Genomic DNA, 72,089 nt, shown 5'->3' with positions numbered 1-72,089 from the left:
AAATATGTATATGTCATATACTATTTTTTGAAATTTTCAAAAATCATGAATATGATTAAAGATTTCTTTAAAAAATTTCGAACTCTCCATGTAAACCAAAATCTAAAATAAAAAAATAATTTATCCATTTAAAGTAATATGAAATTAAATTACATACTTCTAATACTCCACTTTTAATTTTATTTATTTTTTATTGATAAAAAATATTCATACTTTTGTATTTTTTTCATTCAATTGAATATTACCTCATAACTATTAATATGCTCTTTATCTTTCTTATGAGTATGATCTTAGTCCATTTACTGGAACAGGATGCATGACTGAGTCCACCATGTTCCTTTCTCTATGTGCAATCATATTTGTGTTGAAAATGGATGAAGCTTCTTCTCAGCAAGTCTTAGTGTGTGTTTGATGTAGAAAATTGTATTATTTGATATGAAGTTAGTGGTGATGTTATTAGTGTTGATAATTTTCCAGAAAATAAATCTGTTGAATCAAAATTAAATTTGTTCTTTCTGGGCTTGTTCATATTGTTCTTCAAAGATCCTGAATAAGTTCTTTGTTGTTTGCAAATATCTAAATTTGTGTGTTGGCTGTTTAAAGAGAGTATTAAATCTTTAAAATAAATCTTTTCAAGATTCATATTCTCTTCAAGAGCACTTGTTAATGATTCATAGTTGAAATTCTGGGTGTAAATCTTGTTGTAGTAAAAGAGCCTACATTGTTCTGGAAAAACTATATTTTAATCTCAAGCTAATCTTATTAAGGTTCTGGATTTGAATAAGTAATCAGAAAATAAATTTGCTCTTTTTAGAATTAATCTGTTCTTTTTCTCAGATTACTGGAAAACAATTTTTGTTTGTGAAAAATTGTATGTGCAATCATGTTCCTTTCTCTATGTGCAATCATATTTGTGTTGAAAATGGATGAAGCTTCTTCTCAGCAAGTCTTAGTGTGTGATTGATGTAGAAAATTGTATTATTTGACATGAAGTTAGTGGTGATGTTATTAGTGGTCATAATAGGTTAGAGTGAGTTTAAGGTGACCTTTTGCTTCGTGACCTACTTCATATCCTTAACCAAGGTGATAAGATCAAGCACAAAAAGTTTTTCAAAACTCTTTTATCAACTACCTTAAGTTTTCTCAAAATCAGGTTACTGCAAAAAATTAAATTTGTTGATTTGTAAAACAATAGATTTATTTATGAACTGGTTAATGGTTTTCAAAATTCTGTTAAGGCACCAAAGAGTTTGTTGCAGCCCGTTATTTCTTTTAAGATGAGTTGGAAGTGGTTTTAAAATCATCTTGTGTATTTCATAATAACAATCCATTTATTTTAATTTCAACTTGTTCTTTTTATAACAACTTTCAACTATTTTTTGAAAATTTTTTATGAATTGGTTTCTATATAAAGAGAGACACATCTCACATGAAAAATTGAGTGATCACGTTTTTGAACACAGATAAAAGAGTTTTCATTGAGAGATAAAAGCTTTGAATGTTTTCTTGAAAGGTTCTCTCAAAGAATTCAAGTGTGCTTGTTCATTGTGTGCGTTGGTCAAAGGTTGAGGTTCTGTCATTGCTAAACTGCAGAAAAGTGTTGTTGTTTTAGGTTTCTTGCATCTTCTTTTCAAGTGCTTGCTTTCCTTATTCTTTCTTGTGTAAAGGTGGTTGTTGTTCCTGTCGATTGACTAGATCACCTTCATACGTGTCTACGAGTTGCGTTTCAAGGACTCATTTGCCTTCGTTCCAATCATCACCCTTCGCCGCCTTGAATACCAAAAACAGAGAGACAAATGGGAGCCCTCGCGACCGTTTGCACTTTGACGCTCAAGTCAGTAATGGCAGAAAACACCGTTGCACCTCTGTAACAGAACACCACAAACACTGTGCTCAAGGAAGCGCGTAACTGAATTTTCTCTCGTTCTCAGATTACTTGTGTGTAAAGTGTGAAAAAGTACCTTAGTCTGTTAGCAGCGAGAGCTTATATACCTTTGACTTAAGCGCTTTTGCCACGTGGTTGTCTCTAACTCAAGCATCGCTGCAGGCAGGCCCTCATGTCATCGTAACCTGAGCTAAGGTTGACTCCAGTGAGTGAGGCTGCCCTTTCGAAGTGCAACTGGCGCGGGATGACCACTCAGGCGTCAACTCATACGCCCAACATTAGAGGGATCATCCATACTGAGCGTTCACTGCCCCCTCACGTCCCATGCATGGCGATCGCTGCTGGAACGAGACTCTAACGAGTCGTATCTGTACCAGTGGTTCTCTAGCGGTGGGGCGTACTGCCGCTTCCCTACACCTTTATGCATGGTGTTGGTGGGTTGGGCTTCTCTATACTGGTAGCTGGGATGTGCTCTTCAAACCACCTTTATGACTCGTCTTTCTCTTCGGGTGCCGAGGGCCGAGGACTCCTCGCCTCTCCCCTAGCCGACACCTCTTCGGTCCTCTTACACGTGAGCCTGACGAGGCTCCTTCCTAACCAACTGAACCCTCCTCGTGGGCCCCATCTTCGGGGGTCCCATGTTTACTTTCTGGGCTTGTTCATTATGTTCTTCAAATATCCTGAATAAGTTCTTTGTAGTTTGCAAATATCTAAATCTGTATGTTGGCTGTTTAAAGAGAGTAATAAATCTTTAAACTAACTCTTTTCAAGATTCATATTCTCTTCAATATCACTTGTTAAAGATTCAGAGTTGAAATTCTGGCTCTCGATCTCGGGTGAACACCGAATGGAGGGGGGTACTTGATGTGATTCCACTAGCACACTTTGAATGATTCTTGACATTCTTAGGAATCATCTTGAGTTGGTTATGAGATAGGCACTTTATCATAGAATTGGATCAAGGTTCTATGAACAAGAACTCACCAAAACTAGTACCAAAACACAAACTCATATGGAAGTTCCAATTATTGTCAAATTGAACCGATTAAAATGGAAGGAAAAGCAATTGCACCGAACAAAATAGCATAGAACAGAAATGTACCGAACATAAAAGCTAGAAAATGCAAAAGAAGCAAGGATGAATCGGTAGAAACACAAAACTGAAGCAAGAACAGCAAGAACATCAAAAGTACCGAACAGAAAATCAAAGGAAGCAAGCTAAGACATGAACAATTAAAGAGAAGGAAGGAAGGAGAAGAGAAAGCTCATGAAGATGGAGGAATGGTTGGATGATCACGCCACTAGGAGGATGGAGACTCCAAGATAAGTGTGCAAGCCGCCACTTGAGGTAACCATTGAACCATCAAGATAAGACTAGTGAAGAAGGCACAAAGCTCTCCAATGCTCTCTCAAAAATTGAGTATAGTTTCTCTAATTAAAATTCAAATCTGAAATGTACAAGGGCAGCACCTTAATTTATAGCCTAGAGGTGCTGAAATGCAAGGCAAATTAAATTCAAAATTCCCCCCAAAAGCTAATGAAAGTGGTGCCAACTATGGTCATTAAGAAGGTGTGACCTTCTCTCTCACTTTGGCACCTCCCTAGTTACTCCTACACCTATCTACTAACGCACCCCCCCTAATACTCCTAACTAAGGACCTAAAGATGCTTTAACAAAAGAGGTTTCTAATGTTTCCCTCTTAAGCACCTTCACACAAAGAAATTACAAAAAGAGAAAATAAACGTCCATTAGCTCCTAAAGCTTTGAACATGCTTCTTTGTAAGCCTTTGAGGTGGGCTTTGACCTCCATGGGCGTCCTCCACTTGAGCCTCAACCTCTTCTTGCTCTTGATGATTGGCCTCCATGTCCACTTGAGCTTGATCTCCATCAGTACTTGTGGAAGGCACTCCGACGCTCAAGTCAGTAAAGCGGGTGATCAATATTCGGGTAGGTGCACAGTAATAAATTACTTACCTTTCTCCTTGGGATGTGTGCTATTTATATTATTTTAATGGGCTTACCTTATTGGTCCTGATTAGTGGAATGGATCTCACTTATGGGTGTATTACCTAATCCTTAATGACGGATTAGCTTCATTGACCTTGGTTTGAGCGTTAATGGCGATTTCCCTCGTCTCGGCCAAGCTTTTGTGGTCTCGGCCAGGTTTCACCGATCTCGGTTAGCAAGCCCGAGTCTCGGTCAGGGTGATCAGATCTTCGGTGTAGCCCGTAACAGTACAGTGGTAGCTAATGAACGTGCACCATTTTGAAGAAGATCTTTCTTATTTTTCAAGATTCACCTTACAATATGGTGCAAAAAGAGCCAAAATAAACAATTTTAATCCCTACAATATGACACAAATATTTTATAAAAAAAACTATATAAAAAATGCAAAATCCGATTTAATTTATTGTAATTGATTGTTAATTTTTTTTTTATTGAACTCTTAATAAAAAAAGTATACGACTTTTAAATGTATAATTTTTAAGTATATAAATTACGCCCCTAATAGTTTTACTAGAAAAGAAATTACATTTAATAAGTTAAAAAATTATTATAGTTTAATTTTTTTTTAATATATTTAAACCTATTATTGTTGTAATTTTCATAAATATAATATAGTTTACAAAATTTAAACATTTTAAACTTACAACAACAACATTTTGTTTTCATTTATCTACTTCTAGTTCTAATGTAATAACAATTACTATAATGGTATATACTAAAGATTTTGTTTTTCATAAATTAAGTGACACTATTAGAAATAATTAAATGAAAATTATTTTTATAAAAAATAGTTAGTTGTTATATTGACTAAATTATATATTATATTTTAAACTAAAAAAAATTTGATATCTAAATTTGTGTCTAATTAGCTACCATTTATTTAGATTCTAAAGTTGGTAGCTAAAATTTTGTTAGTTAATTAAATACCAATTTAAAAATTATTTATCAGTAATAGAAACTAATTAAGTTTCTAAAATAGTATCTAATATGGTATATATAACAACTAATTATTTTTTGTCTCTAAAATTTATTTTTATTTAATAACTTTCATATAATGTGTGTCAAATTTATTATATTTTAATGGTCACAATTAAATAAATAATTTTTTTACTCTTATTTATGCTTTTTATTTTATACATTTTAATTTTAATAATACAAAAGTAATATTATAATCACAAAAAAGTATAAAATAATTATTTAAAATAATACATTAATAAAGTAATGATTCAATACTATATATAATATGTAATATTATGTTAATAAAATAAAATTATAATTATTAATAATAAAATCATAGTAAGAAAGTGTTAAGATATAAAAAAATATAGAATCATAAAAAAAGATTATTAAATAGAAACTAATTTTAGAGACAAAAAATAATTAGTTGTTATATTGACTAAATTAGATACTGCTTTAGATACTACAAAATTATTGGTATCTAAATTTGTTTTTTATTGATTAATAGTTTCTAAATTTGCATCTAATTAGCTACTAAAGTTTTAGCTACAATTATTTAGATTTTAAATTTAGTATCTAAAATCTTGGTAGCTAATTCGAATCATTGAACTGAAATTGTATACGATAAGTACAAGTTCGGTAGAATTTGGTATAGCTGAAATTTTACATAGCAAGTAAGAATTTTCAATTATATAGCATTATACAAATCATTTTTCACATGCACAATTTCAACATAATTATATTTTTTTCTACTAATTAAAATCGTATGCACCAAATACACTTTCTTCACAAATGTCATTTGCACATAATTTACTCAGAATTTCGTTAAAATTTTTGAACTCTCCATGTACACCAAATGATAAAATATAAATTTTTTTTATCCATTTATAGTAATATGAAATTAAATTACATCCTTCTAATAATTCACTTTTAATTTTATTTATATTTTATTGATAAAAAATATTCATAGTTTTGTATTTTTTTCATCCAATTCAATATTACCTCATAACTATTAATATGCTCTTTATCATTCTTATGAGTATGATCTTAGTCCCTTTATGGGAACAGGATGCATGGGAGAGTCCACCATGTTCCTTTCTCTATCTACAATCATATTCAGACACTTCATAACTACTCAAAAACAACAACTGCTCAGGTGTATTTCTTTGGGCTTTAAATATGGAGGAAGATGACTTTTGTGTATGGGATGAAAGTAAAGCTAATTACAATTTTGATGGCTTCCTCAAACAATTGTGGCAAGTTAAAGCATTTACCAAAGCTTTGACTACTGCGTGGAGAGTCCTTTTGTATTTTTTTTTCATCCAATTCAATATTACCTCATAACTATTAATATTCTCTTTATCATTCTTATGAGTATGATCTTAGTCCCTTTATGGGAACAGGATGCATGGTAGAGTCCACCATGTTCCTTTCTTTATCTACAATCATATTCAGACACTTCATAACTACTCAAAAACAACAACTGCTCAGGTGTATTTCTTTGGGCTCTAAATATGGAGGAAGATGACTTTTGTGTATGGGATGAAAGTAAAGCTAATTACAATTTTGATGGCTTCCTCAAACAATTGTGGCAGGTTAAAGCATTTACCAATGCTTTGACTACTGCGTGGAGAGTCCTTTTGTATTTTTTTTCATCCAATTCAATATTACCTCATAACTATTAATATTCTCTTTATCATTCTTATGAGTATGATCTTAGTCCCTTTATGGGAACAGGATGCATGGTAGAGTCCACCATGTTCCGGTCTTGAGTGGAGCAGACAACATAAACTATGATGGTTTCTATTGTGGGGACCTTGGAGGCGTGCCGATGTTTTTGAGGGGCATTGGTTATTTGGGATGCGTGTCCTACGGATCAATTACAAGGAAGCTAGTGTTATAAGTAGTTTTGGAGGAGGTGCTTTCGGTTTTAGCTGCCTTTTTTAAGCATTGTACTTCTTTGTTCACAAAGTTCTCCCCTTGGTGGATGATCAATCATTAATGGTCATCTCCTTCTAAGTTGGATCAAATGTTGTTTGTCTATAGGCTTTGGATATTTGGTTTTCTGCATATTATGACTAGAGGGGAGCTCCTAATCTTTGGAAAAGATGTTATCAGTTATAGTGGTTTTGTTGTTTATACTCTGAAAGGGAGCCAATTTTGGTTGGTGAAGGTGTTGCTCATCCTGTTGCTAAGGCAGACTTTCTTTACGAATTAGAGGTGAATCAAAGTATGTGCAGATTCATCCTCAATTTCCTTATGCTTTGTCTGCTGGAAGATTCTTATTCTTTAGTTTTGGTAGTCTTCGTCCAGATGAAGGATTTGATGACAGATATATCTATCCAAGGGTATTGTAAAATGTATAGATTAGGATCTTAGAAGCCGTGAGCTTTGTCCAAAACGCCAACTCTTACCTGTAAGCATAAGTGTTGGTCTCCCTGTTGGATGTTGCAGATCCAACCTAAGTGTAACCAGGGTAATATTGCTAAGCACACGGTTTTGTGCAGCTTTTTATGCTTGCTATAAAAAATGTTTTTTGTACAACATTTTTGCATAATTTGGCAGCAACATTGGCAACTTTGTTTCTCTTTCTGTCGGTGTTTTGTAGTTTTTCCTGCCTCTGATGTTTTTTGCGAAAGTTGGTTCTTGTATAAGGGTTGAGACACTCCTAAAGTGTCCCTCTTAATTTATTTTATTCTTTGTCAATAAAAAAAATATTTGGACACTTCATTTGATGAGTTTAATTAATTTTAAATTATGCTATAACGATTTTTTTTCCTATCCAAATGTTTAATTATTTTTAATCACTATCCAGATGTTTTCTTGGTCTTATATTTTTAGCATCTGCAATAGTTTAGTTGATTCGATTCATGCAGATTATCGCAAACCATGATAAGAAAGTGAAGTTATTTTTTAAAATAAACATAATTTATTTTCTTTCATGATTGTTATTGTAGTTTGTAGGTTATATAAATTAAATAACTTTAGGAACTCGTTTTTAGGTTTTATATAAATAATTAATGTTTTAAATTGATCGATTTTGTTAGGTTGAATTAATTGGTAGGCGTTCAGGATGATGTATAACGGTTAGAGCACTATGGAAGTGGCCCATATTTATTTATTTTTTCTTGTCGATAAAAAACAACTTTGTTAATAAAGCCAGTTTTCTATGCAAGTAACCCATGTCCCTCTAGCTATACATGTCACAATGCTTCTTATATTCCTAAAAAGAAATTAAATAAAAATAATGAAAGATAACTTTTCTTTATCAGTACGAAGTAATAAAATTAGATAGACTCACTTTAGTGGTGGTTCAACCCTTATATAGAGTAGTGAGTTCAAAGAGTATCTTTCTATATACATATCAAACCACAATATAACTGGAGGGGAGCTCCTAATCTTTGGCAAAGATGTTATCATTTGTAGTGGTTTTGTGGTTTATACTCTAAAAGGGAGCCAATTTTGGTTGGTGTATGTGTTGGTCACCCCATCCCTAAGGCAAACTTTCTTAACGAATTAGAGGTGAATCAAATTATGTGCACATTCATCTTCAAGTTCCTTATGCTTTGTCTGTTGGAAGATGCTTATTCTTTAGTTTTGGTAGTTTTAGTGTAGATGAAGGATTTGATGACAAATATATTTATCCAAGGGTACATTAAAATGTATAGATTGGAACCTTGGAAGCCGTGAGCATTATCCAAAACGCCAACTCTTGCTTGTAAGTAGAAGTGTTGGCCTCCATTTTGGATGTTGCAGACCCAACCTAAGTGCAACCCGGGTTATATTGCTAAGCACACGGGTTTGTGCAGGTTTTTATGCCTGCTGTCAAAAATGTTTTTTGTACATTTTTTTTTTAATAATTTAGCAGCAACATTGGCAACTTTGTTTTTCTTTCTGCCTGTGTTTTGTATTTTTGGCTGCCTCTGGCTTTTTTTGTGAAAGGTGCTTCTTGTATAAGGGTTGAGACACTCTTAAAGTGTCCCTCTTAATTTATTTTATTCTTTGTCGATAAAAAAAATATTTGGACACTTCATTTGATGAGTTTTATTAATTTTAAATTATGTTATAAACATTTTTTTCCTATCGAGATGTTTAATTATTTTTAATCACTATCGAAATGTTTTCTTGGTCTTATATTTTTTAGCATGTGCAATAGTTTAGTTAATTCGATTCATACAGATTATCTTAAACCATGATAGGAAAATGAAGTTTTTTTTTAAAAATAATTACAATTTATTTTCTGTCATGATTGTTATTGTAGTTTGTAAGTTATATAGATTAAATGACTTTAGTAACTCGTTTTTAAGATTCATATAAATAATTACTTTTGAAATTGATCATTTTTGTTAGGTTGAATTAATTGTTAGGTGTTCATGATGGTGTATAAGGGTTGGACCACTCTTGAAGTGACCCATATTTATTTATTCTTGTCGATAAAAAAAAACTTATGTTAATAAAGCTAGTCTTTTTTCCAGGTAACGCATATCCCTTTAGCGATATATATCGCAATGCTTCTTTTATTCCTAAAAAGCAATTAAATAAAAAAATATAGAAATATGACTTTTTTTCTTATCAGTAAGAAGTAATAAAATTAAATAGACCCACTTCAGGGGTGGTTCAACCCTTATACAGAGTAGAGACTTCAAAGACTCTCTTTCTATATACATATCTAACCACAATATAACTTGTTACTGTCTACTCAACACTGTTGAACCATGTGGTGTTCAATGTTTTGAAGAATCCAAATCCTTTGAAGGATGATGAAGCCTCTGCTTTGCTTGTTGTTGCTGTGCTGGCTTTAGGCTTTAGTCTTGTTCTGGGGTAGTTCAATGTTGTAATCAACACTTAGATTAAATCTCAAAGCAATTAGCATCTCAATTTTAACAAAGCAAAATGATTTTCAAACTAAGTTGAAACAACCGATTGTTTTGTCGAAACAACCGATTGTTTACACTTACGTGTTTTGAGAAAGTTTGAAAACTGTTTTTTGAATGGTGTTTTTGTTAAGTAACAAAACAACCGATTGATTCGAGGAAACAATCGATCGTTTGTTTTAAAACCATAACAGAAAAACTGTTTTCTTTGACTGAGCTTTAAATGCTTTAACTGAATACGCTCCAGTCATTAAATGCTTTGACCAATCTATTTTAAATGCAATTAAGAGTTTGTTAAGATTTGATAACAAACTATATTCTTAGATATATTCTGAAAAACAGTTTTGATATATTACGAATCTTGAAACAAAGTTTTCAAAGAAGAGTTTTTCAAAGTATTCTGAGATTGCAAAAGAGTTGAGAGATTGATCAAGGTGCTGAATAGGGATTCTACTTGTATTGATTTCAGATTTCCATCTGTAACAAGTGTAATCTTTGTAAACTGCTGAACAATTCGTTTGTGTGTGTTGCTGAGATTGGCTGTGTGTTCTTGAGGTGTTCAAGATCAGCAATCTTAGTGTTGGCCAAGGAGAGTGTGTTTCTTGAGGTGTTCAAGGTCATTCTCTTGGTTGTGGTGTAAGTGATCAGGTGTTCAAGGTCATTCTGAGAGGACTGGATGTAGCTCTAGTTGGAGTGAACCAGTATAAACATCTGTGTACAATATTTCTATCCCTAACTCTTTAATTTCAATTTGTTTGTTGTTTACTAGTATAAACAACCGATTGTTGCGAAGAAACAACCGATTGTTTTTTCCTGATATCTCTGTTTTGCTTGCTGTTTTGGCTAACTAAATTACTGAATCAATTGGTTTCTGAAATAAGTTCATTCTAGCTTTGAAAAGTTTGCGAAAACCCCTTTAAACAATTCACCCCCCTCTAGTTTAAAGCCATCTTTTCTAACAAATACTACCAACTAAATTAGAAATAGAAATATCAAGGTTCAACCACAACTCTTCTACCCTTGTTGCAATTCTTCTCATCATTTTATTCTCTAGTAAACTCAATTTTCAAGATTCAAGGAATACACTATGATTTAAACAATACATAGATGAATGGAATTAGGGTGAAAACTAAATCTATCAAAATTTTATTCAAATAAAAACTTATTACTCTATTTTATTTTCAAAATATTTTTAAAAAGATAAATCTGAGAAATTAAAACATTTCTTAAATTAATGTGATTTTTTAAATATTAATAGGTGAAATATTTAATTTTGAAAAAAAAATTATTGATGAATCATGGTATAAAATTATATGGGTTGAATGAAAAATAATAATTATGATTATAATAATATTAAACTGATTAAAAATAGATTCTTTCTTATTATGATTTTAAAATATAAAAATGTAATGCAAATATGGTTATGAACAGTTTGTATTACTATTTTTGATTTAATTTGTTTCTAAAATAAAGGGTAATTGATATGAGTACATTGAAGATTGCATTAATATGGTTATCAACAACAATAATTTTCCATTATATATATGAATAGTTTTTAGAAGAATTTTAATACACAGAAAATAATTGCTCTTTTTTTCTTCTCTTATTGTTTGAGTTTGATATTGGGTGAGATATAGTGATAGAATAAAATAAAGATGGCAATAGCAGCAAAAACATGTTTACCACTCCTTGGTTGCATTCTGGTCATCGTTTTATTCTTAGGTAAATTGAGTTTCATTATCGGAGAAACTAAGAAAGTTTGGTTATACTTTTTGTTGTTATAAGTTGCATGCATTAACCATTTGAGACTCAGTTAAAAGTATATGTGTTGTTGCATGCATGTATTAATGATGAATATATGTGATTATGGTAGATATTGTGTTAGAATAGTGTATAATTGGTGTGTGAAGATATAGGTGGAGCAGAATCAACGATGAAGGAGACTAATGTGAAGGATTTAGGTGAATGGATGAGCATAAAAGATATAGAAGAAAAGGATGTGTATTGTTGTTCTGACAACCGTGTACGAAGTTGCAACCCAGGAACACAGGACGACAAACATTGTAATTCTCTTTGTCTAAACCATCCCTGCGGAAAAGGTGGTCGTTGCAAAGTCTTTGGCCATAAAAATCCAAGACACTTTTGCCATTGTTTCTGCTAAATCCATACAACATATCAGATCAGATGATGATGAAGATTTTAAATCTCGATATGTTATATATATATATATATATATATATATATATATATATATCTCACTTTATTTTCATTTATATAAATCAGTCACAAAATGTATAATTTTCATGAATGTATAATTTATATGAAATGAATTTTCTATATCAAATTATAATTTTACACTCTGAAATTTTTTAAAGGGAATTTTGTGAGAGTGGTAGCTAATGAACGTTCACTATTTTGAAGAAGATCTTTCCTATTTTTCAAGATTCACCCTGCAATATGGTGCAAAAAGAACTAAAATAAACTATTTTAGTCCCCCTAATATGAGACAAATATTTTATAAAAAAAACTATATAAAAAATTCAAAATCCGATTTAATTTATTGTAATTGATTGTTAATTTTTTTTTTATTCAACTCTTAATAAAAAAAAGTATACGACTTTTAAATATATAAGTTTTAAGTATACAAATTATGCTCCCAATAATTTTACTAGAAAAAAATCACATTTAATAAGTTAAAAAATTATTATAGTTTATTTTTTTAATATATTTATATCTATTATTGTTTCAATTTTAATAAATATAATATAGTTTACAAAATTTAAACATTTTAAACTTACAACAACAACATTTTGTTTTCATTTATTTACGTCTAGTTCTAATGTAATAACACTTATTATAATGGTATATACTAAAGATCTTCATCTATTGATTTTGTTTTTCATAGAAGAAGTGGCACTAAATAAATTAGTTGTTATATTGACTAAATTATATATTATTTTAGAAACTAAAAAAGTTATTGATATTTAAATTTGTATCTAATTAGCTACTAGTTATTTAGATTATGAGGTTGGTAGTTAAAACTTTTATAGTTAATTAAATATCAATTTAAAATTTATTTATCAGCAATAGAAACTAATTAAGTCTCTAAAATAGTATCTAATATGGTACATATAACAACTAACTACTTTTTATCCCTAAAATTTATTTTTATTTAATAATTTTCATATAGTGTGTGTCAAATTTATTAGACACACAGTTATATTTTTTCTACTTATTAAAATCATATGGACCAAATAAACTTTCTTCACAAATGTCATATGCACAAAATTTAGTTAGAATTTGTATCTGTCATATACTATTTTTTGAAATTTTCAAAAATCATGAATATGATTAAGGATTTCTTTAAAAAAATTTGAACTCTCCATGTACACCAAATTCTAAAATAAAATAAAATAATTTATCCATTTAAAGTAATATGAAATTAAATTACATACATCTAATACTCCACTTTTAATTTTATTTATTTTTTATTGATTAAAAATATTCATACCTTTGTATTTTTTTCATTCATTTCAATATTACTTCAAAACTATTAATATGCTCTTTATCTTTCTTAAGAGTATGATCTTAGTCCATTTATGGGAATAGGATGCATGATTGAGTCCACCATGTTCCTTTCTCTATGGGCAATCATATTTGTGTTGAAAATGGATGAAGCTTCTTCTCAACAAGTCTTAGTGTGTGTTTGATGTAGAAAATTGTATTATTTGATATGAAGTTAGTGGTGATGTTATTATTGGTCATAGTAGGTTAGAGTGAGTTTAAGGTGGCCTTTTGCTTCGTAACCTACTTCATATCCTTAACCAAGGTGGTAAGATCAAGCACAAAAAGTTTTTCAAAACTCTTTTATCAACTACCTTAAGTTTTCTCAAAATCAAGTTACTGCACAAAATTAAATTTGTTGATTTGTAAAACAATAGATTTATTTATGAACTGGTTAATGGTTTTCAAAATTCTGTTAGGGCACCAAAGAGTTTGTTGCAGTCCGTTATTTCTGTTAAGATGGGTGGAAGTGATTTTAAAATCATATTGTGTATTTCATAAAAACAATCCATTTATTTTAACTTCAACTTGTTTTTTTTATAACAACTTTCAACTATTTTTTGAAAAATTGTTATGAATTGGTTTCTATATAAAGAGAGACACATCTCACATGAAAAATTGAGTGATCACGTTTTTGAACACAGATAAAAGTGTTTTCATTGAGAGACAAAAGCTTTGAATGTTTTCATGAAAGGTTCTATCAAAGAATTCAAGTGTGCTTGTTCATTGTGTACCTTGGTCAAGGATTGAGGTTTTGTCATTGCTAAACTGCAGAAAAGTGTTGTTTTAGGTTTCTTGCATCTTCTTTTCAAGTGCTTTCTTTCCTTGTTCTTTCTTGTGTAAAGGTGGTTGTATAGACACTTCTTGATAGGGTTTCATGGAGTGTTCTGGCTACTGAAATAGAGTTTTTCAGCATTGTGTATGCCTTGTTCTTTAAGGGTCCAAGAACCACAAGGTCTTGTAATTGGTTTTGTATTGATTAGTGGATTCGACCTTGGTGTGAGGTGAAACTAGATGTAGCTCTTGATGAGTGAACCAGAATAAACTGTGTCCATCTTTATTCTCAATCCCTGCACTCGTTTTCTTCATAATTTGATAATTTTCCAGAAAATAAATCTGTTGAATCAAAATTAAATTTGTTCTTTCTAGGCTTGTTCATATTGTTCTTCAAAGATCCTGAATAAGTTCTTTGTTGTTTGCAAATATCTAAATTTGTGTGTTGGCTGTTTAAAGAGAGTATTAAATCTTTAAACTAACTCTTTTCAAGATTCATATTCTCTTCAAGAGCACTTGTTAAAGATTCAGAGTTGAAATTCTGGGTGTAAATCTTGTTGTAGTTAAAGAGCCTACATTATTATGGAAAAACTATATTTTAATCTCAAGCTAATCTTATTAAGGTTATGGATTTGAAAAAGTAATCAGAAAATAAATTTTCTCTTTTTAGAATCAATTTGTTCCTTTTCTTAGGAATACTGGAAAACAATTTTTGTTTGTGAAAAATTTTAAAAGCTCAATTCACCCCCCCTTTTGAACTTAGACACTAATAGACCCAACAATTCGAACACTTCATAATAGCTCAAGAACAAAAATTGCTCAGGTGTATTACTTTAGGCTCTCTAAATATGGAGGAAGAAGACTTTTGTGTATAGGGTAAGGACCCTTTAGGTCTGTTCTCGGTTAAATCCACGTATGAGTGCTTAGAAAGTAAAGCTAATTACAATTTTGATGGCTTATTCAAACAGTTGTGGCAGGTTAAAGCATTTACCAATGCTTTGACTACTGCATGAAGAGTCCTTTTGGATAAAATGCCCACTCGTAGTAGCTTAAGTAGAAGAGGAGTGGTAGTTGGCTCCTCTGGATATGGGTTATGCCAAACTTCGGAAGAGACTTCTCAACACCTATTCTTGGAATGCTTCATGGCATAGTAGGTGTGGTATTTATATCTTAGATTGATGGGAATTTTGTATGTCCAACATAAGGATTTGAAGTCTCACTTTGTTAACTTTCACCTGGTGCATTTGAGCACCACGCAAAATGATGTGAGTTGGCATATGAAAAGGCACTTTCAAGAATTGGATCAAGATTCTACAAGCAATTCAAGAACACAAATCAAGAAACCCATTAGAAACCCATTTCAAGAACACAAATCAGGAAACCCCTGGGAAACCCATTTCAAGAACCTGAACCGAATAGAACGTCAACAAGTAATTCCAACCGATTAAAACAAGAACCAATGACAAACTATTGATTAGAAACATTCAATAGCAACATTTGACCGATTGAAAATCAAGAAAAAGAAACAAAACATGTTTAGAGTTTTTGATATAGAATGCGTATGGAAGAAGAAGATGAAAAGTTGAAGAAACTTATGTGGTTGAAGACAATGGGAGTGATCACGCCACTTGGATGGTGGAAGGCTCCAAGATGAGTGAGAGTGTCGCCACTTGAGGATTCCCAAGACCCACAGATAAGACAAAGAGAAGGAGAGCAAGTCTCACAAAGAAACCACTCAAATTCAAGAGAGTAACTTCACTTTCAATTTCAATATTGAACTTGTGTTTACAAAAGCAAGGCTCCTCTTTATATAGGAATAGAGGACCGGACATGAAAAAGTAAAAATACACGAAGAGTCACTTGTAAATGAAAAGGCAAGGCATATGAAAAGACAAGATAAATGCCACCCCTTTTCAAGTCACTTCCTTATTCTAGAAAAGTGATTTTTCCTACTACTTCCCTTTTAATGTTCTATTTTGAAACTATTCTAAAAATATTACAAAAGATATTAATTGGGCTTGGGCCTCATCTTTTGAGAAGACTAATAAGAAGAACTTTAAATGCTTTGGGCCTTGTCCATTTCTTCTATTGATGAAGTCCTTATTTCCTTGTTGAGATTACTCTTCAAGTATAGCATCCTTGGTCATCTTTATGTATATTTGGGTTACATCATGCTCCCCAAGTTGGAGAGAATTCGACCTCGAATTTAGAAACCCTGCAAATAACATAGTGAGTTTGTATACAGAGAAGATATTTCTAAGATTAGGATGTGCAACAAACTTATATGATAGGCACAAAAATTAAAACAGCAAGCAATACTCAAGTAAGCCTAAAACAGAACCTTAAATTGCAAGAAATTAAAGAGCTCTTGAAATTAAAGTGCTACACAACTCAACAATTAAACAAGAACACACCTAAACTCTTGATACCACATGATGTGATTCCAATAGAAAAGAAGAGAATGATTCTTGACATTCTTAGGAATCAACTTGAGTTGGACAATTGTTAGGCACTTTTTCTTAGAATTGGATCAATGTTCTAAGTCAAGAACTCACCAAAACTAGCACCAAATCCAAACTCACATGGAAGTTCCTCATATTGTCAAATTGAACCAACAAAAAGAGGTAAAACTCAAAAGCACCGAACAGAATTGAATAAGAATCAAAATGAACCGAACAAAAGGAATTAAAAGGCAAAGAACTGAAAAGGATTGCTGGAAAATAAGAACAACCGAACCATAAACTCAAGAACACAGGACAGAATTTCAAGGAAATAAGCTTAAACATGAACAATTGAAAGACAAGGAAGGAAGGAGAAAATAATGCTCATGAAGATGGATGTAAGGTTGGATGATCACGCCACTAGAAGGATGGTTGCTCCTAGATGAGTGTGTTGTCGCCACTTGAGGACACCATGGATCCTTCAAGATAAGACTAGAGAAGATGGCTCAAAAGCTCTCCAATGCTCACTCAAAATTTCAGTATAGTTTCTTTACTTTAAATTCCAATCTGAAAAATACAAAGGGAGCACCTCTATTTATAGCCTAAGGTGCTGAAATGCTACACAAATTCAAAAACTCCCTCCTAAAAAGCTTCTAGAATCGGCGCCAAAAACAATGCATGAGGAAGGTGTGACCTCTTCCTTCACTTTGGCACCTCCTGAAATGTACAAGGAGAGCACATATATTTATAGCCTAAAGGTGCTGAAAATCAAACTAAGAGAATTCAAAATTCCCTCCTAAAAGAAGCTATAACCGGCGCCTAAACAAGACATGAGGAAGGTGTGATCCCTTCTCTCACTTTGGCACCTCCTTATTTACTTCTACACCTATCTACTAACACACCCCCCCTCCTAAAGCTCCTAACTAAAGACTAAAAGATGATATAACAATAGAGGTTTCTAATGTTTCCCTCTAAGCACCTTCAACCAAAGAAATTACAAAAAGAGAAAAGAATTGTCCCCTAGCTCCTAAAGCTTTGAACATGCTTCTTGTAAGCCTTTGAGGTGGGCTTTGACCTCCATGGGCGTCCTCCATTTGCGCCTCTACCTCTTCTTGATCTTGTTGATTGGCTTCCATGTCCACTTGAGCTTGATCTCCATCATACTCCCCGAGTTGGAGAGAATTCGACCACGAATTCTGGAGACCTACAGAAAAAGGAGTTAGATCGCTGACATTAAAAGTATGACTACCTAAGAATGTATCAGGCATATCTAACTCATAAGCATTGTCATTAATCCTCTTGAGGATTTGGAAAGGTCCATCCCCTCGAGGTATTAGTTTGGACTTCCTTTGAGTAGGAAACCGATCCTTCCTCAAGTGAAGCCAAACCCAATCGCCCTCATCAAACAACAATGCTTTTTTCCTTTTATTGGCAAGTTCAGCATACTTGCCAATCTTCTTCTCAATTCTCTTCTTGATGTCTTTATGCAAAGTTTTTACAAAAGAAGCCTTTTCATCCCCATCTTTGCAGAAGACATCTCCAAGAAGGGGAATAGGAAGAAGATCAAGAGGTGTTAGGGGGTTAAACCCATAGACAACCTCAAAAGAAGAATGTGAGGTGGTAGAATTTACTACACGATTATATGCAAAATCAACATGGGGTAGTAAATTCTCCCACACTCTAGGATTCCCCGAAATAAAACATCTCAATAGTTGTCCCAAAGTTCTATTCACCACCTCGGTTTGACCATCAGTTTGTGGGTGGCAAGTGGTAGAAAATAAAAGTTTAGTCCCAAGCTTGCCCCACAAGGTCTTCCAAAAGTGACTCAAGAACTTGGGATCTCTATCGGACACTATAGATCTAGGGATCCCATGCAAGCGAACCACTTCTTGGAAGAAGAGGTTTGCAATGTGGCATGCATCATCCACTTTGTGGCAAGGAATAAAGTGAGCCATCTTTGAAAAACGATCCACTACCACAAAAATGGAGTCATTTCCCTTTGATGTCTTGGGTAAGCCTAAGATGAAATCCATAGATATATCTACCCAAGGCATTGAAGGGATAGGAAGAGGAGTATATAGACCATGGGGATGCATCTTAGACTTAGCTTTGCGGCAAGCTATGCACTTATCACACAAACTATGAACATGTTTATGCATATGAGGCCAAAAGAAATGTTCATGCAACACATCCAAAGTTTTAGCAACCCCAAAATGTCCCATTAAACCCCCCTCATGAGCTTCTCTAACAAGAGATAATCTAATAGAGCATTGAGGAACACAAAGACGTTTTCCTTTAAAAAGAAAGCCATCTTGTATAAAAAAGTCTTCGTGTCCTCCCTTAAGACACTCTTGATAGATGAGAGAAAAATCAAAGTCATCATGATAAAGTTCCTTAATGTGATCAAAACCAAGATATTGAGAGCTTAAAAGATTTAGCAAAGTGTATCTTCTAGAAAGAGCATCCGCCACAATGTTTACTTTGCCTTGCTTGTGTTTGATCACATAAGGAAATTGCTCAATGAATTCCACCCACTTAGCATGCCTCTTGTTAAGCTTGTTTTGGCTTTTCAAATATTTAAGAGATTCATGATCACTATGTATCACAAACTCTTTGGGAAAAAGATAGTGTTGCCAAGTGAACAAAGCCCTAACAAGTGCATATAATTCTTTATCATAAGTGGAATAATTGAGATGAGTCCCTTCAATTTCTCACTAAAATAGGCTATGGGGTGGCCCTCTTGAAGGAGAACAGCCCCAATACCTATGCTAGAAGCATCACACTCAATCTCAAATGTCTTAGTGAAATTAGGAAGGGCCAAAATGGGAGCATTAGTCAATTTTTCTTTCAAAGTTTCAAAAGCTTTTTGTTGTGCTTCTCCCCATTGAAAGACCACATCCTTTTTCACTATGTCATTGAGTGGTGCGGCAATGGTACCAAAGTTTGGGACAAATCTTCTATAGAAAGAAGCAAGTCCATGAAAACTTCGGACCTCATTCAAAGATTTCGGTGTAGGCCAATTTGGAATGGCCATCACCTTTGTTTTGTCCACATGGACCCCTTTGCAACTCACAACAAACCCTAGGAATTCTATATGATCAAGAGCAAACATACATTTAGCAATATTAGCATACAAATGTTCCTTCCTAAGGGTTTCTAAAACTTGCCTAACATGCAACCTATGGTCATCCAAAGATAAGCTATAAATGAGAATGTCATCAAAGTAAACAACAACAAACTTACCAATGAATGGTCTAAGAACATGATGCATGAGGCGCATGAAGGTACTTGGTGCATTAGTTAGACCAAAAGGCATAACTAACCACTCATATAAACCAAAGTTGGTCTTAAAAGCCGTCTTCCATTAATCACCCGGTTTGATACGGATTTGATTGTAGCCGCTTTTAAGATCAATCTTTGAAAATATTTTTGAACCATGTAATTCATCCAACAAATCATCTAGTCTAGGGATGGAATGCCTATACTTAATTGTGATGTTATTGATGGCCCTACAATCCGAACACATTCGCCATGTGCCATCCTTTTTTGGCACTAAGATGATAGGCATAGCACAAGGACTCATGCTATCTTGAACCCACCCTTTCTCAATCAAAGCATCAACTTGTTGGCGAATTTCCTTGGTTTCACTTGGATTGGTCCTATATGCTGGACAGTTTGGTAAAGAAGAGCCCGATATCAAATCAATTTGGTGCTCAATCCCTCTCAAAGGTGGAAGTCCATTTGGAGGATCTTGAAACACATATTGAAACTCTTCTACCAAATTTTCCAAGCAATGAGGACTATCAACAAGTGCTTCTACCTTAAGAGTTCTAGGGATGGCTAAAAAAAGAGGATGATGAGCCACTAGTTCCCTTTCAATCTCACACCTAGACACAAGGAGTGTAGGCTTAGAACTCTTATCTTTTGTATCTTTTTTATCTTTTTCACTCTCCCTCTTTTTCTTCATGATAACTTGGTCCTCATGGACTTCTCTTGGAGAGAGAGATTTTAAAGTAACCTTGTGACCATGGAATTCAAAAGATAGTTTGTTGGTAAAGCCATCATGTAAAACTTTTCTATCAAATTGCCAAGGCCCTCCCAAAAGAACATGAGTGGCTTCCATGGGCACAACATCACATAATACCTCATCTTTGTATTTTCCAATTGAGAAATGGATGAGGACTTGTTTATTAACAACTATTTCTCCTACCTCACTAAGCCATTGTAATTTGTAGGGCTTTGTATGAGAGATAGTAGGCAATCCAAGCTTATATACTACTCTTGTACTAGCCACATTTGCACAACTAGCCCCATCCACTATCAAAGAGCAAATGTTGTTTTGAATAAGACATCTTGTATGGAAAATATTTTCCCTTTGACTTTCATCAAAAGGTTGTGAAATTTGTCCAAGAAGTCTTCTCACAACTAACAAATCCCCTTCAAGTGGACATTCGCTCTCTTCCTCACTAGATGCATGAGAATGCAATGAATGCTTAGGAGAATGCGAATCATGCTCACTAACTACAATGCCCTCATGCATGTACATACTTCGTTTAGAAGGACAATTTGCAGCTATATGACCATAACCCATACATTTAAAGCATTTAGTATTAGACGTTCTAGTGGGAGATTTAGGCCTAGAAGTAGATGGCTTAGTTTCCTTGGGTTTGAAAGAAGAATCTTTGGAAGGATGTTTAGAAAAAGAATTTTTGTTTCTCCAAGACTTGGAGTAGTATCCATCATTGGAAGCATTTTTTAAAGAGTTTTTCTTAGCAAGTTGGGCTTCCACCTTCATTGCAAGATGAACTAAAGAGCCCAATGATGAATACTCTTGTAACTCAATAGTGTCTTGAATATCCTTCCTAAGACCACTCACAAACCTAGCAATCATAGCTTCCTCACTTTCTTCTAATTCAATTTTAAGCACAAGCGTCTCTAGCTCCTTATAATATTCATCCACATTTAGCGTGCCTTGTTGAAACCGTTGGAGTCTCAACATGAGGTCTTTCCTAAAATGTGGGGGCACAAACCTAGCGCGCATATGATCCTTTAAAGAGTTCCAAAAGTCCACGGGAGGACCCTTGTGATAGATAATGTCCTTTACAATTCCATGCCACCATTTCATGGCATAATCACTAAACTATAGGGTGGCTAGCTTAAGCTTATGCTCATCTTGTATCTCATGGATCTCAAATATTTGTTCACACTTAGCCTCGCAATCTAAATATACATTAGGATCACTAGAGCCATTAAAACAAGGAAGCTTGACCGAAGGAAGCCTAGACTTTGCATCATGATAGAAGCCATTGCCGTAGTGATGCCTTTCCCCTTGATGATGATGTCTTTGTCCATGGAATTGAGGTGGAGTTCTCCTTATCCTATGCTCATCTTCACGGCCAAAATCATTTGAAGAGGCCCTTGTTGAAGGTCTATGTGAATGATGCTCATCATGGATTGAAGGAGATGGTCTAGCTTGTTGCACCTCCATCTTTTGCAATTTCTCTTCCAAGCGTCTAATGGTTCTTTGTGCTTCATGTAATTCACCAAGGATTGAAGCTTTGAAAGGAGAATTCTTCTTGTAGGATGCATCACTTGAAAAGCCAGCCATTTGTAATTCAAAAACAGAAAACACACAAAAACAGTAAACAAGTCAAGAAACAAAAAATTAGCAAAAACAGTGAGTGTTTCAAAGCAAACTGCCGAAGTGAATTTAGGCAGAAAAATTTAGGTCACTCTCAAAGAAATAATGTCCTTGCACCAAACTGATCTTGAGGTCTTGGAATCCTCAAATGAAAGATGTCAAAGCAAGCACACCAATCTCAAAGTCAACCACCACAAAACCAATGAAGCAATAAAGACAAACAAGAAAAAGTATAAGCAAAGAAAGGCTAGAACAAAAGGAATACTAGATATTTGACAAACTCAAAGATTAATGAACAAAAGACAAGCAATAAAATTAAAGAACTCAATGAGAAAGTAGGCACACAAAAGAATACTTAAAGAAAAGCACTAGAGTAGATGAAGAAAACAAAAAATTAGCTACTGGAAAAATATTTTTATGCAAACAGTGCTTGATGTTCACTGATTTAACTGGAACGATATAAAGTGAACTGGATTATGAAATTTTAACCACAGAAACTTCAAGATCTTAGCTCAAAAATGGCACTGGAATTACGCAAAAACAGTAAGCCAATTAATTGAGATAAATTTTTCAAAATCGCTGCCAGATTACCGTATTTTTTTCGGCAGAATTGTACACTTTTTGTATTTTATTTATCATTTTTTGTGTACTTTGAATTTTTGAGTACTTCTTTTTTCTACTATTTTCTAACACTTTGAAGAACACAAATCCAGAATTTCAGAATTTTCCAGTGAGTAAATCAATTGCAATAAGGAAAAACAGTAAGCACGTTTTCAGAAAAACAGAGGAATCCTAATAGGAATGAAAAACAGAATTATGAACTATCAAAGACATAATGGAAAATGATGTATAGGAACTTGTATAGGTCTAGAATACAAGTATGAACTCAATCTAAAACAGAAAATGCACAAAGGATCAATATCAAATTCAGAAAATTATATGACACTAAAGCAAGAAACAATCAAAAGCAATAAAAGTACTACTAGAAGTGATGACAATTATGGAAAAACAAGACTAAGACAAAACTTGTATGGATTCAAAAAGGAAAATACTCAAACATATGATAGGCACAAAAATTAAAACAGCAAGCAATACTCAAATAAGCCTAAAACAGAACCTTAAATTGCAAGAAATTAAAGAGCTCTTGAAATTAAAGTGCTACACAACTCAACAATTAAACAAGAACACACCTAAACTCTTGATACCACATGATGTGATTCCAATAGCAAAGAAGAGAATGATTCTTGACATTCTTAGGAATCAACTTGAGTTGGACAATTGTTAGGCACTTTTTCTTAGAATTGGATCAATGTTCTAAGTCAAGAACTCACCAAAACTAGCACCAAATCCAAACTCACATGGAAGTTCCTCATATTGTCAAATTGAACCAACAAAAAGAGGTAAAACTCAAAAGCACCGAACAGAATTGAATAAGAATCAAAATGAACCGAACAAAATGAATTAAAAGGCAAAGAACTGAAAAGGATTGCTGGAAAATAAGAACAACCGAACCATAAACTCAAGAACACAGGACAGAATTTCAAGGAAACAAGCTTAAACATGAACAATTGAAAGACAAGGAAGGAAGGAGAAAAGAATGCTCATGAAGATGGATGTAAGGTTGGATGATCACGCCACTAGAAGGATGGTTGCTCCTAGATGAGTGTGCTGCCGCCACTTGAGGACACCATGGATCCTTCAAGATAAGACTAGAGAAGATGGCTCAAAAGCTCTCCCATGCTCACTCAAAATTTCAGTATAGTTTCTTTACTTTAAATTCCAATCTGAAAAATACAAAGGGAGCACCTCTATTTATAGCCTAAGGTGCTGAAATGCAAGCTACACAAATTCAAAAACTCCCTCCTAAAAAGCTTCTAGAATCGGCGCCAAAAACAATGCATGAGGAAGGTGTGACCTCTTCCTTCACTTTGGCACCTCCTATTCTACTCCTACACCTATCTACTAACGCACCCCCCCTCCTAAAGCTCCTAACTAAAGCCTAAAAGATGCTATAACAATAGAGGTTTCTAATGTTTCCCTCTAAGCACCTTCAACCAAAGAAATTACAAAAAGAGAAAATAATTATCCCCTAGCTCCTAAAGCTTTGAACATGCTTCTTGTAAGCCTTTGAGGTGGGCTTTGACCTCCATGGGCGTCTTCTATTTGCGCCTCTACCTCTTCTTGATCTTGTTGATTGGCCTCCATGTCCACTTGAGCTTGATCTCCATCAAGATAATTCTAGATACATGTCATGATTGTAAAGGATGTTTCCGGAAGGGATGATTTTTTTGTAAAAATCCTTTTAAAAGTGGGAAACTTTTAGGAGGTATGTCAATAACATCCCTAAACTTTCTTAATAAAAATGTCAAGTATTTAGAATTATGGGGAAATGGAAAAGAGAGGGAAGAAGTATACCTAAGCGGTTTAGTGAACAAAGTGAGACCCACATGACTTTCCTCTTCTTTTTCATTTGTGTTTTAATCTTTTGTTGTAATAAGGGCTCCATATACTGCATTGAACATTATGGTTTTTTTAAGTGGACAATTTGCAGTGATGTGCCCAAAACTTAAACATTTAAAACATTTGATTTTTGAAGTTTCGGTGGGTGACTTAGGGGTAGAAGGATTTTGTGTAGAAACTTTTGGGGGAGAAATGGTTTCTTTGGAAAAATTTGAAGGAGAAATTTGAGTACAAATTTTATTTGCATCCTTCCTAGAAGAGTTGTAGAAACCATCATTATGAGTATGTTTGAAAGTTATTTTCAAAAGGTGTGATTCTACCTTGATGGTTAAGTGAACCACTTCTTTTAAAGAAGAGTACTCATGTAATTTTACCAAATCTTTAATTTCTCTTCTTAAACCACTTACAAACCTTTTTATCTTTGACTCTTCATTAACATGCATATTCATTTTAGTCAAAGTTGTTTCTAAATCTTGAAAGTATTCATCTACCGTCCTATGCCCTTGATGAAGCCTTTGGAACTTCAACAAGTGTTCATTCCTATAAGGAGGAGGAAAAAACCTCGCGCACATACATTCTTTTAAGTCCTCCCAAGAGACCACGAGTTGTCTCTTGTTTAAACCAATGTCCATTACAAGTTTATGCCACCATTGCATGGCGTAGTCTATGAATTCTAGAGAGGCTAATTTCACCTTTTAGTCATCTTTGACCTCATGCACATAAAAAATTTGTGCACATTTAGTATACCAATTAAAGATGTTATCTCAATTTGGGCACTGGAATCTCACACAAACAGTATACCAATTCATTGTGATAATTTTTTTAAAATCACTGCCCATCACTGTTTTTCCAGAGTCATAATTTTTTCACTCTGTACGTATTTTATTTATCATTTTTTTTGTACTTGGAATTTTGATATACTTATTTTTTTCACTCTTTTTTAACACTTCAAACTACATAAAACCATAGTTTCAGAATTTTTCTCCAACAATTGTAATTTTCATAAACGAAAACAGTCAGCACAGTTTCATCAAAAACAGGGGAAGCCTAATTTGGAATTAAAAACAGAATAGAGAACTTCGAAAAAACACAATGGAATTGATGTATATGGAACTTGTATGGAACTAGCACACAAATGTGAACTCAAATATAAAAAATAAAAGGCACCAAAGGATCAAAAACAGAAATATAAAACTGCACTCAAATAAAATCAATCAACCAAAATTATCAAGAAAAGTACAACATAGAATTGATGACATTTTGGGAGAAACATGACTTGACAAAACTTATGTGGATTCCAAAATCAAAATGACCCAAACACAATTAATTTGTACCAATTAAAACCAGAAAGAAAAACTCAAATACAGTAAAAGCGGAACAACACACACCAAAAAGGAACCTAAAAAAATTCTGCACAAAATAAGGTGCTAGAAAAACAAATTACTTGACTTAAAAGTGTCAAATCAACTCAAAACAAGAACAAACCCACGGCTCATGGTACCACATGATGTGAGTTATTAGAAGATGATGGAAAGGTTTGTGGGTGGGAATAGTGAGGGGTGTATGGGAACAAAGAATATTCTTATCTTTAAGCAAAGGAAACCTAACACGGAAGAAATCTTCTGTCAAGCACAACTCCGATTGTGGCTTTGGATGAAAAACAAGGTATGTGCTTTCAACTTTTCCTTCTCAGATTGGCTCTTTAATCTTCAACTTTGTGTAAAAGGTTACAGGTGATGATCGGAAGTTCTATCACCTGTTAAGATTCTGTTCAAAACAAGGAGAGTGGAGTTTTGTTCTGCCTCTACAATTTAGGCTATGAATCATCTCAAGTGGTTAAGGGTGTATGGTAATTTTTGTTGTTTTGTAGAGGCTGTATGGTAGCTTTGTTGATGATGTTGTTAGTCGGTCAGTTGGGACTGCTAGGATGGGATGTGGATGGAGAGGTTTTATCCTTGAATCCTCTGGTCTGTGTCTTTGCTTTCTTTGCTTCCTTAAAGCTACACTAGACAACAAAGGGTGTAGTCTCAAGTAAATGGCAAAGACCATTTGTTGGTAGGGTTTTCTCTCTAAGGCCTGGTAAGTCTTTGTTCCGGTCTTGTAAGGAGTGAACATCATATGATATGATAGTTTCTATTGTGGAGGGCCTAGAGGCGTGCCGATGTTTTTTAGGGGCTTTGGTTATATGGGATGTGTGTCCTACGGCTCAAACACTAGGAAGATAGTGTTATAACTAGTTTTTGAGGAAATGCTTTTTGGTTTTAGCTACATTTTTAAGCATTGGACTTCTATGTTGGCAGAGTTCTCCCCTTGGTGGATGATCAATCATTAGTGGTCATCTCCTTCTAAGTTGGATCCAATGATGTTTGTCTATAGGCATTGTATATCTGGTTTTCTACATATTATGACTGGAGGGGAGCTCATAGTCTTTGGCAAAGATGTTATCATTTGTAGTGGTTTTGTGGTTTATACTCTAAAAGGGAGCCAATTTTTGTTGGTGTATGTGTTGGTCACCCCATGGCAAAGGCAGACTTTCTTTACGAATTAGAGGTGAATCAAAGTATGTGCAGATTTATCCTCAAGTTCCTTATGCTTTGTCTGCTGGAAGTTGCTTATTCTTTAGTTTTCGTAGTTTTAGTGTAGATGAAGGATTTGATGACAAATATATTTATCCAAGGGTACCTTAAAATGTATAGATTGGAACCTTGGAAGCCGTGAGCATTATCCAAAACGGCAACTCTTGCTTGTAAGTAGAAGTGTTGGCCTCCATTTTGGATGTTGCAGACCCAACCTAAGTGCAACCAGGGTAATATTGCTAAGCACACGGGTTTGTGCAGGTTTTTATGCCTGCTGTCAGAAATGTTTTTTGTACAATTTTTTTTTGAATAATTTGGCAGCAACATTGGCAACTTTGTTTTTCTTTCTGCCTGTGTTTTGTATATTTGGCTGCCTCTTGCTTTTTTTGTGAAAGGTGGTTCTTGTATAAGGGTTGAGACACTTTTAAAGTGTCCCTCTTGATTTATTTTATTCTTTGTCGATAAACAAAATATTTGGACACTTCATTTGATGAGTTTAATTAACTTTAAATTATGTTATAACAATTTTTTTCCTATCTAGATGTTTAATTATTTTTAATCACTATCCAGATGTTTTCTTGGTTTTAGTTTTTTTAGCATGTGCAATAGTTAAGTTAATTCGATTCATAAAAATTATCTTAAACCATTATAGGAAAATGAAGTTTTTTTTAAAAAAAATAATTATAATTTATTTTCTTTCATGATTGTTATCTTAGTTTGTAGGTTATATAGATTAAATGACTTTAGTAAGATTAAATGACTTTAGTAACTCGTTTTTAAGTTTTATATAAATTATTAACGTTTTAAATTGATATTTTTGTTAGGTTGAATTAATTGTTCGGTGTTCAGGATGATGTATAAGGGTTGGACCACTCTGGAAGTGGCCCATATTTATTTATTTTTTCTTGTAAAAAAAACCTTATCTTAATAAAGCCAGTTTTTTTGTGCAGGTAACGCATGTCCCTTTAGTGATATATATCGCAACGCTTCTTTTATTCCTAAAAAGCAATTAAATAAAAAAACATAGAAGGACGACTTTTTTTATCAGTAAGAAGTAATAAAATTAAATAGACCCACTTCATTGGTGGTTCAACCCTTATAGAGAGTATAAAGTTCAAAGACTATCTTTCTATATACATATCAAACCACAATATAACCTGTTACTGTCTACCCAACACTACCAACTAAATTAGAAATAGAAATATCAAGGTTCAACCACAACTCTTCTACCCTTGATGTCATTCTTCTCATCATTTTATTCTCTAGTAAACTCAATTTTCATGATTCTAGGAATATACTATGATTTCAACAATAGATTGATGAATGGAATTAGGGTGAAAACTATATCTATCAAATTTTGATTCAAATAAACACCCAAGGGATGGTGGGAACGTTGCCACCACAACCCGTTCCCCCGGGTCCATGCCAACACCTCCCCCGGCTTGCCCTCGCCTAGGTGGGTGGAGAACGTGGTCGGGCCCCCTGAGGCTGGTGCTAGGGCCCCTCGATCTTTTAGGGGGTGGCCTCCAATTTACGCGAAGAGTTTGCGTGGCCCTCCCTGATGAGACTCGGGGTCGATCCGAGGCATCTCCCCCTCGGACTTGCTGAGGAGCGGTTTGAAACTGATGTATCGCTCGATCGTCCTTGTCGAGCACGGATTCAAGGCCGAGACTGTCGTGCCGAGGATGTGTCTCGGTTGGAGCATCAGCTGGTCGAGGCCTCTAAGGACCTAAAGCAGTCTTTGGCTACTAACAGTGAGCTCTCGGCCAAGATTGCTCAGGAGGGGGCTGAGAGGGAGCTCGCCCAGCAAGATGCTGCTGAGGCGAGGCAGCATTTGGCGAAGGAGAAGGCTGAAGCGCTGAGAGCAGCGACTGAGATTGTCGAGCTAAAGCAGATGGTTGAGGAGAGAGATGAGAAACTCTCGTCCTCGGCCACTGAAATGGTTGACCTTCGAGCTGCAAAGGATGAGGCTGAGGCTGAGCTCGACCAGAACTACGAAGACTCGAAGGAGCTATTGAAGCAATGATTTGACCGAGCCGTGTGCCAAACCCATGTGCTTTATGGGGGGCCGCCGGCCACTGGTGGCTTTGACCTCGATTATTAGGTTTACCAGGGTCGGTTGGTGGCGAGTCCTGAGGTGGCTGCTTTGGCCGCACAAGAGGTTGGGTCGGCCGAGGCCGAGGACGGAGAATGCATTGAAGTTAATCCAGAGTAGGTTAGCCTTTGGCCGGGGTGTGGCCTTCTCTTGTTTTCATATTTTCTCTCTACTCCGAGGTCGGGGTGTGGCCTCCCCTTTTGCAATTATCAATGTATCGCCCTTCCTTTTTGTATTTAAGAAGAATTTTCACAAGTTAAAATGTTGGTCTTTAATTGTTTGGGCGGTCGGCCATTAACTATGAATGCTTAATCGAACAGGTAAAATGGGTGGTCGGCCATTAGTTGTGATTGAGTTAATCGAACAAGTTGAATGGTCAGTCAACCATTAATTGTGATTGACGTTAATCGAACAAGTTGGGCGGTCGGCCATTAACTGTGATTGTTTAATCGAACAAGTTGAAATGGGCGATCGGCCATTAACTGTGATTGCGTTATTCGAACAACTTAATATGGGTGGTCGACCATTAACTGTGATTGCTTTATTTGAACAAGTTAATATGGGCGGTCGACCATTAACTGTGATTTTTTTTGTGCCAAGTTACGATGCTAACTTGGGTGTTTATCGATCGGTCTCGACAGGGTTGTGTCGGTTAGGTCTTCATCCAGACCGAGCCGAGTGTAAGGTGTTGGCAGGGTATGCCAGTTAAGGCTTCCTGCATATGTAATAAAACTTTAGGTGCGTGACATTCCACGTCCTCGGTACAATTTTGCCCGAAAGCCACTCTAAGTGATAATCTCCCCCCTTTGCGACTTCTCAGACTCGAAAAGGTCCCTCCTAGTTGGACGAGAACTTCCCTTCGTTTTTTCTCGCATTGCTGCGCATTCTCCAAACAAGGTCTCCCTTCTGGAAGCTCTTCGGCCAGACTTTTGTGTTGTATCTCCTTGACGCCCGGATCTTGCAGGCGGCCTCCCGAATCCTACTTTTGTCACGAAACTCACTTACCCAATCAAGGTTGACTGCTAGGCTTTCCTCGTTTAGGGTGAGGTCGAACATTTGTCTTCATATTGTGGGTTCGGCCACCTCGACTGGGATCATGGCCTCAACTTTTTTTGCGAAAGTTGGTTCTTGTATAAGGGTTGAGACACTCCTAAAGTGTCCCTCTTAATTTATTTTATTGTTTGCGATTAAAAAAATATTTGGACACTTCATTTGATGAGTTTAATTAATTTTAAATTATGCTATGACAATTTTTTTTCCTATCCAAATGTTTATTTTGTTAGGTTGAATTAATTGGTAGGCGTTCAGGATGATGTATATGGGTTAGACCACTATGGAAGTGGCCCATATTTATTTATTTTTTCTTGTCGATAAAAAACAACTTTGTTAATAAAGCCAGTTTTCTATGCAAGTAACGCATGTCCCTCTAGCTATACATATCACAATGGTTCTTGTATTCCTAAAAAGAAATTAAATAAAAATAATGAAAGATAACTTCTTTTTATCAGTACGAAGTAATAAAATTAAATAGACTCACTTTAGTGGTGGTTCAACCCTTATATAGAGTAGTGAGTTCAAAGAGTATCTTTCTATATACATATCAAACCACAATATAACTGGAGGGGAGCCCTTAATCTTTGGCAAAGATGTTATCATTTGTAGTGGTTTTGTGGTTTATACTCTAAAAGGGAGCCAATTTTGGTTGGCGTATATGTTGGTCACCCCGTCCCTAAGACAAACTTTCTTAACGAATTAGAGGTGAATCAAATTATGTGTAGATTCATCCTCAAGTTCCTTATGCTTTGTCTGTTGGAAGATGCTTATTCTTTAGTTTTGGTAGTTTTAGTGAGATGAAGGATTTAATGAAAAATATATTTATCCATGGGTACCTTAAAATGTATAGATTGGAATCTTGGAAGCCGTGAGCATTATCCAAAACGCCAACTCTTGCCTGTAAGTAGAAGTGTTGGCCTCCATTTTGGATGTTGAAGACCCAACCTAAGTGCAACCAGGGTTATATTGCTAAGCCCACGAGTTTGTGCAGGTTTTTATGCCTGCTGTCAAAAATGTTTTTGTACATTTTTTTTTTTATAATTTGGCAGCAACATTGGCAACTTTGTTTTTCTTTCTGCCTGTGTTTTGTATTTTTGGCTGCCTCTGGCTATTTTTGTGAAAGGTGGTTCTTGTATAAGGGTTGAGACACTCTTAAAGTGTCCCTCTTAATTTATTTTATTCTTTGTCGATAAAAAAAATATTTGGACACTTCATTTGATGAGTTTTATTAATTTTAAATTATGTTATAAACATTTTTTTCCTATCGAGATGTTTAATTATTTTTAATCACTATCGAAATGTTTTCTTGGTCTTATATTTTTTAGCATGTGCAATAGTTTAGTTAATTCGATTCATACAGATTATCTTAAACCATGATAGGAAAATGAAGTTTTTTTTTAAAAATAATTACAATTTATTTTCTGTCATGATTGTTATTGTAGTTTGTAAGTTATATAGATTAAATGACTTTAGTAACTCATTTTTAAGATTCATATAAATAATTACTTTTGAAATTGATCATTTTTGTTAGGTTGAATTAATTGTTAGGTGTTCATGATGGTGTATAAGGGTTGGACCACTCTTGAAGTGACCCATATTTATTTATTCTTGTCGATAAAAAAAAACTTATGTTAATAAAGCTAGTCTTTTTTCCAGGTAACGCATGTCCCTTTAGCGATATATATCGCAATGCTTCTTTTATTCCTAAAAAGCAATTAAATAAAAAAAATATAGAAATATGACTTTTTTTTTATAGGTAAGAAGTAATAAAATTAAATAGACCCACTTCAAGGGTGGTTCAACCCTTATAAAGAGTAGAGACTTCAAAGACTATCTTTCTATATACATATCAAACCACAATATAACATGTTACTGTCTACCCAACACTACCAACTAAATTAGAAATAGAAATATCAAGGTTCAACCACAACTCTTCTACCCTTGTTGTATTCTTCTCATCATTTTATTCTCTAGTAAACTCAATTTTCAAGATTCAAGGAATACACTATGATTTAACCAATACATTGATGAATGGAATTAGGGTGAAAACTAAATCTATCAAAATTTGATTCAAATAAAAACTTATTACTCTATTTTATTTTCAAAATATTTTTAAAAAGATAAATCTGAGAAATTAAAACATTTCTTAAGTTAATGTGATTTTTTAAATATTAATAGGTGAAATATTTAATTTTGAAAAAAAAATTTATTGATGAATCATGGTATAAAATTATATCGGTCGATTGAAAAATAATAATTATGATTATAATAATATTAAATTGATTAAAAATAGATTCTTTCTCATTATGATTTTAAAATATAAAAATGTGATGCGAATATGGTTATGAACAGTTTGTATTACTATTTTTTATTTAGTTTGTTTCTAAAATAAAGGATAATTGATATGGGTACATTGAAGATTGTATTAATATGGTTATCAACAATAATTTTCCATTATATATATGAATAGTTTTTAGAATAATTTTAATACACAGAAAATAATTGCTCTTTTTTTCTTCTCTTATTGTTTGAGTTTGATATTGGGTGAGATATAGTGATAGAATAAAATAAAGATGGCAATAGCAGCAAAAACATGTTTACCTCTCCTTGCTTGCATTCTGGTCATCATTTTATTCTTAGGTAAGTTGAGTTTCATTATCGGAGAAAATAAGAAACTTTGATTATACTTTTTGTTGTTATAAGTTGCATGCATTAACCATTTTAGATTCAGTTAAAAGTATATGTGTTGTTGCATGCATGTATTAATGATGAATGTATGTGATTATGGTAGATATTGTGTCAGAATAATGTATAATTGGTGTGTGAAGATATAGGTGGAGCAGAATCAACGATGAAGGAGACTGATGTGAAGGATTTAGGTGAATGGATGAGCATAAAAGATATAGAAGAAAAGGATGTGTATTGTTGTTCTGACAACCGTGTACGAAGTTGCAACCCAGGAACGCAAGACGACAAACTTTGTAATTCTCTTTGTCTAAACCATCCCTGCGGAAAAGGTGGTCGTTGCAAAGTCTTTGGCCATAAAAATCCAAGACACTTTTGCCATTGTTTCTGCTAAATCCATGCAACATATCCGATCAGATGATGATGAAGATTCTAAATCTCGATATATTATATATATATATATATATATATATATCTTCACTTTATTTTCATTTATATAAATCAGTCACAAAATGTATAATTTTCATTAATGTATAATTTATATGAAATGAATTTCTATATCAAATTATAATTTTACACTCTGAAATTTTTGAAAGTGAATTTTGTGAGAGTGGTAGCTAATGAACGTTCACTATTTTGAAGAAGATCTTTCCTATTTTTCAAGATTCACCCTACAATATAGTGCAAAAAGAACCAAAATAAACTATTTTAGTCCCCATAATATGGGACAAATATTTTATAAAAAAACTATATAAAAAAGTCAAAATCCGATTTTATTTATTGTAATTGATTGTTAATTTTTTTTTATTCAACTCTTAATAAAAAAAGTATACGACTTTTAAATGTATAAGTTTTAAGTATATAAATTATGCTCCCAATAATTTTACTGGAAAAAAAATCACATTTAATAAGTTAAATAATTATTATAGTTTATTTTTTTTAATATATTTATATCTATTATTGTTTCAATTTTAATAAATATAATATAGTTTACAAAATTTAAACATTTTAAACTTACAACAAAAACATTTACAACAACATTTTGTTTTCATTTATTTACGTCTAGTTCTAATGTAATAACACTTATTATAATGGTATATACTAAAGATCTTCATCTATTGATTTTGTTTTTAATAAAACAAGTGGCACTGTTAGAAATAATTAAATAGAAATTAATTTATCGAAAAAATAAATAGTTGTTATATTGACAAAATTATATATTATTTTAGAAACTAAAAAAGTTATTGATATTTAAATTTGTATCTAATTAGCTACCAGTTATTTAGATTATGAGGTTAGTAGTTAAAACTTTTATAGTTAATTAAATATTAATTTAAAATGTATTTATCAGTAATAGAAACTAATTAAGTCTCTAAAATAGTATCTAATATGGTACATATAACAACTAACTACTTTTTATCCCTAAAATTTATTTTTATTTAATAATTTTCATATAGTGTGTGTCAAATTTATTATACACACAGTTATATTTTTTCTACTTATTAAAATCGTATGGACCAAATAAACTTTCTTCACAAATGTCATAAGCACAAAATTTAGTTAGAATTTGTATCTGTCATATACTATTTTTTGAAATTTTCAAAAATCATGAATATGATTAAAGATTTCTTTAAAAAAATTTGAACTCTCCATGTACACCAAATTCTAAAATAAAATAAAATAAGTTATCCATTTAAAGTAATATGAAATTAAATTACATACATCTAATACTCGACTTTTAATTTTATTTATTTTTTATTGATAAAAAATATTCATACCTTTGTATTTTTTTTCATTCATTTCAATATTACCTCATAACTATTAATATGCTCTTTATCTTTCTTATGAGTATGATCTTAGTCCATTTATGGGAACAGGATGCATGACTGAGTCCACCATGTTCCTTTCCCTATGTGCAATCATATTTGTGTTGAAAATGGATGAAGCTTCTTCTCAGCAAGTCTCAGTGTGTATTTGATGTAGAAAATTGTATTATTTGATATGAAGTTAGTGGTGATGTTATTAGTGGTCATAGTAGGTTAGAGCGAGTTTAAGGTGGTCTTTTGCTTCGTAACCTACTTCATATCCTTAACCAAGGTGGTAAGATCAAGCACAAAAAGTTTTTCAAAACTCTTTTATCAACTACCTTAATTTTTCTCAAAATCAGGTTACTGCACAAAATTAAATTTGTTGATTTGTAAAACAATATATTTATTTATGAACTGGTTAATGGTTTTTAAAATTCTGTTAGGGCACCAAATTGTTGCAACCCGTTATTTCTTTTAAGATGAGTTGGAAGTGATTTTAAAATCATCTTGTGTATTTCATAAAAACAATCCATTTATTTTTAACTTGTTTTTTTATAACAACTTTCAACTATTTATTTGAAAAATTGTTATGATTTGGTTTCTATATAAAGAGAGACACATCTCACATGAAAAATTGAGTGTTCACATTTTTGAACACAAATAAAAGTGTTTTCATTGAGAGACAAAAGCTTTGAATGTTTTCATGAAAGGTTCTCTCAAAGAATTCAAGTGTGCTTGTTCATTGTGTACCTTGGTCAAGGGTTGAGGTTTTGTCATTGCTAAATTGCAGAAAAGTGTTGTTTTAGGTTTCTTGCATCTTCTTTTCAAGTGCTTTCTTTCCTTGTTCTTTCTTGTGTAAAGGTGGTTGTATAGACACTTCTTGATAGGGTTTCATGGAGTGTTCTTGCTACTGAAATAGAGTTTTTCAGCATTGTGTATGCCTTGTTCTTTAAGGGTCCAAGAACCACAAGGTCTTGTAATTGGTTTTGTATTGATTAGTGGATTCCACCTTGGTGTGAGGTGAGACTAGATGTAGCTCTTGATGAGTGAACTAGAACAAACTATGTGTGCATCTTTATTCTCAATCCCTGCACTCGTTTTCTGCATAATTTGATAATTTTCCAGAAAATAAATCTGTTGAATCAAAATTAAATTTGTTCTTTCTAGGCTTGTTCATATTGTTCTTCAAAGATCCTGAATAAGTTCTTTGTTGTTTGCAAATATCTAAATTTGTGTGTTGGCTGTTTAAAGAGAGTATTAAATCCTTAAACTAACTCTTTTCAAGATTCATATTCTCTTCAAGAGCACTTGTTAAAGATTCAGAGTTGAAATTCTAGGTGTAAATCTTGTTGTAGTAAAAGAGCCTACATTGTTCTGGAAAAACTATATTTCAATCTCAAGATAATCTTATTAAGGTTCTGGATTTGAAAAAGTAATCAGAAAATAAATTTGCTCATTTTAGAATCAATCTGTTCTTTTTCTCAGGATTACCGGAAAACAATTTTTGTTTGTGAAAAATTTTCAAAGCTCAATTCAACCCCCCTTTTGAACTTAGACACTAATGGACCCAACAATTCGAACACTTCATAATAGCTCAAGAACAAAAATTGCTCAGGTGTATTACTTTAGGCTCTCTAAATATGGTGGAAGAAGACTTTTGTGTATAGGGTAAGGACCCTTTATGTCTGTTCTCGGTTAAATCCACGTATGAGTGCTTGGAAAGTAAAGCTAATTACAATTTTGATGGCTTCTTCAAACATTTGTGGCAGGTTAAAGCATTTACCAATGCTTTGACTACTGCATGAAGAGTCCTTTTGGATAAAATGCCCACTCATAGTAGCTTAAGTAGAAGAGGAGTGGTAGTTGGCTCCTCTGGATATGGGTTATGCCAAACTTCGGAAGAGACTTCTCAACACCTATTCTTGGAATGCTTCATGGCATAGTAGGTGTGGTATTTATATCTTAGATTGATGGGAATTTTGTATGTCCAACATAAGGATTTGAAGTCTCAGTTTGTTAACTTTCACCTGGTGCATTTGAGCACCAAGCAAAATGATGTGAGTTGGCATATGAAAAGGCACTTTCAAGATTTGGATCAAGATTCTACAAGCAATTCAAGAACACAAATCAAGAAACCCATTAGAATGCGTATGAAACATGTTTTAGAGTTTTTGATATAGAATGCGTATGGAAGAAGAAGATGAAAAGTTGAAGAAACTTATGTGGTTGAAGACAATGGGAGTGATCACGCCACTTGGATGGTGGAAGGCTCCAAGATGAGTAAGAGTGTCTCCACTTGAGGATTCCCAAGACCCACAAGATAAGACAAAGAGAAGGAGAGCAAGTCTCACAAAGAAACCACTCAAATTCAAAAGAGTAACTTCACTTTCAATTTCAATATTCAACTTGTGTTTACAAAAGCAAGGCTCCTCTTTATATAGGAATAGAGGACCGGTCATGAAAAGGTAAAAATACTTGAAGAGTCACTTGTAAATGAAAAGGAAAGGCATATGAAAAGACAAGGTAAATGCCACCCCTTTTCAAGTCACTTCCTTATTCTAGAAAAGTGATTTTTCCTACTACTTCCCTTTTAATGTTCTATTTTGAAACTATTCTAAAAATATTACAAAAGATATTAATTGGGCTTGGGCCTCATCTTTTGAGAAGACTAATAAGAAGAACTTTAAATGCTTTGGGCCTTGTCCATTTCTTCTATTGATGAAGTCCTTATTTCCTTGTTGAGATTACTCTTCAAGTATAGCATCCTTGGTCTCTTTATGTATTTTTGGGTTACATCATGCTCCCCAAGTTGGAGAGAATTCGGCCTCGAATTTAGAAACCTTGCAAATAACATAGCGAGTTTGTATACAAAGAAGATATTTCTAAGATTAGGATGTGCAACAAACTTATGTGCATGAAGCTTGGGGATTTCATATAGGATAATTCTAGATACATGCCATGATTGTAAAGGATGTTTCGGGAAGGGATGATTTTTTTGTAAAAATCCTTTTAAAAGTGGGAAACTTTTAGGAGGTATGTCAATAACATCCCTAAACTTTCTTAACAAAAATGTCAAGTATTTAGAATTATGGGAAATGAAAAAGAGAGGGAAGAAGTATGCCTAAGCGGTTTAGTGAACAAAGTGAGACCCACATGACTTTCCTCTTCTTTTTCATTTGTGTTTTAATCTTTTGTTGTAATAAGGGCTTGATTTACCGCATTGAACATTATGGTTTTTTCAAGTGGACAATTTGCAGCGATTTGCCCAAAACTTAAACATTTAAAACATTTGATTTGTGAAGTTTCGGTGGGTGACTTAGGGGTAGAAGGATTTTGTGTAGAAACTTTTTAGGGAGAAATGGTTTCTTTGGAAAAATTTGAAGGAAAAATTTGAAGGAGAAATTTGAGTAGAAATTTTATTTGCATCCTTCCTAGAAGAGTTGTAGAAACCATCATTATGAGTATGTTTGAAAGTTGTTTTCAAAAGGTGTGATTCTACCTTGATGGTTAAGTGAACCACTTCCCTTAAAGAAGAGTACTCATGTAATTTTGCCAAATCTTTAACTTCTCTTCTTAAACTACTTACAAACCATTTTATCTTTGACTCTTCATTAACATGCATATTCATTTTAGTCAAAGTTGTTTCTAAATCTTGAAAGTATTCATCTACCGTCCTATGCCCTTGATGAAGCCTTTGGAACTTCAACAAGTGTTCATTCCTATAAGGAGGAGGAACAAACCTCGTGCGCATACATTCTTTTAAGTCCTCCCAAGAGACCACGGGTTGTCTCTTGTTTAAACCAATGTCCATTACAAGTTTATGCCACCATTGCATGGCATAGTCTATGAATTCTAGAGAGGCTAATTTCACCTTTAAGTCATCTTTGATCTCATGCACATCAAAAATTTGTTCACATTTAGCCTCCCAACCTAAATACACATTAGGATCACTATCTCCACTAAAGCTAGGTAACTTTACAAATTGAAAATAAGGCTTGGCTTCATGGTGATGACTATCTCCATGATGATGATGTTGTCTCCTCCATTCGGTTTCCTCTTCATGACTTTGATAATTGGAAGAGCTTCTTGAAGAATGTCTATGATAATGGCGCATTCCATGGTTGGAATGGTTGGACCTCTCATTAGTCACCTAAAGTATTTGTAATCTTTCCTCCGATTGTCTAATGGCTTCATCTTTTTGTGCAAGGGATCTTTTCGCTTCCTTCAATTCACCAAGGATAAATGCTCTTTGTGGAGAATGTGGCTTGGAAGATTCACCACTTGAATAAGTAGCCATTTTAAGAAAAACAAGACAGCAAACACAATGAACAAACAATTAAAGAAAGCAAGGTTAGAAAACTAAAACAAGTATGTTGCGGTAATGGAAAGTAAAGGTCACTCAAAGCACTCCAAGAAATAAGTCTTTCCTCAACCAAGCTTCTCTTGGGGTTTGGGTAATTCTCAAATGAAAGATGTCAAAGCAACCCACTCTTTCTCAAAGCCAAAACACCATAAAACTTTAAGGAACAATAAAAGACAATCAAGAAAAGCTGTAAACAAGAAAAAGGCTATAGCAAGAGGAATACAAGATATATGACAAACTCAAAGAATATTGAATGAAAAGACAATCAAGAAAATAAGGTACTCAATTAAAAGATAGCACACAAAAGGAACCTAGAGAAAAACACTAGAATAGGATGAAGAAAAACAAAAAAACAACACTACTGGAATTTGTATAAAATGGGCGTGACTTTACAGATTTATCTGGAACTTGATAATGCAAACTGGAATCTGAAATTTAAGCCACTGAAACTTCAAGATGTTATCTCAATTTGGGCACTGGAATCACACACAAACAGTATACCAATTAATTGTGATAATTGTTTTAAAATCACTGCCCATCACCGTTTTTCCGGAGTCATAATTTTTGCACTCTGTACGTATTTGATTTATCATTTTTTTTGTACTTGGAATTTTGATACACTTATTTTTGTCACTCTTTTTTAACACTTCAAACTACATAAACCCATAGTTTCATAATTTTTCTCCAACAATTGTAATTTTCATAAACGAAAACAGTCAGCACAGTTTCATCAAAAACAGAGGAAGCCTAATTTGGAAATAAAAACAGAATTGAGAACTTCAAAAAAACACAATGGAATTGATGTATATGGAACTTGTATGGAACTAGCACACAAATGTGAACTCAAATATAAAAAATAAAAGGCACCAAAGGATCAAAAACATAAATATAAAACTGCACTCAAATAAAATCAATCAACCAAAATTATCAAGAAAAGTACTACATAGAATTGATGACATTTTGGGAGAAACATGACTTGACAAAACTTATGTGGATTCAAAAATCAAAATGACCCAAACACAATTAATTTGTACCAATTAAAAACAGCAAAAAAGACTCAAATACAGTAAACAAGCACACACCAAAAAGGAACCTAAAAGAATTATGCACAAAATAAGGTGTTGGAAAAACAAATTGCTTGAATTAAAAATATCAAATCAACTCAAAACAAGAACAAACCCATGGCTCATGATACCACATGATGTGAGTTATTAGAAGATGATGGAAAGGTTTGTGGGTGGGAATAGTGAGGGGCGTATGGGAACAAAGAAATATTCTTATCTTTAAGCAAGGGAAACCTAACACGGAAGAAATCTTCCGTCAGGCACAACTCAGATCGTGGCTTTGAATGAAGAACAGGGTATGTGCTTTCAACTTTTCCTTCTCAGATTGGCTCTTTAATCTTGAACTTTGTGTAAAAGGTTACAGGTGATGATCTAAAGTTCTATCACCTGTTAAGATTCTGTTCAACACAAGGGGAGTGGAGTTTTGTTCTGCCTCTACAATTTAGGCTATGAATCATCTCAACAAAAGGGGTTAAGGGTGTATGGTAATTTTTGTTGTTTTGTAGAGGCTGTATGGTAGCTTTGTTAATGATGTTGTTAGTCGGTCAGTTGGGACTGCTAGGATGGGATGTGGATGAAGAGGTTTTATCCTTGAATCCTCTGGTCTGTGTCTTTGCTTTCTTTGCTTCCTTAAAGCTACACTAGACAACAAAGGGTGTAGTCTCAAGTAAATGGCAAAGAACATTTGTTGGTAGGGTTTTCTCTCTAAGGCCTGGTAAGTCTTTGTTCCGGTCTTGTAAGGAGTGTGTTGAAGATGGTTGCTGCCCCTTCAAGATTATGTTTGATGAAGACTTGAATGTAGTGTTTGATGAAGACATTTATGTTCTTTCCATGTATTTGTGCTTTGCTTTAAGTATGTCTTAGTTAGTGCTTAGAGGTTGTCTAAGAGTAGCTTTTTGCTGTGTATCTCACCTCATAACCACTGGCCATGTGTTAAGAACAAGCATGAGTTTTCTAAAACTGTTTTTCACATGTTTTACACAAAAACACGTTTTACTGCATAAAAATAAATCTGTTCTTTTCTAAATAAACAGATTCATTTTCTTCACTGATGCCTTGGCTAAAGTCTTGTAAAAATTTGATTTTGTGCATTAGGTATTTTGACTGAGTCTTCTTCTTTTCAAAACGACTGAGTTTAAAACAGTTAAACTTCCTCTGTTTTCGTTTTGAAAAATAAATCTGTTCATCTGTAAATGAATAGATTCTTTTTTGCCTCTGGTGCGATATCATACTTAAACGTTTTTTCAGTTTTATCTCAGCACCAGAATGGTTGACTAAGTCTCCTCACTTAACAGATTCTCTAACTGCTTTTGAAAATAAATCAGTTTATTTTATTTTCAATCTGTTCATTTTATAACAGCTTTAACTGTTTTTCAAAATTCTGTTATAAGCTGGCTTTCTATAAAATGTAAACTTGTTTCTGAGCTTAACAACGATTCAAACAGTTTATACATTTGCAAAAACAAGTTTTGACAGCAGAGAGTTAAGTGTTTTCAAGGATTAGCATTTGTTCTTCAAAGATTTCGAAAATCACAAAGTGTTTGTTCTTGGTTTGGTTCCAAAAGCTTGGTGTGAGGTGCAGCTACTGTTCTAGCAATCTTGCCTACTGGTTTAAGGCTGATCTTTGCTACCTCAATCAGGTGTAGTCGTTTCACTTCTTATTACTTGTAAAAGTTTGGTTGAATCCTCTTCTTGATAGGTGTTCTTGGAGAGTGGATGTGTGTGTAAGTGCTGAAATAGGTTTTTTTTTTCAGCAAGAGTACCTAAGTTCTTGTAGGTTTCAAGAACAGTGGGAAGTGTACTTGATTGTACTGTGTTTTAGTGATTTCCACCTGTTGTTGGTGAAGACTGGATGTAGCTCAGGTTGAGTGAACCAGTATAATTGCTTGTGTTCATTCCCTCTCTCTCTCTGCAATTTAGTTTCTGCATAATTGATAAAACAGCAAAGAAATAAATCTGTTCAATTGAAAATAAATCTGTTCTTTCTGGGCACTGTGCATACTGTTCTTGATTTCTGAAAAAGCTGTTGTAATCTGATAAGAACATACAGAATCTGCTAAAACCAGTTGAACAGATTGACTGTGATAGGCTGATCAAGAAACTGTCAATATCATTAATTGAACCTTAAACAAATTGCTAAAAGTTGAAGCTTGCTGTTCTGTGATTAAGTGTTCTTAATTTCTGGAAAAATTGCTTAATATCAAGAAGAACATTCATAGTCTGTTAAAGTCCACTGGAACAGCTTGTGTGCAAAGGTAACTCAATTAATTAGCATACTATCAATTGAACCTAATCAATTGCTTGAAATTGAAGCTTGCAGTTTCTGTGATTCAATTTTTTTACAAATCTGATATTTGTGTGTGTGCTGCTGGAAATTCTCACTGCATAATCTTGTGATTAATCTTGCTGAATTAAAAGCGTTTCAAACAGAAAAACAGTGCTGAATTAAATCTGTTCATTTTCACATAAATCGATTTATTTTCTGTAAAACTGGGTTAAACACTGTTTCTGCGAAGAAGTTTTAAAAGGTCAATTCACCCCCCCCTCTTGAACTTTGGCACTATTAAACCCAACAATTGGTATCAAGAGCTGGGACTTGTAGTTTAATCAAGTTGTTTGTAAAAATGTCTGAGTTTAATGTGCTTTTTTGCTGAGGGTTCTGCTGTAAATAGACCACCTATGTTTAATGGATTGAATTATGCATTTTGGAAAGTTAGAATGAGAATTTTTATGGAATCCATTGATGCATTAATTTGGGAAGCTGTGGTCAATGGACCTTATGTGCCAATGCAGATTGTCAAAGATGAACAAGTTGAAAAGCCAAGGTCAGAGTGGAGTGATACTGAAAGGAGAAAAGCTCAACATGATCTGGTGGCCAAGAATATCATAACTTCTGCATTGACAATGGACGAGTTCTTCAGAATATCTCAATGTAAGTCAGCAAAGGAGATGTGGGAAGTCTTAGAAGTGACTCATGAAGGGACTGAGGATGTAAAAAGGTCAAGGAAACATGCACTCATCCAAGAGTATGAGCTGTTCAGAATGCAACCCGAAGAGAACATTGCTGATGTGCAAAAGAGATTCACCCACATTGTGAATCACCTCACAGGCTTGGGAAAAGAATTTGATAAAGAGGAGCTCAACATAAAGATACTGAAGTGCCTCGACAGAAGCTGGCAACCAAAGGTGACAGCTATCTCTGAAAGCCGTGATCTGTCAAAATTGGGAACTACTGCACTGTTTGGAAAGCTGATGGAGCATGAGTTAGAGCTTAAAAGACTTAAAGAACAGGAAACAACAGAGAGAAAACCCAAAGGCTTGGCACTGAAGGCAACTGAATTGGATGAGATCAAGGAAGAAAAAGAAGATGCTGAAGATGAAGATACAATCAGCCTTCTTACAAAAAGATTCAGCAAATTTCTGAGGAAGAAAAGCAAAAACAGGAACCAGCAGAAAAGAAGGTATCCTAAACCCAATGATTCAAATTCCTCTAAATATACTTGCTTTGGATGTGGCAAAACAGGGCATATCAAAACAGATTGTCCAGACAATCAAACAAGGGAAAAATCTGCCAGCAAGAAATTTGAAAGGAACAAAGGAAGAAGAGCCTACATCTCATGGGAGGAAAATGAAGTATCCTCAACTAGCAGCTCTTCAACAGAAGATGAGGAGAACAATCTGTGCTTCATGATGAAGGATGAGGAGTCAAGCTCTGAATCAGTAAGTAATTTTTCTGCTGATTCTGATAACTATGATGATTTGCTTGCTGCCTTCAAGGAAACACATGAGGAAGCCAATAGGCTAGCTGTAATATGCAATAAGCTGCAAAAGGTAAATAATGTGCTTGCACCTAAAGTAAAAACACTTGAGGAAGAATTGCATAAGGCCAAAACAGATTTGGTAAGCCTTGAACTGACTTGCCTGCATGCCTCTATTAAAAACTGTGAAAACTGCAAAAGATTGGAAAAACAAGTGGAATATTTGCTGAAAACCCTTTCCAATTTCACCAAGGGAAGAGAAAACCTTGAGTCTCTCCTTGGATCACAGAATGCTGTTTTCAATAAGAATGGACTTGGTTATACCCCTGGAAATACAACCAATGTCAAAAAGCTTTCAAGTTTTTTTGTTCCAGCAAAATCAGTTTTTCCAGCTTTTAACAGTGGCAAAAAGGCATCTCATGTAACCTGTTTTTACTGCATGAAATCTGGTCATACATCTAGGTCTTGCATTGCTAGAAGACATCTTGTGCCTAAGAACTTAGCTAAGTGGCTACCAAAGAGAAGGTGTTAATCTGTGCTGGACCCTATACTGAAAAGGGTACCATTTGTATATTTTTATTCTGTTTTGCAGATTGGAAGCAAGAAAAACCAATGGTACTTGGACAGTGGCTGTTCCAAGCATATGACTGGAGATCTTACAAAGTTCACCAGCTTAAAGCTCAAAGCAGAAGGACATGTGACCTATGGTGACAATAACCGAGGGAGAATTTTGGGCAGAGGAACTGTTGGAACAGGAAATTCAACAACCATTGAGAATGTGCTGTATGTAGAAGGACTTAAGCATAGTCTTCTCAGCATAAGTCAGCTTTGTGACAAAGGATACAAAGTGAATTTTGAGTCAAGTGGCTGCACAATCTCAAGTAATTCATCTAGTAAGGCATTGTTTACTGGTAAGAGAGTGAATAACATTTACTTGTTGAATATCATGGAAACTAACTCTTCAAATGAGTGCTTGCTGTCCAGAAGTGATGAGTCTTGGTTGTGGCACAGGAGGTTAGCTCACATACACACAAATCACTTGAATAAATTGAAATCTAAAGATTTAGTTTCTGGTTTGCCTAACATTAAATTTCAGGATAACAGGCTTTGTGATGCTTGTGTGAAAGGTAAACAAATCAAATCCTCTTTCAAGTTAAAGGATATTGTCTCTACAAAAAATCCATTGGATGTGTTACATATGGACTTATTTGGTCCATCTAGAGTTGCTAGCTTGGCTGGAAATTTGTATGCTTTAGTTGTTGTGGATGACTACTCTAGATTTACATGGACTTTATTTCTTGCACATAAACATGATGCTTATTCTGCTTTTAAGAGATTAGCAAAAATTCTGCAAAATGAAAATGGTTGCTGCATTAAATCAATTCAAAGTGATCATGGGGGAGAGTTTCAAAATGCTAAGTTTGAGAGGTTCTGTGAGAAGCATGGGATAGCTCATACCTTTTCAGCCCCTAGGACACCCCAACAAAATGGTGTAGTTGAAAGGAAAAATAGATCACTAGAGGAACTTGCTAGAACTATGTTAAATGAATCTAAGCTTCCTAAGTATTTTTGGGCTGATGCTGTTTATACTGCAGGTTATGTCTTAAATAGGACCTTAATAAGACCAATTCTTAAGAAAACCCCATATGAATTGTATAAGGGCAGAAAACCTAGTGTGAGTCACCTTAGAGTATTTGGGTGTAAATGTTTTGTATTGAATAATGGCAAAGAAAATCTTGGTAAGTTTGATGTTAAATCTGATGAAGGTGTGCACATTGGTTATGCTTTGAATGGTCATGCATATAGAGTCTTCAATAAAAGGTTGCTTATAGTAGAAGAATCAATGCATGTTGTTTTTGATGAAACTGATCACAGTGTATCTAAAACTGCTGCTGATGAACCTGACAGTAATGAATTTAAATCTGTTTTAAATCAAAATGAATCGATTCATTTTGATACTGCTGATACACATGCTATACAAGAATCTACTGCAGCTGCAGGTTTGCCAAAAGAGTGGAAAACCCCAAGAGACTTAACCCTTGATAATGTCATTGGGAACATTGAGAAAGGAGTATCAACTAGAAAATCCTTGAACAATTTCTGTGAAGCAATGGCCTTTGTATCTCAAGTTGAACCCAAGAATTTGAATGAAGCCCTCAAGGACAGCAACTGGATTTTAGCTATGCAAGAGGAACTGAATCAGTTTGCTCTTAATGAAGTCTGGACTCTTGTTCCTAGAATACCTGAGATGAATGTAATTGGAACAAAATGGGTATTTAGAAACAAAATGGATGAGCATGGTGTGATCACCAGAAACAAGGCTAGGCTTGTAGCTAAAGGGTACAATCAAGAAGAAGGAATAGACTATGATGAGACATATGCACCAGTGGCTCGGTTAGAAGCTGTTAGACTCCTGCTTGCCTTTTCCTGCATCAAAGGGTTCAAGCTATTTCAAATGGACGTGAAGAGTGCCTTTCTAAATGGCTATATAAATGAAGAGGTATTTGTTTCACAACCACCAGGTTTTGAAGACCATCAACATCCAGAATATGTGTTCAAACTCCAAAAGGCTCTCTATGGACTCAAGCAAGCTCCTAGGCAATGGTATGAGAGGCTAAGTGATTTTCTCACCTCTCAAGGCTATGACAGAGGCACATCAGATAAGACCTTGTTCATTAAGAAGAAAGGAGATGACTCAATTCTAGTCCAAGTATATGTGGATGACATTATTTTTGGATCAAACAATGGAGAATTGTGTGAAGCCTTCGTGAAAGTCATGAAGAGTGAGTTTGAAATGTCAATGATGGGTGAGTTGAACTATTTTCTAGGCTTGCAGGTCAAACAACTCAAGGATGGCATTTTCCTAAGTCAAGCTAAGTATTGCAAGGATCTGCTGAAGAAATTTGAAATGGACAAGTGTAAACCAATCAGCACACCCTTCTCAACAAGCTGTCATTTAGATCATGATGAAGCTGGAATTTCTGTTGATGAAACCAAATACAGAGGACTCATAGGATCACTGCTGTATCTTACTGCTAGCAGGCCAGATATAATGTTTGCAGTGTGCATGTGTGCAAGGTTTCAATCTGCTCCTAAAGAATCACACTACAATGCTGTCAAAAGGATTTTGAAGTATTTGCAAGGAACTAAAGAAGTTGGCTTGTGGTATCCAGGTAACATTTCATTAAGCTTAACTGGGTATTCTGATTCAGATTTTGCAGGTTGCAAAATTGATAGGAAGAGCACAAGTGGAACCTGTCATTTGCTTGGATCAAGCTTGATCTCATGGCAATGCAAAAAGCAGGCTTGTGTAGCTCTTTCCACTGCTGAAGCAGAATACATTGCAGCAGGGAGTTGTTGTGCTCAAACTATATGGCTAAGACAACAATTGAATGATTTTGGTATCTCACTTGACCATATACCTCTGCTGTGTGATAATACAAGTGCAATCAACTTAACCAAAAATCCTGTCATGCATTCAAGAACCAAACACATTGAAATAAGGCATCATTTTCTAAGGGAACACATATCTAATGGAACATGTGATATTAAGTTCATTGGTACTGATTTACAACTTGCTGATTTGTTCACAAAACCATTAGCTAAAGATAGGTTTAATTTTCTGCTTAATGAATTGGGTATTTTAAATGTCAATTGTACCTAGCAGTGAAAAATTAAATATGTTTATTCGCAATTAAATGTGTTTATTTTCTGCACTGATACACATTGATGACTAGGAAAGAGAAATTCTGATCTTTGACTGCTTTACTGACTTAGTGGGCATTAACCTCTGTACCTTTGACGGTTTTGGTCATGGTTATTTAACCGATTTGATGGTTTGGGTGCTCAATAAGAATTTGAGTGTATGCATCGTGACCCTAAAGATTTGGTGCTTATTTTCAAAGATACTCTGCACAAAATTCAGAAGCATAAAATCTTCATGCATATCTTCTCATAACTGCCATATCAATCCATTTATTCTGCTATAAATCTGTGTGAATACTTGCTACCCACATTGGCCATTCTCTTTCTATGCTCACCATTTGAAATCAAGAAAAGAATTCAGGTTACCATGGCTTCGTCTTCAAGACAAAAACAGAAAGACAAGGGAAAGCAAACCACTTCTCAAGGTGTGTTAGAAGGATGGTTCGCTGGAAATGAAGAAGGCATCAATGCCTACATTCATGAAACAAGCAGGAAGCAGATCAACATACCCAAGGTGCTGGATTTCAACTGGCTGAAATCTGAAAAATTGGTAGAAACAAGGGCTGTGTTGAAGCACCAGAAACTGAAAAAGATGCTGGAATTAACGGGTAATGTCTATCCTGACTTGGTTAAGGTGTTTTATACTAACCTCACATTGGATGGGAAGAATGTTGTCTCTTATGTGAAAGGGACAAATATGAAGATCACAAGTGAGGTGTGGAATTCTGTGGCTGGAATAAAATATGCTGGACTGAAAGTAGGGAAAGGGAACACCAGTGGAATTTCAGAATTCAACAAGCTGCAATATTACAAAAGTTGCATGAGGAATCCTACAGAAAGCATAAACAGATTCCATGCAGGGCATTTGAACCTCACTCCACGTCTTGTTGCATACATCATAGCTTGGCAACTGATTCCAAGAGGGACAAACCATGCTGTCTTACATGAAGAGGATCTTATTCTCCTATACTGCATCATGAACCAGATTAAGGTAAATTGGGTGTTCATTGTCAACGAACACATGCTCAAGTAAAAAAGGTTGGCTGATTACAGATTTCCCTATGCTATTCTTGTTTCCAAATTAATTGATTACTTTGGTATTGATGTTACAAATGAGAGAAATGACCCTATCAAAGCTGTAAGTGAGATTGATACTTCAACTCTCACCAAAATGGGTTTTCACAAAATTGAAAACAAGTGGGTGGTTCTCAAGGAGAAGGACACTCACGCAGGACATGAGGATGAGGATGAAGCTATTCCTATGGATGATGACTCACCTGCTGCCCAATCTGAACATAAGGAAGTTGCTGCAAATGCCATAGTTGCCTATCAAAGTCCAGAATACCGTGGAGAACCAATGTCTATGTTTGAGAGGCAAGTGCTGTACCGTCTTGATGTCATGTCTGCAGAACAAAGGGCACACTTTGAGGCTACTCATGCAAGGTTCCAACACCTTGATCATCAGATTGAAGGAGTTCAGGCACAGCTTGCAGAGCTTTACTACAAGGATCAGTAGTTTTTCTGTTTTTAATGCTTTCCTTATCAGTTTTCAAGTTTATGTAATGTTGAACAATTTGGTTTCCTGGTTCTGAACTATTATGGTTATAATTTCTGCTTTATACCCCTGTATTCCCTATGCTTATATGCTGTTTGATGAATCCAAAGGGGGAGAAAAATAGCTCACCATGCTAGGTGATGCTAGCTGTAACAGGGAGTTAATTCTGCACCTTTAAATCAATTCATATGCTATGCAATACTGCTGTTTTTTCTGGTTTAAAATCTGGTGCAGTGCAGGTGCCTTTTTGGTTTAAAATCTGGTGCAGTACAAGTGCTTAAAGCAACAAAGCTATGAGGTTTAGCTATGGGGATTTGTCTCCATCAAACAGGGGGAGATTGTTGAAGATGGTTGCTGCCCCTTCAAGATTATGTTTGATGAAGACTTGAATGTAGTGTTTGATGAAGACATTTATGTTCTTTCCATGTATTTGTGCTTTGCTTTAAGTATGTCTTAGTTAGTGCTTAGAGGTTGTCTAAGAGTAGCTTTTTGCTGTGTATCTCACCTCATAACCACTGGCCATGTGTTAAGAACAAGCATGAGTTTTCTAAAACTGTTTTTCACATGTTTTACACAAAAACACGTTTTACTGCATAAAAATAAATCTGTTCTTTTCTAAATAAACAGATTCATTTTCTTCACTGATGCCTTGGCTAAAGTCTTGTAAAAATTTGATTTTGTGCATCAGGTATTTTGACTGAGTCTTCTTCTTTTCAAAACGACTGAGTTTCAAACAGTTAAACTTCCTCTGTTTTCGTTTTGAAAAATAAATCTGTTCATCTGTAAATGAATAGATTCTTTTTTGCCTCTGGTGCGATATCATACTTAAACGTTTTTTCAGTTTTATCTCAGCACCAGAATGGTTGACTAAGTCTCCTCACTTAACAGATTCTCTAACTGCTTTTGAAAATAAATCAGTTTATTTTATTTTCAATCTGTTTATTTTATAACAGCTTTAACTGTTTTTCAAAATTCTGTTATAAGCTGGCTTTCTATAAAATGTAAACTTGTTTCTGAGCTTAACAACGATTCAAACAGTTTATACATTTGCAAAAACAAGTTTTGACAGCAGAGAGTTAAGTGTTTTCAAGGATTAGCATTTGTTCTTCAAAGATTTCGAAAATCACAAAGTGCTTGTTCTTGGTTTGGTTCCAAAAGCTTGGTGTGAGGTGCAGCTACTGTTCTAGCAATCTTGCCTACTGGTTTAAGGCTGATCTTTGCTACCTCAATCAGGTGTAGTCGTTTCACTTCTTATTACTTGTAAAAGTTTGGTTGAATCCTCTTCTTGATAGGTGTTCTTGGAGAGTGGATGTGTGTGTAAGTGCTGAAATAGGTTTTTTTTTCAGCAAGAGTACCTAAGTTCTTGTAGGTTTCAAGAACAGTGGGAAGTGTACTTGATTGTACTGTGTTTTAGTGATTTCCACCTGTTGTTGGTGAAGACTGGATGTAGCTCAGGTTGAGTGAACCAGTATAATTGCTTGTGTTCATTCCCTCTCTCTCTCTGCAATTTAGTTTCTGCATAATTGATAAAACAGCAAAGAAATAAATCTGTTCAATTGAAAATAAATCTGTTCTTTCTGGGCACTGTGCATACTGTTCTTGATTTCTGAAAAAGCTGTTGTAATCTGATAAGAACATACAGAATCTGCTAAAACCAGTTAAACAGATTGACTGTGATAGGCTGATCAAGAAACTGTCAATATCATTAATTGAACCTTAAACAAATTGCTAAAAGTTGAAGCTTGCTGTTCTGTGATTAAGTGTTCTTAATTTCTGGAAAAATTGCTTAATATCAAGAAGAACATTCATAGTCTGTTAAAGTCCACTGGAACAGCTTGTGTGCAAAGGTAACTCAATTAATTAGCATACTATCAATTGAACCTAATCAATTGCTTGAAATTGAAGCTTGCAGTTTCTGTGATTCAATTTTTTTACAAATCTGATATTTGTGTGTGTGCTGCTGGAAATTCTCACTGCATAATCTTGTGATTAATCTTGCTGAATTAAAAGCGTTTCAAACAGAAAAACAGTGCTGAATTAAATCTGTTCATTTTCACATAAATCGATTTATTTTCTGTAAAACTGGGTTAAACACTGTTTCTGCGAAGAAGTTTTAAAAGGTCAATTCACCCCCCCCCCCCCCTCTTGAACTTTGGCACTATTAAACCCAACAGAGTGAACATCATATGCTATGATAGTTTCTATTGTGGAGGGCCTAGAGGCGTGCCGATGTTTTTGAGGGGCTTTGGTTATATGCGATGTGTGTCCTACGGCTCAAACACTAGGAAGATAGTGTTATAACTAGTTTTTGAGGAAATGCTTTTTGGTTTTAGCTACATTTTTAAGCATTGGACTTCTATGTTGGCAGAGTTCTCCCCTTGGTGGATGATCAATCATTAGTGGTCATCTCCTTCTAAGTTGGATCCAATGATGTTTGTCTATAGGCATTGTATATTTGGTTTTCTACATATTATGACTGGAGGGGAGCTCCTAAACCCTAAACCCTAAACCCTATCAAAGTATGTGCATATTCATCCTCAAGTTCCTTATGCTTTGTGTGCTGGAAGATGCTTATTCTTTAGTTTTAGTGCAGATGAAGCATTTGATGATAGATATATTTATCCAAGGGTACCTTAAAATGTATAGATTGGAATCTTGGAAGCCGTGAGCATTATCTAAAACGCCAACTCTTGCCTGTAAGTAGAAGTGTTGGCCTCCATTTTGGATGTTGCAGACCCAACCTAAGTGCAACCAGGGTAATATTGCTAAGCACATGGGTTTGTGCAGGTTTTTATGCTTGCTGTCAAAAATGTTTTTTGTACATTTTTGTTTTTCAATAATTTGGCAACAACATTGGCAACTTTGTTTTTCTTTCTGCCTGTGTTTTGTATATTTGGCTGCCTTTGGCTTTTTTTGTGAAAGGTGGTTCTTGTATAAGGGTTGAGACACTCTTAAAGTGTCCCTCTTAATTTATTTTATTCTTTGTCGATAAACAAAATATTTGGACACTTCATTTGATGAGTTTAATTAATTTTACATTATGTTGTAACTATTTTTTTCCTATCTAGATGTTTAATTATTTTTAATCACTATCTAGATGTTTTCTTGGTTTTATTTTTTTTAGCATGTGCAATAGTTTAGTTAATTCGATTCATAAAGATTATCTTAAACCATTATAGGAAAATGAAGTTTTTTTTTTTAAATAATTATAATTTATTTTCTTTCATGATTGTTATTATAGTTTGTAGGTTATATAGATTAAATGACTTTAGTAACTCGTTTTTAAGTTTTATATAAATAATTAACGTTTTAAATTGATCATTTTTGTTAGGTTGAATTAATTGTTATATGTTCAGGATGATGTATAAGGGTTGGACCACTCTGGAAGTGGCCCATATTTATTTATTTTTTCTTATCGATAAAAAAAACTTATGTTAATAAAGCCAGCTTTTTGTGCAGGTAACGCATGTCCCTTTAGTGATATATATCGCAACGCTTCTTTTATTCCTACAAAGCAATTAAATAAAAAAACATAGAAAGACGACTTTTTTTTATCAGTAAGAAGTAATAAAATTAAATAGACTCACTTCATGGGTGGTTCAACCCTTATAGAGAGTAGAGACTTCAAAGACTATCTTTCTATATACATATCAAACCACAAGATAACCTATTACTGTCTACCCAACACTACCAACTAAATTAGAAATAGAAATATCAAGGTTCAACCACAACTCTTCTACCCTTGATGTCATTCTTCTCATCATTTTATTCTCTAGTAAACTCAATTTTCAAGATTCAAGGAATATACTATGATTTCAACAATAGATTGATGAATGGAATTAGGGTGAAAACTAAATCTATCAAATTTTGATTCAAATAAAAACTTATTACTCTATTTTATTTTCAAATAATTTTAAAAAGATAAATATGAGAAATTAAAACTGTTCCGGCCGGTTGACCTGGGTACGTCTTTGTGCGCAACCTTGCCCGTCCGCTAGGGACACCTTCGCTCTGGCAATCTATGAACACCTGCAAAGAAGGACAAATGGGCGCCCTAGCGGCCGTTTGCACTCCGATGCTCAAGTCAGCTAGCAAGAAACACCAAAACTATGCACCTCCGTATCGGAACACCGTGGATGGTGCTCTAAAGGTGGTAAAAAGAATTGTGTATTGTGTATATTTCCTCCCTCTGGCAAACAACCTTACTCTAGTCCCTTGTGCGTAGCCTCAAGACTCGAGCAAACAACTAGAGTGTATTCTGGGAAAATTTGCCAAAAGTTCGAACCCCGTTTCCAACATCCAAGGTTCTATTTAAACGCCTCTAGCATTTAAAGCGTCTTAAAGCGCATTTAAGGTTACGAAACGTTCAACGCCTTTAAGACGTTTAAACCGCCTGAAGCATTTAAAGTACCTTAAAACGCTCGAAACGTAAACTTTAATTACCTTTAAATAGCTTTAATTACCTTATACTTGACAAATGGATGTTGCTGTTCTGACTTGGCTGTTATTACACGTGGAGGGCCTCACAGCACCGTGACCCAACTTTGGGGTATTTCGTCGTGTGAGTCCTCCTTCCTTGGAGTGCATTTGGCGCAAGGGGTGACTTTTTGGGTGCCAACTCATGTCCCCAAACCTCTAGTCACTCGCTTTGAGAGCGTATCTACCTTCCTCTCGTACCCTGCACCTGGTTACCCTTGGGCGTGACCCTCTCATGAGTCGTATCTATCCCAAGGGCCTATCTGGGGTGACATGGGCACTTCGCGAGTCAGATTGCTCTCCACTGGCGCTAGTACTATGGCCTTGAAGCCACCCTTCTCTTCACTTTATCATTGTTTCTGCACTTGGCGGGCCCGAAGCCTCCGTGGCGTCACAACCTCCATGGTCTTTCCTACCCACGGGTATCGGGGAGTGACACTACCGGTGGCTTGTTTGGCGGCGCCGTATCTTGGCGGCACCTTGTTTAGGCGACGCCTTATCTCGGCGACGCCATGTTAAGGAGACGCCCTTCTTTGACGACGCCTTGTCCTGGCAACGCCTTGTGTAATTATTCTGTTGACTTCCTTCCTTTGACCCCTTCGCATGGTCTCCCACATGTTGACCTTGGCCCCGACGTTGACTTTGACTTTGGTCAACGCTCGGGGGCGGGACGGTACAAAAGCATTTCTTAAATTAATGTGATTTTTTAAATATTAATAGGTGAAATATTTAATTTTGGAAAAAAAATTATTGATGAATCATGGTATAAAATTATATCGGTTATTGAAAAATAATAATTATGATTATAATAATCTTAAATTGATTAAAAATAGATTCTTTCTTATTATGATTTTAAAATATAAAAATGTGATGCGAATATGGTTGTGAGCAGTTTGTATTACTATTTTTGGTTTAATTTGTTTCTAAAATAAAGGGTAATTGATATGAATACATTTGTACCGCCCTGGTAGTCGGGAGTGGTGACGTGGCATCCTGCTACAGTATAGGCGTGTTAGCAAGGCGCCAGGTTGGCAGAAGGGAAGGAAGTCAGGGGGCTCGCGTAGTCGCCAGTTGTCAAGTTGGCGTGTTCCGATCTCCAGCTTACTAGAATCGGCGATCACTGGGTTAAAGATGAAGTCGCCAGATGTAGATTCAGGCGACCTAGTCATTGGAGATCGCCAGAGCAAGCACATTGCCGAAGATGAAGGAGAAGCAGATTATGAAGGCGGCCGGCGAGACCACAGGGAAGGTGTATGAAGGCCCCTAACTCGCCAGTTCCAGTAGAGATCGCACTCCCAAGTTAGCTATGCACTGGGCAGTACCATGCATAAGTAACTTAGCCAAAATGAGAGTAGAAGCAGCGCCAAGTCAAGGAGCCTCCAGATGATGGCACGTGTACAGTTGGATGCGAGCCACGTGTCCAAGTCTGTAACTGCCAGGAGAGAGAAAGTTACCAGGTATATAAGAGTTCTTAACGAACTTTCTGAGGTACGCACATTCAGTTTATACTCTTTACACTTGCGAGTTGTAGAGATGACTGTGAGAGAGGATTTGCACGGTTCTTGTTCTCTTCATATTTGGTGATACCGTCACTGACTTGAGCGTTGGAGTGCAATCGGCCGCAGCGGCGCCGCTCTGTTTCTTTGCAGGTTCTTGAGGTGGATCTCGAAGAGGAACGGAGGTTCGAAGCGGTGCGCACGTCGATCCTTTGACGAGGCAGTTTCCAGCGTTCCGGTCAACAGGCGGGATCAACATTGAAGATTGTATTAATATTATTATGAACAACAATAATTTTTCATTATATATATGAATAGTTTTTAGAAGAATTTTAATACACAGAAAACAATTGCTATTTTTTTCTTCTTTTACTGTTTGAGTTTGATATTGGGTGAGATATAGTGATAGAATAAAATAAAGATGGCAATAGCAGCAAAAACATGTTTACCACTCCTTGCTTGCATTTTGGTCACCGTTTTATTCTTAGGTAAATTGAGTTTCATTATCGGAGAAACTAAGAAAGTTTGGTTCTACTCTTTGTTGTTATAAGTTGCATGCATGTATTAATGATGAATGTATGTGATTATGGTAGATATTATGTTAGAATAATGTATAATTGGTGTGTGAAAATATAGGTGGAGCAGAATCAACGATGAAGAGTGATATGAAGGATTTAGGTGAATGGATGAGCATAAAAGATATAGAAGAAAAGAATGTGTATTGTTGTTCTGAAAATCGTGTACGAAGTTGCAACCCAGGAACACAAGACGACAAACATTGTAATTTTCTTTGTTTAAACCATCCCTGCGGAAAAGGTGATTGTTGCAAAGTCTTTGGCCATAAAAATCCAAGACACTTTTGCTATTGTTTTTGTTAAATCTATGCAACATATCAGATCAGATGATGACGAAGATTCTAAATCTTGATATATTATATATATCTTCACTTTATGTTCATTTATATAAATCAACCACAAAATGTATAATTTTCATTAATGTATAATTTATATGAAATGTATTTTCAATATCTAATTATAATTTTATACTCTAGAACATTGTGAAAGTGAATTTTGTGACAGTGGTAACTAATGAACGTGCACCATTTTGAATCCCCAACACATTGAATCAAATTAAAAAAAAATATTAACATAATTTTAAAAACAAAGGTACCATTAATCATTTTATAAAAACATAGGTGTACCGGTCGGCACCACGAGTTAGGGTGTAATTGGGTCGGCTCCACATGTCATCGAAGGGAAGGGTGATACATAAGACTGAGAAAAAAGTATTATAAACAAAAAAGAAATTGTGAGGTGTTCTTTCCCAACCATGGCAGATTTGGTCGGTGTAGCCGCAGATATTAGCCATTAGTGCATTCGAGGGTGAATTGGGTTTTAAGAAAGCAACTTTGGATAAATTCTCTCCAATCCGGGGAGTATGATGGAAACCAAGTAGAGGACCCCCAAGCCCATGACGCCTAAGCCCAAGAAGGGGCCCAAGCCCAAAGAATCACTAGGAGCATGGCAAGAGCTTTGGGAAAAGAGTGTCAAATGATGACTCTTCTTATTTCTCTTGTATAGTTGTAGGTGGTGTGGATATTAAATAAATAGGTTTAAATGTATTATAGAGAGTCACATTGTCCATGTGACTTAGTGGGAGGGTGTAGGTGTAATATAGGAGGTGCCAAAACTAGAAAGGAAGTCACACCTTCCTCACGCTCTAGTTGGCGCCATTTTGGTGTCATTTAGGGGGCAATTTGCATTTGATTAGCTTCTCATTTCAGCACCTCTTAGGCTATAAATAAGGTGCTTGCCTTTGTAAATTTCAGAATTGGATAATTGCTATAGAGAAACTCTACTCATTTGGAGAGAGATTTGTGTGAGATTTGAATCTCCTTGCTTGGTCTCATCTTGTGAGCTATTGGAGAGCTTCAAGTGGCAACTTCCTTCACTCATCTTGGGACTCCATCACCAAGTGGCGTGAGCAACTCCAATTCCCATTCCAGCCGAGCTTCATTCACCTAAGTTTCATTCCTTTCATCTCCATTTGCAATTTCAATCGGTAGTTTAGAATTTCTTTAGTGTTCTTCATCTTTCCACCGAATATTTTGTGCTCTTGTGTTGTTTCTATTTTCTGTTCGGTGCCTTGTGTTCTTGATTCAATTGTGTTTAGTAATCTTGCTCCATGGATGTTTACAAGGAGATAGCACTCTTAATTAGTTTGGATCATCATTTTGGACGGCTATGTCTCCATTGAAAATTCCTTAAGCTTCCTTGATTCCATTTCTGTTTTCAGCTTGTTGTTTTGTTTCTTGATTTCCTTCAATTCCGCCAAGTGTTTGTGATAAGGACATGGCACTCATTTTTCAATGAGTTTGGCTTCTCTCTTGGATGGCATTATCCTTCATTGAGATGACCTTAAGTCTCCTTAATGTTGTGTGTTTTGTTAAAGTGACAATGCATCTCATATCATAAACCTTATAAGCATCAAAGAAAGCGTAAACCTTTCCTCAACCAAATGAAGCCCTATTTATAGGAAACTAACGAGGAGAGAGGTTATCGTGCATACGTCTCAGAACAGTTAGATCCATATCCATCTATCAATTAGCACCACTCAGCATACGAAACGACAGACAATGTCAACCATTCGATCCATCTGATTAAATAGTGTCATGTGAAATGGCAGTTTTACTCTGAAAAGTAAACGTCAAATCTCTGTCAGGCATTTAATGTTGAACCAAGTGGTGTTCAATGTTTTGAAGAATCCAAATCCTTTGAAAGATGTTGAAGCCTCTACTTTGCTTGATGTTGCTGTGCTGGTTTAAGCTTTGCTCTGGGGTAGTTTACATGTTGTAATCCACCCTTTGATTAAATCTCATGCAATTAGCATCTCAATCTTTATGAAAGTAAAATTTTTTTCAAACTGATCCTGCCGGCAACTTGAACGTGGGTGAATCGCTTCGTAACACTCTCTGCCCTGTCTTCGCGACTGCGTCTGTTGAAGAATCACCTTCTGAACTTTCTCTCAGATGTCTTCAAAATGTGACCTGCAAAATACACAGACGGCGCCTCTAGCGGCCGTTTGCACTCCGACGATCAAGTTAGTTCAACAGAACCACCAGAAACTGGAAACTAGTAATGTGTGTGTGAGAAAAACTTGCACTCTGTTTTTCGTCTATCTTTTTTCTCTCTCTCACTCTCACTCTAATTCCCTCTTTTATCTCTCTTTGCCTGCTTCTGGGCATAACAGAATTCTGTTATGCTTTTCTCGCATGTGTCAGAACCCTGTTATGCTTTTCAGAGAAAGCGTACCTTCAGAATCAGCAATGGGGAGCGTGAGAGTCTGCGCTTGGCTGCGCGTGTCTGTACCTTTAGTGGTACGGAGTGCTCTTTTGTCTGGACCGCACCCCTCTTAGATGATGACACGTGGAGGCCTGCAACTCACATCTAACCACACACGTGTCACTTACTGGAAGGGCTCTAGCGCCTCTCTTTGTCTGCCTAAGTTACGCCCTTGCGGAGTAACTTGGGATGCTTCTCTTATCTGGGTAAATCGCATACTCTTAGGAGAACGTCGGGTGTGGCTGGTCTAGGCACACTCACCAAACGTTACTCTCTGCGTAGGCGACTTACCCTTCAGGATGACACGCACGTAATGGGTTGAGGGAATCACCAATCACCGACTGGTTTACTAGTTCCCTCAGGCCACTCTCGTGCATGATTCCTTGAGGTGTGCTCATGCGAGGTCCATGCGTAACGCTCTCGCTGGGAACCTTAGTCCCAGTTTAACTGCGTGTAACACGAGACCCCGATGACAATACACCCGATGACTGATCAGTGTTTATTCGCTACTCGCGCTCTGCCTCCAGGTGCGAGTCTGGGAACTGGTCTGGTGGTGGTCACTTGGCTACTGACCACCGATCACCATTCTGGGTGATCTATCCCCCGACCTCTCTGCCGCCTGATCTGTCGGTGGTAACTTGGTTACTGACCACCGATCACCTCTCTTGGCGATCGTCCCCCTACCTCTCTGCCACCTGGTCCACGTGTCACCCTGCGAGTGGTCCACGTGGTTCTCTGATGCTGACGTCATCGACTACCGATGACCGATCGGATCACAAGCCCCCCAGTCTCGAGTCGAGAACTCGTTCTCGGCGAAGAGACTAAGTGGTCGTGCCTTCAGTCCACGTGGCAAGTGGGGCCGCCTCACGTGCCACCTTACGTGCTGCTTCTTTAACGTTTGGACTCCCTCTCTTCATCTTGCGACACGTGGCGCCATCGACGGCCAGCGTTGTGCGTCGCTAGCGCTTCTTTCATTCAAATTGGCGCGCCCTTCCACTGTTCCTTCATCTTCTTCATTTGACTCTCAGACTCTCTGCGAACTTCTCTTCTGCGCACCCATCTTTCTTCAAATTCTCTGTGATCCTAATCTCTTACGATCATTCAAAGGTATGGTTTTTCTTTTCCCTGGCCCCTTTTTGGTCATCTTTACCGATTGCATTTATCATTCTAGTTATCATGCATCCATCTTCCCTGTTTTTCTTCTTCTCAACCCGCGCTAGGGTTTTTCTCGTGCTTCCGCCTCGACTTCTGCCTCCCCTTCTTTCTCCTTTACCTGGGCATTTCTTTCTCATTTCCTCTCTCTGTTTTTCACCGAACCATCCATCACTCTCTCCCTTTCTATTTCTGACCCTTCGTTTTCTTCCATTGCAGCTATCTCTCGATGGCTCGCTTGAAGCAGACCGCTCGTGTCATTGCCTCCTCTTCTGGTGCACAGCCCTCCGCGAGTGCACCAGCTTCGCCACCGCCCGTTGTCACCTCATTTCATGACAACGCCAAGGTCTATGACTGGGCCCCTCTGGCGTTGCTATCTGAAACGTCCATCTTGCTACCCCAGGACCATCTTAACTCACTCCTGAGCCACAACCCGGACGAACCCTCGTGTTCCATAGACAGGGAAAACGACTTCCACATCCGAGTCCGCATCCCTCCCCGAGGGATGCCCATTTGCGCTGACGACAGGGCCACCAATGGGGTGCCCTTCGTTTTTGTTTACTCCGCGATCTTCAAAAGGTTGAAGCTGCGACTCCCCTTCACCTTCTTCGAGAAAGAGCTAATGATGGAGTTGAACGTCGCACCCTGCCAACTCCACCCCAACGCCTGGGCCTTCATCCGGGCGTTTCAGATCCTGTGCAACCACTTTGGGCACAACGCCTCGGTGGAGGTTTTCCTTTACTTCTTTGAGGCGAAGAAACCAGGGGATAGGTTTTGGGTCAGCCTGAACGGGGTTGCTGGACGGGTGCTTCTGGGCCTGTACCAGCAGTCCTTCAAAGACTGGAAGGGCAGATTTTACATGATATCCGCCACCCCACAAAGCCCTCATCTGCTCGAGGGGTACCCCCTCTACTGGGTTCCCCAAGTTGAATTTAAAAAACCCAAGGACCTCGAGACCATGGCCCCCTACGAGCGCGAGCTGTGTGGGCTGCTCCTGGGGGCTAAGTTTGACTCCGCTCGCCTCATCAAGGATGAGTTTGATGTGGTTTCTCTGAAGAAATATATAGGTAGTTCTTTCTCTGCCGCCCCTTAGGACATTTATGCCTCCTCATGCATGCTCTTATACTTTTCACCTTGCTTGCGTCTCTTAGCTGTCTAATTTTCCTCTTTCTTGCCTATGCAGATTCAATGTCAGGGAAAGATAGGAGGTTGGCGGTGTTAGAGCTTGCTAAACGCCGAGCGACCAAAGGGACTGGCTCCTCCTCTTCCACCACTGAGCCGATTGAAGCCCCTCCACTCTCGGTCGCGCCAGCCGAAGGCCCCGAGCCAGGGAAGAAAAGGAAAAGACTGGTGAAGGCTTCTTCACTTGTACCTGCTGCTGCTGCTGCCTCAGTGGAAGAGGAAAGCTCTGGCTCCCCCCTCATTCACCGCCAGAGGAAGAAACCAGTGGTTGAGGGGGTCTCGTCTCTCCAGCCTGGAGAGATCGAGGTGGTAGAGGTAGAGGAAGGTTCACCACCTCCCCCTCCCTCTACTCGACCTGCCCCAGAGCCCGCATGCCCACCTTCTCCTTGCCAACAATCGCCCCCAGTCTCTCAACCGCCAACTTCCCCCCCAGCAGGCCAATCACCTGGTCCATCCGCTCACCCTGCTGGGGGTGCTTCTGCTCAAAACGAGTGTGCCCCGCCTGCACTACCAATCTCCACCGCAAATGCTGAACATGGTGGGTCTGGCTCGCGCCCAAGCAACACTGGAGCCAACCATGAGAACTTCAGCAGAGTTATCTCCATGGTGCGACAGCACATCAGCAACGGGGAGCTCGTCGACTGGAGCGGGGAGGAGATAGATGCACACCTTGCCAAGCAGGTGGTGCTCTCGCTGGAGTTCTCCACCCAGCATCGCAAGCAGAAGGCCCTAGAGAAAAGGGTGAAGGAACTTGAGCACGACAAGGAGTCGCTGCAAAGTGACCTTGAAGCCGCTCAGGGGTCTGTTGAGCTGATGCGAGGCATGGTGGAGAAGGCCAGGAGGGAGTATTTGATGCAGGTCCAGGAGACCATCAAGATGGAGATCTTGATGGGGCAGACTGTTGGTCCTCTGGACTGCAAGGTGGCAGAGCTACAGGCTGAGAATTCTTCCTTGCGCGAACGGAGTAAGATGGTGGAGGAGTTACAGGCTGAGAACGCCTCCCTACGTCAACAGGATTCTCAGCGGGTGGAGATGCTCAAGGCCGCCAAAGAGGCAACTGCTGCTGCTGAAAGGAAACTTGAGGAGGCAGTGGGCAAGCTGTCTGAAGCTGCCTCCTCCCTTGCTGCCCTCACCACGCAGAGGGATGCTGCAGAGGCTTCGAGGCGAAGTCTGGAGGCGGAGAAAGAGGACTTGATGAACGTGGGCGCTGATTCCCTCATTGATGGATTCGAGCTGGCGCTCGAGCAAGTCCGCTGCGTCCTCCCAGAACTGGACCTTTCACAATTCAGCATTCATCACTCGGTGGTAGATGGAAAACTTAGGCCTCCTACTCCCTGAATCTCTTCCTTTTTGTAAATTTGACTTCTTCTGTACAAAGCTTCATTCTGTAACCTTACGTTTCTGCACCATTCAACTCTTTGTAACTGACAATTGTATGAACATCTCTGGTGATATGCCTTGATTTCAACTGCTCAATTTCTCTTTGTATTTTCTTTGGACTTCACTTATCTTTATGTGCGCGACTAACTGTTAGCTAGTTTAGGTTCAGCGCGATCTTGGGCTTTACCTTTCCTTTCGCACACGACTAAGTGTTAACCAGCTTAGGCTTAGCGCGATCTGCTTCTCTTACTCTTTGCGTGCGACTAAGTGTTAACCAGCTCAGGCTTAGCGCGATCTGCTTCTCTTACTCTTTGCGCGCGACTAAGTGTTAACCAGCTTAGGCTTAGCGCGATCTGCTTGATCACGACTGGCTATTCCCTCAGCTTGGTGTTTAACAGTCCTCGTGCGCTGCTTTGCACTACTAGCCAATTACCGACAACTCATCAGTGATCGCTCTTTAGTCCTTACTTAGCTTTCTCTGTCGCTCTAGCGCTAAGTGCATAAAGGACCTTGACATCGATCGCTCAAAGTGATGCCTCGTCTTGGGAAAAGAAAGTGTTTCTCGCTAACCCCTTTCCCTTTCCCCGAGGTCATCACCCTTTGGCGGGTTGAGTCGCTCATTCCCTGTCTCACTCCTAGGGTGAGAAAGGTTTCTGACTGAGAGTCTTACTGGGCCAATATTGGTGTATGCCAAGTGGGTAAGGACGTTTTGTCAAAACCTTTCCTTTCCCTCTCTTGGTCTTACTAGAATCCCTGGCTTTTCAAACCTTTCTGCTTGCGCTCACACCTGGGGTGAGGAAGACTTAGATCGGTGCCAGTACTTGCGCCTAGGGCAAGTAGGGCCTAACCAATCACCTGCACTTGCACCTGGGGCAAGGAGGATTTTAACTTTAATACCTGAGCACACTTGATATGCTGGAAATTTTTCTTTAATTGGGTGGCCTCGTTAAAAACCCTCTTTAGGGAAAAGAGTGCCCCCTTGTCTGTTCGACTGTTTCCACCATATACAAAGCATGTGTCTTTTGCGCGAGAACGCCATTACAGTACAACTTTAACTGAAATAAAATTTTAAATGGGTGGCGTTCCACGTTCTGGGGATTGCTCCTCCTTCCAAAGTCTCTAGGCGATAGGCTCCGTTCTCTAATGTCTCCACCACTCTGTACGGGCCTGTCCACTTTGGGGATAACTTGTTCTGCATGTCATTCTGATGCGCCTTTCTCATCACCAGATCACCTTCCTGGAAGCGCCTGGGCCTCACTTTAGAGTTGTGCCTCCGCTCTACTCTTCTCTTCACGGCTTCAGCACTGACTCTGGCCTCTTCTCGCACTTCGTCTAGCAGATCCAGATTCACCTTACGCTCTTCATTGGACTCTTCAGCAACGAAGTTCAAGAATCTGGGGGAGCTCTCCTGTATCTCTACAGGAATCATGGCGTCTGTCCCATAGACAAGACTGAAGGGTGTCTCATGGGTGCTGGACTGTGGGGTGGTGTGATAAGACCACACAATTCTGGGGACCTCCTCTGCCCAGCCTCCTTTGGCCTTGTCTAGTCTTCGCTTCAGCCCCCTGAGCAGCACTCGATTTGCTGACTCCACCTGCCCATTTGTTTGTGGGTGCTCTACTGATGCGAAGACCTGTTGTATCTTTAACTCTTCACACATCTTCCTCAGCTGATGACTTGTGAACTGGGTGCCATTGTCGGAAACCAGCCTCTTGGGTATTCCGAAGCGGCAGACAATGTTCTTCCAGACGAAGTGTTCAACTTTCTGTGCGGTGATGTGTGCAACTGGCTCTGCCTCCACCCACTTAGTGAAATATTCGATGGCCACAATGAGGAACTTCATCTGCCTTGTCGCCAGGGGAAAAGGTCCTAGGATGTCAATCCCCCATGTATGGAATGGCCACGGGCTATGGATGGACCTCAACTCCTCAGGGGGTGCCTTGTGCCAATCTGCATGCAGCTGACATTGTTTGCATCGCTGAGCAAACCTTATGCAATCTTCCTTCAGCTTTGGCCAGTAGTACCCCGCGCGGAGTACTCTACTTGCCAAAGCGCGACCACCTACATGGCTTCCGCACACCCCCTCGTGCAGCTCAGACATGAGTCTGGTGCATTGCTCGTCGTGTACACAGATCTGCACAGGGTGAGAAAATCCAAATCTAAATAGGCTTCCATCTATGAGAGTAAACTTACTTGAACCCCTCTTTATTCTTTTTGCCTCTGCCAGATCGAGCGGGAGTACACCATCTTCTAAGTATAGCCGGTATGGCGTCATCCAGGTGTGGGGTTCCTTCTCCGCGTGGACCTCCATCGACTCACCGATCTTTGAGGGTCGCGATCTCACCCTCGGCGCTCTTAGCGTCTCTTGAGTCAACGACCGATGACCGATCGTTAGACGCTCCATTGACTTGTATACATGAAGCACCTGGTTGTCTGACACAAACGCGCGCGGCACCTTCAGGGTCTCCTGAATGACAGTCCTCTGCTTCCCCCCTTTGCCTGAGCTGGCCAGCTTGGCAAGCAGGTCTGCTCGGGCGTTTTGCTCTCTTGGCACATGCACTAACTCAAACTCGGCGAAAGACGTCTTCAGGAGCTGCACATACTCCAGGTAGGCTGCCATCTGGGGGTCCTTTGCTTGGAACTCCCCGGTAACCTGCCCGATGACCAGTAACGAATCGCTCTTGGCCAGCAGATTTCTTGCTCCCATTTCCCTTGCTAGCAACATTCCTGCGATCAGGGCCTCGTACTCCGCCTGATTGTTGCTAGCTTTGAAGGCGAAACGGAGGGACTACTCGATCAGTACCCCGTTTGGCCCTTCCAGGATGACTCCAGCGCCGCTTCCCTGCTGATTAGAGGAGCCATCCACCGATAACACCCATCGGAAATCTAGCCCTTCTGCAGGTGTCGCGATGGATGATAGCTCGACTACGAAGTCCGCGAACACCTGCCCCTTGATCGGTCCTCGGGGCTCGTACTGAATATCGAATTCCGACAATTCTACTGCCCACTTGACCATCCTTCCTGCCACATCAGGTTTCTTCAATACATTCTGGATAGGCAGATCAGTCATCACCACCACTGTGAAGCTGTGGAAATAATGCCTGAGTCTTCTGGCTGAGAATACCACCGCTAGAGCAGCCTTCTCGAGGGCCTGGTACCTGGTTTCAGGGCCTTGCAGCACCTTACTTACGAAGTAAACAGGCCTCTGGGCCTGGTCCTGCTCTTGCACCAGGACTGAACTGACTGCCCTCTCCGTAACAGCAAAGTATAGACGAAGAGGGATGCCTACCTGGGGCTTTCGCAAGACTGGTGGGCTTGCCAGATACCCCTTCAACTTAATGAAGGCCTCCTCGCACTCCTGCGTCCAGAGAAATCTGCTGTTGCGCTTGAGACACTGGAAGTATGGGTGACCTTTCTCCCCACCAGCAGACATAAATCGGGACAGTGCTGCCAAGCGACCAGTGAGCTGCTGCACCTCCTTCACCGTCGTTGGGCTCCTCATTGCCACGATCGCCGCACACTTCTCCGGGTTAGCTTTGATTCCTCGCTCTGTCAAGAGGAAACCCAAGAATTTCCCAGCCTCCACACCGAATATGCATTTCTCAGGGTTGAGCTTCAGCCTATACTTGGCAATGGTGGTGAATAGCTCTTCCAGATCAGCTGCATGATGCTTCTTCTCTTGAGACGTAACCACCATGTCATCTACATAGGCGTGTACGTTCCTTCCCAGCATGGGCGAGAGCACCCTATCCATGAGCCGCTGGTAGGTAGCCCCCGCATTCTTCAACCCAAATGGCATGACCTTGTAGCAATAGCAAGACCGTTCCGTCATAAACGCGGTCTTGCATTCGTCCATTGGGTGCATCCTGATCTGGTTATACCCTGAGAAAGCGTCCAAGAAGCTGAGTAGCTTTCCCCCCGAGGCGCTATCGACTAGAGCATCTATACTGGGTAAGGGGTAAGAATCCTTGGGGCACGCCTTGTTGAGGTCAGTGAAGTCCACGCACATTCTCCACTTGCCGCTTGCCTTCCGCACCAGTACCACATTCGCTAGCCACTCGGGGTACTGGATTTCTCTGATATGCCCTGCGACAAGGAGCTTCTGTGCTTCGTCGTGGATCACCTTCCTCTTCTCCTCGTTGAATTTCCTTCTTCTCTGTCGCACCGGTCGAACCATGGGGTCCATTGATAGACGATGGCAGAGGAAATCGGGGTCGATTCCTGGCATGTCGGATGATGACCATGCAAAGGCATTCATGTGCTTCTCAATCACACCTATGATCAGCCTTCGCTCTTCTTCAATGAGGGATTCCCCCAACTTGAATTTTCTTCCCCTGATGTCCACCTCGACCCATCCTTCAGCTGGGTGGGGCCTCCTCTCACTGGCAATGACCGCTCTCGCGATCCCTGACTCGCGAGGAGTGATCGTGCCTTCCTCTTCTTCCTCGACTTGGGCCACCTGGGAGACCCCACCGCAGCGTTTTCCATCCTCTGAGCGCCTTGTGTCTCCCTGACCGCCAATCGCTCTTCACGCACGCCTGGTGGTGGTTTTGTGGTGACATGGCACACACTTCTTTTTTGCTTCAAGCTGTTCTCATAACAGCGTCTTGCCTCAGCCTGATCCGACTTGATGGTTATCACGGCCCCTTCCATCGACAGCAGCTTCAACTTCATATGCCTTGTCGATGGTATTGCGCCCAGTCTATTGAGCGTTGGCCTCCCCAACAGGACATTGTACGCAGAAGGGGCGTTCACCACCAGGTACTTTATCTTTTCCGTGCGGGCTGTCGTTCCGTCAGTGAACGTTGTCCTCAGCTCGATGTATCCCCGCACTTCTACTTGATCCCCTGCAAAACCGTAGAGACAACCAGTATACGGTCTCAACTGATCAGGGGACAACTGTAGCTTGTTGAATGTTGGCCAGAACATGACATCCGCCGAGCTTCCTTGATCTACGAGTACTCTATGCACCCGTCTTCCTGCTGTGATGAGAGAAATGACCACAGGATCGTTGTCGTGCGGGACGACGTCTCGTAGGTCAGCTTTCCTGAAGACAATGTCCACCTCAGGGTAATGACTCTCATTCACTGCATCTACCGCCATCACAGATCGAGTGTATCTCCTTCTTTGTGAAGCTGTGCATCCCCCACCAGAGAAGCCTCCAGCGATCGTCTGCACTTCCCCATGCACAGGGACTTCATGCTGTTGCTCTCCAGTTTGGGATCCTGACGCGCGATCACCCTGCGGCTCACGCAGGTAATTTGCTAGAAAACCAGACTTCACCAACTCTGCCAGTTGGTGTCCCAGCGCCAAACATGAATGAAGTGTATGGCCAAAGGCCTGATGAAACTCACACCATTCATTCTTCTTCCTTCCGAGTACCTTGTCTGTCTTCTCTGGTACTCGTAGTCTTGCTGCTACGGCAGGAAGGGCGATGAGATCCGCCAATCCCACCATGAAGTTGTATCTCGGGGGTGCGTTATTCTCCCTTGCACGCCCCTTACTCTGGTCTTTGCCTGGTGCATAGGGACGAGGTTTTTCCCGCACCTTCTTCCCCTCTTTGGCCTCATGCACCCTTGCTTGCTGTGGTTTTCCTTGCCCTCCACGCGGTCTGGGTGGTGCAGCACTTCCCCTCTTCTCAGAAACCTCTGTTTCTGCCACTATGTGCGCCATCGCACGTCGTCAGATCTCTGCAAAGGTGCTGGGATGGCTCCTGATGAGAGACTCACTGAAAGGGCCAGGCAGCACTCCCTTCTTAAACGCGTGCACAAGCATATCTTCATCTTTGCTGGGTAGTCTAACCACTTGTGCTCCAAAGCGGTTGAGGTAGTCTTTCAGCGACTCCCCCTGGTATTGGCGCACGTCGAACAGGTCGTAGGACACCACTGCAGGTGCCTTGTTGACGATGTATTGTTCAATGAAGAGCTTCGAGAACTGAGAGAACGACGTGATATGCCCTTCTGGTAAACTCACGAACCACTCCATGGCGATTCCGCTCAGTGTGCTCATGAACATCTTGCAGTATACAGCGTCTGAGCCCCCAGACAACATCATCTGGGTGTGGAATGCCGTCAGATGCACCTCCGGGTCTTCTACCCCCTTGAACGACGCTTTTACCCCCACCAGGTTGGGAGGCACCATGGTTCCCATGATCTCAGGGGAGAATGGCATGGGAAATGCCCTTGGAGGTGAGGGCTGCCTAGACACCCTTTCGTCAACAACGTGCTCCCTCTGCGCCTGCAGTGTTCTTTTCAACTCTTCGTTGACACGATTCAGTTCGTCGTTCCTGCTTTGCGACGCAGCCAACTCCGTCTGCATCCTTTCTTATTCGACTTTCGACGCTGCAGCGTTATCCTGCAGCGTGCGCACCATTTCCAGGACCTGCGCCATTGTCACAGCTCCTTCATCAGCGGATGGCGCAAGTGATGGTTGTCTGTTTCTAGGCATCTTCTCTATCAAAGAAACTGATCAAACTCTGGTGAGCTTTAAAACTGTGGTATATATGGGACAACGATTCACTCGGGCCCCACGGTGGGCGCCAAATGATCATGCCGGCAACTTGAACGTGGGTGAATCGCTTCGTAACACTCTCTGCCCTATCTTCGCGACTGCGTCTCTTGAAGAATCACCTTCTGAACTTTCTCTCAGATGTCTTCAAAATGTGACCTGCAAAATACACAGACGGCGCCTCTAGCGGCCGTTTGCACTCCGACGATCAAGTTAGTTCAACAGAACCACCAGAAACTGGAAACTAGTAATGTGTGTGTGAGAAAAACTTGCACTCTGTTTTTCGTCTATCTTTTTTCTCTCTCTCACTCTCACTCTGATTCCCTCTTTTATCTCTCTTTGCCTGCTTCTGGGCATAACAGAATTCTGTTATGCTTTTCTCGCATGTGTCAGAACCCTGTTATGCTTTTCAGAGAAAGCGTACCTTCAGAATCAGCAATGGGGAGCGTTAGAGTCTGCGCATGTCTGCGCTTGGCTGCGCCTGTCTGTACCTTTAGTGGTACGGAGTGCTCTTTTGTCTGGACCGCACCCCTCTCAGATGATGACACGTGGAGGCCTGCAACTCACATCTAACCACACACGTGTCACTTACTGGAAGGGCTCTAGCGCCTCTCTTTGTCTGCCTAAGTTACGCCCTTGCGGAGTAACTTGGGATGCTTCTCTTATCTGGGTAAATCGCATACTCTTAGGAGAACGTCGGGTGTGGCTGGTCTAGGCACACTCACCAAACATTACTCTCTGCGTAGGCGACTTACCCTTCAGGATGACACGCACGTAATGGGTTGAGGGAATCACCAATCACCGACTGGCTTACTAGTTCCCTCAGGCCACTCTCGTGCATGATTCCTTGAGGTGTGCTCATGCGAGGTCCATGCGTAACGCTCTCGCTGGGAACCTTAGTCCCAGTTTAACTGCGTGTAACACGAGACCCCGATGACAATACACCCGATGACTGATCAGTGTTTATTCGCTACTCGCGCTCTGCCTCCAGGCGTGAGTCTGGGAACTGGTCTGCTGGTGGTCACTTGGCTACTGACCACCGATCACCATTCTGGGTGATCTATCCCCGACCTCTCTGCCGCCTGATCTGTCGGTGGTAACTTGGTTACTGACCACCGATCACCTCTCTTGGCGATCGTCCCCCTACCTCTCTGCCACCTGGTCCACGTGTCACCCTGCGAGTGGTCCATGTGGTTCTCTGATGCTGACGTCATCGACTACCGATGATCGATCGGATCACAAACTAAGTTGAAACAACCGATTGTTTATACTTAGGTGTTTTGAGAAAGATTGAAAACTGGTTTTGAATGGTTGAGACTGTTAAGTACCAAAACAACCGATTGATTCAAGGAAACAACCGATTGTTCGTTTTGGAATCATAACAAAAAAACTGTTTTGTGTTTAACTGAGCTTTAAATGATTTAACTGTATACGCTCCAGTCATTAAATGCTTTGACCAATCTTTTAATTCAATTTAAGAGTTTGTTAAGATTTGATAACAAACTACATCTTTGAATATATTAAGAAAAACAGATTTGAGAATTAAGTATCTTTTGACAAAGTTTTTCTAAAGAGTTTTTCAAAGAGCTGAGATTGCTAAGAGTTTGTGATTGATCAAGGTGCTGAAATAGGATTCTACTTGTATTGATTTCAGATATTCATCTGTAACAAGTGTAATCTTTGTACTCTGTTGAACAATTTTGTTTCTGTGCTTGCTGAGATTGGCTGTGTGTTCTTGAGGTGTTCAAGATCAGCAATCTTAGTGTTGGCCAAGGAGAGTGTGTTTCTTGAGGTGTTCAAGGTCATTCTCTTGGTTGTTGTGTAAGTGATCAAGGTGTGGTTGCTTAGTGGATATCCTCAGGGTTTCTGAGAAGACTGGATGTAGCTCTGGTTTGGAGTGAACCAGTATAAACAACTGTGTACAATCTCTCTATCTCTAACTCTTTAAATTCAGTTTATTTGTTGTTTGCTGGTATAAATAACCGATTGTTTCTACGAAACAACCGATTGTTTTTCTGGTACTACAGCTTTTGCTTGCTGTTTTGGCTAACTGAATTGCTGAATCAATTGGTTTCTAAGATAAATTCATTCTAGTTTTTGAAAAGTTTGCGAAAACCCTTTTAAACTATTCACCCCCCTCTAGTTTAAAGCCATCTTTTCTAACATTTAATACTTCCAACAGTCACATCTCACCTCGGGAACTCCACGGTCATTTCCGACTCTTTAAAAATATTTTTTTCTAACCTGGGGCGAAGTGTACCGGTCGATACCGAACGAGCTAATTTTTGTACATCGACTGACAGCCCGAGTCAAATAACACATAAAGGTATATAATAAATAAACAAGTAACAATAATTATGATGGCGTTGAATGAGTCAATTCATTCCTCAAAATATACGGGAACTATCTCCAACATTACAGATAAAATTGATTAAACTGAAAGAAACACGTTCCTAGTATTAAGGAACCACTATGCATGTCAGTTAACGACTGATATGCAGCCCAGAAGGGTCAGAACCCATAAACCGACACTATAAATAGAGTCGTGTATGGAGAAGTAAGGTACGTTTTTTACATTCTATCAGAACACACCTAAACTAGAGTACTCACTTGAGCGTTGAAGGAAGGAGACTTGAAGGAATTTGGAGATCACCGACACATCAACAATTTTACATCCAGTCATAGGTACTATTTGTACCCTCAGCTTATACATGTACAATAGGAATATGACCAATTGATCTAATCAACCTATCTTCAAAAACAAAATCTAATATAAAAAGTACTATGGACAACAATGGTGCATAGATGCGGAGGAAGTTGTCCATATGACTCAACTTAAAACATAAATACACTACTAGAAAATCATTAAATAGAAATCAAGTTTAGAAACAAAAAAATAATTAGTTGTTATATTAACTAAATTATATACTATCTTAGAGACAAAAAATATTTATTGGTATCTAAATTAGTTTCTATTATTGATAAATAGTTTCTAAATTGGTATCTAATTGTTAAAACATAGGATACCAAGTTAGAAACTATTTATTGTTCCCGCCGTTTGACCATTGACGTCTTTATGCGTGGTTTATCCTCGCGAGTTAGGGCACCTTCGTTCTGCACCGTCTGTGAGTACCTAAAAAGAAGTGAACAAAGGGGCGCCCTCGCGACCGTTTGCACTCCGACGATCAAGTCAGCTAGCGAGAAACATCAAAGGGATTGTACCGTCCCGTATCCGGGCGTTGACTAAGTCAAGGTCAAAGTCAACGACTAGAGAGTCAAAGTCAAGGCA

Source organism: Phaseolus vulgaris, chromosome 8 (genome assembly GCF_000499845.2).
Source record: "Phaseolus vulgaris cultivar G19833 chromosome 8, P. vulgaris v2.0, whole genome shotgun sequence".
NCBI lineage: Eukaryota > Viridiplantae > Streptophyta > Magnoliopsida > Fabales > Fabaceae > Phaseolus > Phaseolus vulgaris.
This window is presented reverse-complemented; position numbering follows the sequence as displayed.